Source organism: Magnolia sinica, chromosome 11 (assembly GCF_029962835.1).
Source record: "Magnolia sinica isolate HGM2019 chromosome 11, MsV1, whole genome shotgun sequence".
Lineage (NCBI taxonomy): Eukaryota > Viridiplantae > Streptophyta > Magnoliopsida > Magnoliales > Magnoliaceae > Magnolia > Magnolia sinica.
The window spans coordinates 66,836,667-66,908,755 of NC_080583.1; the positions used below are offsets into that span (position 1 = coordinate 66,836,667).

Below are 72,089 nucleotides of genomic sequence, written 5' to 3' on the forward strand. Positions count from 1 at the left end.
CAGGCACAAGATCAATCTGGAATTCAGTGTGCCGACGAGGTGGTAACCCCGGAATCTCCTGGAACACATCGAGAAAACCACAAACGACTGGCAGTTGGTCGATACTTAAAGCAGCTAGCTCCTCAACGGCACACGATAATAGGCAAGCAAGCTGCTTTCCTCTAGGCTCAGCAACAAACTGGAACTCTGGCACGCCGGGTATACAGAACGTGACTGTCCTCACGAAGCAGTCCAATATAGCGTGGTACTCAACGAGCCAATCGACACCCAGGATGACATCAAACTCGGACATCGATAATACGAACTGATCAGTAGGCAAAAAGATATCCCCAATCAGAATGGGGCAAGAAGATCAAAATCGGCTCAACACTGCAATCTTCCCTAAGGTCGTCGACACCGACAAACCCTCATGGGCAGATTCCATCGGTAAACCGATCGATCGGTAGAAATCATCAGCCACAAAGGAATACGATGCACCAAAATCAAACAATACATGTGCAATGCATGCAGAAACAGGGAGAGTACCCTCGACAACCCCTCCTGATGACTGAGGGTCCTGCTGTGCGGCATAAAATCTGCCCTGGGCCTGCTGGGGAGGTGCAGGTCCCCTCTGAGGTCTCTATTAATACTGCTGCCACTGTGGCAGCCTGATCTACTGCCTCTGCTACTGTGGGGGAGGCCCTAGAGGCTGGTGTTGTGGTCGCTGCTGCTGCTGTGGTGGGTGTCGTGGAGGCTGATGCGGTGTCCCCGGCTGCTGCTACTGCGGATAGGGACACTCGTGCACCCGATGTCCTGTCCTACCGGACCCAAAGCAAGTACCTGTAAAAGGTCCGAGAGGTGGTGCTGGGGGTACTGCTGGTGCTCGGAATGTTGGGCAAGTTGTGTGTCGCTGCTGTGAACGGTGCTGCTACTACTAAGGACTACCAGAGGGCACCTTCCTCTTCTATCTCCTCTCTGGTCACGGGCTCTCTGCAAACTGGCCCAATCTGACTCATAAATTTGTGCCCTCTCCATGATCTGCTCACATGTCTGAAGCATATGGCCAATCACATAACTCCTGAGGGTAGGACGCAAACTGTTCTCAAAACGGCGGGCCTTCCGCCCCTCATCATCAACAAGATACGTCGGGAATCTCGATAGCGCTATGAAACGTGCCTCATACTGGGATACAGTCATGTCTCCCTGGATCAGAGTCTCAAACACTAATGCACGCTGCTGTCGCACATGCTCGGGAAAGAACTTTCGGTCGAACCGGTCTACAATGTCCTCCCAGGTCCATACGAAATCAGCCACTACTGATCGGGCTACATATGCCTACCAATGCTGAGCCTCCCCCTGTAAAAGAAATACAGCTAATGTAACTTGTTGTTGGGTCATACATCTCATGTTGTCGAATATCTTCTCCACCTCGGAGTGCCATATCTCTCCTGCATTAGGGTCTGGCTCCCCCCAGAAACGCAAGGGATTGTGCTGTCGAAAGTCCTTGAGAAGGGCACTCGCATGCTCCTGCTTGGCCTTGGCTGGAGTCACAGTGGGACGCCTGCTCTACCCTTGAAGAATAGCAGTCATCGCCCGTAGCATCTGCTACAACTGAATAACACTCACAGGTACGGTCGGATCCGCACCAGTCTCAGGTAAAGGAGTGGCATCCTCAGGCTGGAAAGCAGGAATATCTGGTGGTGGATTGGGAGTCACAGGTGGTGGAGTGGAAGTCATAGGTGGTGGAGCGGGATTCGCTCGGGTCACTCTTCTAGGCATAATGTCCTACAGGAAGGGACAAGGGCCTATCAGCCTTGAGAATTCTCAAAGGCATAAACGTTAAGGGTCTATGTCAGAAAAATGCTAAGTTATTCGGGCTCGAAACCTATTCATTTTAAGTTCATAGAAGATATGTGAAGTGATCCTTAGGTATTCCCAAGTTATGCTCTGATACCAACTTTTGTCACGCCCCAAACTCAGAAAACGGGCTCACAAAATTCCTAATCGCCGAATCCGGCGCCGACGGTCTCGGTAGTGCCCCATTTTCGAATCCCGACACTCGCATGCCAGATTCCAATCCTAGGATCCTACAAGGAGGATTTTCAGTATGAACTTTTTTTTGTAATGGAGCATAACCACAAGCATAACCAAGTCACAAAACAACATCACCACATATCCACTATATCAAAACTTTAAGTACAATGCGGAAAGGGAAATACAGGGTGATCAAAAAGCTCTAAAATGATCAGATGCACACTCCTGCCTCAGCGCTGCTGCTGTCCAACGCTACCTGCATGCAACGGTCATGCATAAGCTTACAAAATATTAGAGGGTGGTGTAAGTGTGTGCGCAAGGCAAGCGCCAAGTGTATGATATCAGAGTAATGCAAAAATATGTGGTAAATCCATGAATACAACCAGTTGTACTAAGGCTAAGTGATGCAAGGCATGAATGCTATCGGTCATACCAAGGCCATGCGATGCAAGACATGAATGTTATCAGCCAAACTGATGCAATGCGAGACCTACGTAGCCGAATGTCATATGCGAGATGTAATACAAGCAAGTCAGTACTCATCAAGTACACATATCAGTACAGTTCCTCCCTGGATATCACTAAGGTCTAGTACACTCACACTGACTGCCTCCTCCCTAGCTACACAGCCAAGTAAGTGAAAGAGACCACACTATCCGCCTGACCAGTAGTCTGTCAATACCTACCTGGCTCGTCAATAGCGGACTCATTTATGAGCTGGTCAAACTCAGCCTAGATTATAGCCCCCTCACTCAGGAGGATAAGGCCACACCCCCTTCCAACCGACCACGACATAGTGGGAGACACGGCCTACTAGTATTTGGCACTCGGGCGCTCGTGTATCCACTCGATCTAAATGTTGGAGCAACTCCTGGTACCAAAAAGGTTCTGGGACTTTCACCCAAGGACATCCAATACGATATGGCCATTGTATAGGAGCAACTCCTGGTATTTGGCACTCGGGCGCTCGTGCAATGTGAGGCCTACGTGCCCACATTGCTAGAACCAAGTATTTTCAGTATCCGATACGGCCCTGATGTCGCTAGGACATATAGTGATCATGACACAATGCGAAATGCATGAGTCACACCTTCAGTCATGCAGCAATCCTGTGTGTACCACATGATCAAGTGGGGCACTCCCTCTCATAAGGAGTCTCGTAAATGTCTCAGCCCAACGGCTTATGCTATGATCAAACATTCCTCATATCAAGCATACATATGATGCATATGGGCATGAATCATGAAGTTACACTAAGCATGTTATAAGGTGATGAACTACCCTCATAACGAAGGTGGGCCTAGATGGCCTACGCACAACAAGTATGGGCCTATCAATAGGCCTAGGGAGATTTATAATGCGGACATTAAACCAACATTATTCTTACAATATGGACGTCAAACCAACATTGCTCCCAAGGCATGGCCCGCCACAAACCATGGAGAAATCACGCATTGCAATGGACCCTAAGGACAACCCGTTGGGCCTCGACCCATGGCCCTTAGATACATCAAATGGGTCGTAGCACATGGGCCTTACATTCATCAAATAGGCCACATTAATGGGCCTCACCAATGGGCCTTATGTACATTGCAATGGGCCATAACCCATGGACCTTAGAATACATCAAAATGGGCCTAATCACATGGGCCTTATGTATCTCAAATGGACCACACCAATTGGGCCCCATGCATACCAAATGGGTCACACCCAAATATAAGTGGAGATAGTGATTTTTCCACCATTAAAGTTCCCAAAGCCCACCCTAACATTTATTTTATATCCAATCTGGTCATAAGGTCACACAGACCTGGATTAAGAGGAAAACACATTTCCTAATAATCCAAACTTTTATGACAACAAAGGATTTCCATGGCAGGGACTCAATCCCCACTACTATTTGCTATGTGGTCCACTTGATCCTAGATCTACCTCATTCTTTAACTCATGCCATAAAATGGTTTTTCAAAATGGATAGACGATTTAGATGCAACATATGCATCATGGTGGGTCCCACTGTCCAAACAGTGGATAGTGGTGAGGTCACAGGGGTCCCACCGTCCACTGTGGACGGCGTGCATGAACATATGCATCATAGTAGGCTCCACCGTCCACCTAGACGGTGGGAATACAACACATATATCGTTGTGTGGGACCCACCATTATGTTTATATGCAATCCATCCCGTTAATAAGGTCACACGGACCCTGACTGAATAGGAAAAAAAATTTCATCTTGATCCAAAACTTCTGTGGCCCATAGAAGGGTTTCAAGGGCAGATGTTCAATCCCACTGTTTCCTATAATGTGGGCCACCTGAGTCTTGAATGTGGCTGAACTTTGGAGAGGGCCCACTTCAGGAAGGGGCCCACCCAATGAATGGGTTGGATGATAAATATACATCATGGTGAGGCCCACAGATGGAGCCGTGTGTCCCTGCCTACATGGTCGCCCGCCCTCCACGTGGCAGGCGCTGCCTGCGCCTCTGGCAGCAACAGCGTCTGCTACCTTTTTTTTTTGAAAACTTATTTTCTGAGGTTTTTCGAGTGTGGGGCCTGCATAGGAAGAATCCAACCCCTCCATTGCTTCTCATGGCTCAAGACAAGCCAAACAAGCCCAATATTTAATATGTTTTGGGTATAGAAAAGTCAGGTGGATTTTTAACGGTGGAAACCACCGTTTGCTATGTTATGGCCCACCAGAAATTCGGATCAGCTTCATTTTTCGGCTCAATGCCTAAAATGGCCTGAGGGAAAGGATAGACAGCGTGGATGGAATACATACATCAAGGTGGGGCCTATATGAGTGGGCCACCCCATAGGCTTGAAATAGGCTAATATTTATCTTTTCCTAGTTCACATCCAGCGTCCCTAGACACTGGACGGGTTGGGTACACATGTAGGTGAGGTGGACCCTGCTCAGGTGGGCCACCACATGATGGATGGTGTGGGTACAACACATATAAAGTGGGCCCCCTTATAGATGGCTTGGATAAAAGTCATGCCTCATGGTCAGGTTCATCCTGATGGGCCACACAACCTCATCATCATCACATGAAAAGAAAATGAAAAAGAAAGGGGGAGAGAGAGAGAAAGAGTGTGGGACACGCACGATGGAGGGACCCCGACACTATGGGCCCTCCCTTAAAATCGATCATACATCAAGTGGGTCCCAATACATGTGGGCCCATTAAATCAAAATCTAACGGTGGGGATTTCTTCTCCACTAAAATAGACGGTCCAAATGACCCCTATTCAAGCTAGGAAAGTAAACATCATGATGGGGTCCATGGAGAATGGCCCCATTATGGAATGATCATGAGAATCAAGGTGGGCCATCAGCCACACCTAAGGTCCAAAGTGAGATCCATACCATCAATCGGTAGGCCTCACTTGGCCCATCATCAAAACATGAAAAAAAAAAACCTATCCTATAAAGCACCTACCGTTGATCTTCTTAGTCCGTTGGAAAGTCGATCTCCTTGTGCTTCACTTTGATGGAGGGAGATGAGGTTTGAATGGCTAGGATGAAGGTTAAAGGGATGGGAAAGTGGGCCACCAAAAATCACTTTTCTCTCACATGAAAGATCTTGGACGTGTTCACCTCTCTTGCTTGGGATTTGTTGCTTGGGAAATGAGGGAGAGAGAGAGAGGGGGTTGTAAGGAGATGTGAGAGATGGGTGATGGATGTGAGAGAGGGATGGCTTGTGTAAGATTTTTGTTGACTTTTGCGGTAGATTGTGTAAGAAGGGTGTGGGGTGTGTAAGAACTTTTGACTTCTGGGATTGCTTGGGGATGGGTTTGAGGTGATGTGTACTTGACATGTACTTGACCATTGATGGGATTGATTGATTGATGGAGGTGACATGTTGTAGAGATTCTCTTCGGTTTTACAATGTGCAGCGTTTTCCTCGAACTGAACGTGGGACCACATCTCCTAACCAGGGTATTGGATCGGTGTGTGAGTCGCGGCGTTGGAACCGCGGCGACGGTGCGGTCGCAATGGTACAAGTCTCAGATTAAGCCGACTCAAATCTATAGGATACGACTTGGGATCACGCGCAAACATTGATTAAAGGTCGCAGGTTGCCAAAATTCTATGAGAAGGATCACGGGAGTCAATGGATTAGTACGGACTAGGATACGGGTATTACAGATATCTAGCGCAAATACCAACACTAAAAGCAATATCAGGTCTACTTGTAGTAAGATAAAGTAAACTACCAATCATACTGCGATATAATTTAAGATCCACACATTTACCTATAGAGTCCTTTAAGAGTCGTAAAGGGGTACTCATAGGAGTATCAAAATTCTTACCATTCTCAAATCCGAGCCTTTTGATTAATTTCAGAGCATATTTGGTTTGAGAAATGAAAATGCCATCGGGTTGTTGTTTTACTTGCAACCTTAGGAAATAATTTAATTCCCCAACCATGCTCATTTCGAACTTAGATTTCATTAAATCTATAAACTCAGCAGTCATGTTAGTACAGGTAGATCTATAAATAATATCATCAACATAGATCTGAACCATTAAAATATCATCGTTATATTTTTTAACAAAAAGAGTCTTATCTACACTTCCCATTTGAAATTTATGACTTAGTAAAAACTTACTCAATTTCTCGTACCATGCCCTAGGAGCTTGTTTTAAACCGTAAAGAGCCTTTTTAAGGCGATACACATGATCAGTGTTCTTAGGGTCTTCAAAACCCATTGGTTGTTCAACATACACTTCTTCATGTACATCACCATTTAAGAAGGCACTCTTCACATCCATTTGATAAATTTTAAATTTTCTATAGCAACCAATGGATATGAATAGTCTGATTGATTCAAGATGAGCTACTGAGGCAAAGATTTCATCATAATCAATACCCTCAATTTGAGTGTACCCTTGTACAACCAGTCTAGCCTTGTTTCAAATTATATTACCAAGTTCATCAGACTTATTTTTGAAAATTCATTTAGTTCTTATAATGTGTTTACCTTTAGGTATAGGAACTAGATACCAAACATCATTTCTCACAAATTAGTTAAGCTCTTCTTGCATCGCAATTATCTAGTTTTCGTCAGAAAGAGCTTCTTTTACATTAGTCGGTTCTATCTAGGATGTGAAGCACACATAATTACATATGTCTTCTAGTTGTCTACGAGTGCGCACACTAGTGAGAGGGTTTCCAAGAATTTGAGTAGTTGGATGATCTTTAATAGTCCTCTGTTCAGAATTGTTTTGACTTGATGAAGTATCTGATTTGTCAATTAAGGGAACTTCATTATTATCTGAACTTGGGGCAGGTGTATTCAAGTGATCATTTATAACTACATTTATAGATTCCTGAATAACACCAGTCCTTTTGTTTAGTACGCGATATGCACGACTGTTTAAAGAATAACCTAAAAAGATCCCTTCATCACTTTTAGTGTCAAACTTTTTCAGATTTTCACGGTCACATAAAATATAGCACTTGCTGCCAAAAACTCGAAAGTATTTGACAGTAGGCTTCTTATCGAACCACATCTCATAAGCTGTCTTACAGTTTGACTTTCTCGTGTAGACATGGTTGATTATATAGCATGCAGTATTTACGGCTTTAGCCCAAAGATTTTTAAATAGCTTCATACTATTCAACATTACATTAGCCATTTCTTGAAGCACTCTATTTTTTCTTTATACAATTCCATTTTGTTGTGGATTTTTAGGTGCAGAGAATTCATGTAAAATCCCCTGATCATTATAGAACTTCTCAAAACTGCTATTTTCGAATTTAAATCATGATCACTACGGATCTTACAAACTTGAGAACTTTTTTCCATTTGGATCTGTTTGAGAATCCTCTTTACTTCATCAAGGGTTTCTGATTTATCCCTTAAGAATGCTACCCAAGTGAATCTGGTAAAATCATCCACAATCACCGGTATGTATTTTTTACCACCTCGACTCTCCGTCCTAGTTGGTCCTATTAAATCCATATGGAGAAGCTCGAGTGGTCTTGATGTGACATTGGAGTTCACCTTCTTGTGAGAGCTCCTAGTTTGTTTGCCAATCTGGCATTCACCACATATTTTCTCTACTTTCTGTATTTTAGGTAGACTTCTTATTAGTTCTCTTTTGCTCAATCTATATAGATTACGGTAGTGTACATGTCCAAGGTGTTTATGCCATAATTCAGTCTCATCGGTATGAACCATGTAACACAATTGATTAGATGAGCTAGAATTACTTACGATATAGAAGTTTTCAGATGTTCTACGACCAGTTAAGATTACTGAACCATTTTTGTTTAAAATTTCACACCCGATGTTAGAAAATTTAACACTATGATTTTTATTGCATATTTGAGAAATGCTTTACAAGTTATATTTTAAACCTTCAACGTACAAAACATTCTCAAATAAGGGGAGGTTAAAAAGTTAAACTGTACCTTGGCCAATAATCCTGCACTTGCTACCATCACCAAATGTGACTGAACCATCAGTCATGTCTTTAAGAGTAGTGAATAGCCTTTGTCACCAGTCATGTGCCTGGAGCATCCACTATCTAGGTACTACTTTAAATGGCTTAAAGCTTTGAAAGCAGTGTGGGCAACCAAGCAAGTAACCTTAGGAACCCATTTCATAATAGTTTTGGGTTTAGGGGTATAGTTGGTCTTCTTGTATTTGTAATTGTTATAGGAATGACCCACTGAGTTAGATTTTAAGAGCTTCCTTAAGCAAATCAACTATCTTTCTAGTCAAAGGGTTTTAATTCTGATTCTTATAGTTGATATAATTACTTTTAGATTGGAAAGATTGAAAAGTTTTAACATTTTCGGAAAACTTTTGATTAGAACTATTTCCTTTTGAGTTTGAAGATTCTCCTTTCACAAACTTAGGAAAAGTATTCTTCTGTTTAAAAGGTATATTCCTATCATAGCCCAACCGAATCTGTCGTCACATTTTCTAGATCCAGATAGAAGTTTTTCAAACTTTGGATCTCCTTGGGCATACCTCCATGTATCCTTTAAACTCAAAAGAGAAGACTTTTCTCAAGCTTAAGTTTATCATTTTCAAATTTAAGTTTTTCAATCAGAGAGGTTTGAAATTCTAAATCACTTTTAGTCTTTTCAAAACAATCTGAAATATAGGATTTTTCTAAAATAAGAAACTCAAAATTTTCTTTAAGCTTTGAAAATTTTTCTTTTTGAAGTTTAAGTTTGACAGCAATTTTACATCTTTCCTTGTATAGGGCATTGTAAGCATCTTGAAGATCTTCTTTATTTTCACAATCACTGTTCAGATTTTCTTCACTAGTAGAATCATCATAATCTGAAAAATTAAACTTGGCTAAAGTCATAAGGGCTTTGACTTCATTACCCGACTCGGTTTCAGAATCTTCTGATTCAGAAGAAGCTTCAGAACCGGAAGATTCATCTCAAGTAGCCAACATACTCTTCTTTTTGGGTTTGTCCCTTTTAGGACACTTGTTTACCAAATGCCCATATTCCTGGCAGTTGTAACATTGACTGTCTTTTAATGATTTCCAAGTTTTAGTTTTAGATCGTTTCTTATCATTTGATTTTTGAAAGTCAACCCTCTTTTTACTTTTGAAGATCTTGTAAAACTTTTTCGCTAAAAGAGCCATATCGTCTTCAGAATTTTCTAAATCAGAATTCTCTTGGAAAATGCATTTAAAAGATTTAAGAGCGATAGATTTACCTTTAGGAGCTTTAAAGTTTAACTCATAGGTTTGTAAAGACCCAACTAGTTCTTCTACCCTCATATTGTCTGTATCACGAAGTTCCTGGATCGCGGTTACCTTTGAGTTAAACCGTTCAGGTAGTGAGCGCAGTATCTTTGCACACACTTTAATTTCTGGGATTTTATCATCAAGACCCCACATAGAGTTCACAATGTCATTTAATCTAGTATAGAAGTCCATAAACATTTCATTTTCTTCCATATGTATTTCCTCAAATTTGGTTGTGAGGATTTGGACTTTAGATTTCTTGACAATTGATGTACCCTCGTGTGTCATTTTTAAAATATCCCAAGCTTGCTTTGCAGTATCACAAGATATAATTCTTTTGAATTCATCTGGTGATAGTGCGCAAGTGATTGCATTTAGTGCTTTTGCATTAGCACTACTCTCACTTTTTTGAAGTGTGGTCCAAGAGAAATATGGTGAAATTTTTATTAATTTTGAACCATCGACACCAGTTACTTCCATGGTAGGAGGGGTCCATTCAGTCACTGTGGCTTGCCACACACTCTCATCCATTAATTTGAGGAAAATCCTCATCTTGGCTTTCCAATAAGCATAGTTGGAGCCATCAAATGGTGGAGGCCTACTGACTGAAAGGCTATCAAAATTTGACATCTTATATATATATATATATATAACTTAGATCGTTAGCTCAGGAAATGAATCCAAGAATAAAGAATTAAAGACGAGTTATTAAGCTCTAATTTCACTTGAAAAGGCCAAGCTATATGTCCTGGGGGGATGAATAAGACTATGCCAAATTTAAAATAATTACAGCGGAATTAAATAAAGCGATAATCAAATAATGAAAATCAATTCACAATGCTAAAATGAAAAGCAACCTCAATAAACAAGTATTGAGAGGTTGATACAAATGTTATTCTAAGGACAACCTTACACCATAAAAACCAAGGGTTTATGGCAGGACAACCTTATTTCTAGAACGTTCCTCGTATCAAAAACTCAAACCGAAAAAAGAATAAATAAATAGCAAGGAATTGAAATAAATTGCAAGAATTTAAATCTAGATTATTACAACATTCCCCATTGTGCTTAAAATGTAAATATTACAACATTCACATCCACACATACATTCCACAAACTTGAATGATAAAAGATAGAAAATATAAATCACACATCCACAAAACACAAAGAGTTATAGTGGTTCGCCTGTGTGTACACCAACTGAAACAACAGCCACACAGATTGCTACTCCACTCCCAATATCCTCACACAGGGGATATCAGCATTCACTATCAAAATAGGTTTTACAGGTTCACTCAAGACCTTCACAATTGTGTCTTTTAAATGGGCTTACACAATTCAAAAACCCCTCTTTCTGAGTTTTCTGGCTCTCCTCAGATAACCAACACAATGAGATTTTTTTGGCGAATCCCAAAAGAAACCAAAAAGAATGTAAATTACAATAACGTAGAATACCTGGATTTCTCCTTTTATTGTAGCCCGAAAGAACCAATCAGAGTAGAAGTTCGAATGTGAAGTTCAATGTCCAATAGTCACTTTGATATGGTTCTAAGTTCTAATTTATTTTAAATTAAACCAGATGGGCTAGTTATATTTGATTTTGATTCTAAGAAGAAGGAATACAGCAATTCCTCTTTTCAATTCAGATTGGAATATAGAAGCAAAATCAAATAGATAAAGCTAACAAAAGAGAATATTAAATAAGCACAATGTAGCTTAAAAATAAACACAAACTTATCTCAGAGTGATGCCTTGATTTTACTTGAATTGGGTTATCAAACTCTGAAATTCGTCGTCTATTTATAGATGCAAAAATCACGTCTACGAATGGTCTTAGGAACCCTTCGACTAGTCATAGAACCAACGGCATTTTGAATTTTTGAGCGCGATCTTTAAAAAACCGTTCTTCGACTAATCTTAGGATTTCTACGACTGGTCTTAGACCACCTACGACCGGTCGTAGCTGACCCAGGACTAGTCGTAGGAAACTAGGATTGGTTGCTGTAGTTCGAGTCGTAGATCTAGGACTGGTCGAAGGACGAGTCGCGACCATTCCTACGACTGGTCGAACAGTCTCCAGGACTGGTCATAGAATAATCAAAAAATTCTGAAAAATTGCAACAACTTAGGACTGGTCGTGGAATTTCTTGGACTAGTCGAACTAGTGTTAGGACTAGTTGAATAAGGTCCAGGACTAGTCTTAGAACAGACCAAGTTCATATAAAAAGATTCAGTTTGAATTATGTATACAAAATGACCTACCCTAAGGTCAATCTAAGGTCATCCATACCTGGGACATGAAGTATGAACATTGAAACTTCATTCTTTCAGATGAAGGTTGACCTTTGAACCTTAAGAAGCTTGGGACCTCTACTTGATGTAACTTGATCTTGAGATCTTCTACAGCTTGAAATTAAACTTCATCTTGAGTTGCACTTAAGTCTTGAAATGCACTTGAGTCTTGATCAAACACTCTTCTTATCGATGTAGCTCTGAACATTGATGCTTACAGAAGAGGACCAAGTATATGATCTTGCATTCTTAAAGTAGATCACCGTACTTGACTTGAAGCACAAATGCAGTGTCTTGAACATTCATATAACAACAAACTACATAAGACATATATAGAGGTTTTGGCACAACAAAATTTGACAACCAAAGGAGCATGAGACCATAGCACTTACAGAATCCATATGCAAAATAAGCATGGTCGGCCTGAATTTCCTTTATTAAGACAATCGTGCAACGATGAGATACAATGTAAGTGATGGTGCGCACGATCCAACCCTAGTCAAAGTACCCATTTTAAAAGAGTGAAAAAGATATGTTGTAACTGATGTGTCAAAATCAGAAGACTATATGAAATAAGGTCACCCGCACATATCTAATCTGGGATGCCTGTTGAGTTTGATCGAGTCTAAGTAGGCGTAGTGAGTTACTCGTAATGTTGCAGAAAGCGCAAAGCAAGTAACCACTTTGATGATCAAATAAAATAAGCACTTATAGGGTAATCGCGTAGCAAAGGTCATCACAGATCCATATAGTAGGGAGTCCCCATAAAGCCGTGAAGCAATAGAGCACTACTTTCTATATTTATTTCTGATGCTATTATCAATCTAATGAGAAAGGGTTGTGGTTGGTTACCCATAATGCTGCAAAAACTATAGGGACAATCATAACATTTTTCTCAAATCCTCGTTATATGTGTGAGTTATCTCTTTCCAAACATACATTTAATAATGACATTACAGTAGGCGACAGGTCCTGACCATAATATTTTCTGACAAGAGGAGGTGGGGTGTTCACTCATTTTAGCACTCATACACACACCTCTGTCAAAGAGGGGTATTTATATACACCCCAATTAGGCTAATAACTTGATAAGGCATAGATGACCCTTAAAAGCTCACTATATAAACCCCTAAGCCATTACCCAAGCTTAGCCATCACCTTGACCCTAGCATAACCTAAGCCATTACCCAAGCCTATCCATCACCTTAGCCTTAGCCTAGCCTAAACCCTTAAGCCATTACCCAAGCTTAGTCATCACCTTGACCCTAGCTTAACCTGAGCCATTACCCAAGCCTCCGTCACCTTAGCCTTAGCCTAGCCTGAGCCATTACCCAAGCCTACCCATCACCTTAGCTATAGCCAAGCCTGAGTTGTTACCCAAGCCTTGCCATCTTAATAAGACAAACTCAGTGCATGCCAAAATCTTAAATTTTGCTAAATTCAAGGCATTCAAATCAAATGCAAGCTAAATGCTGAAAATTCTAAGAAATGGAAATAAAATCCCAACACCTACCAAAAGTCACTCTAGACCCAGACCATAGTTCTTTTGGGGGCCAAAAGACAAACCATACTAGTTGACCAAATTTCAATGCCAAAAGGGGGGTAATGGCACTTGAAGTACCACCTCACCCTGTATTAGGGTCAGACCAACCACTTGTTTCATCACTGGACAAGACAACTACGTTAGGGCAACAAACAACCCCAAAACTTTTCTTTATTTACCTTTTTACTGTCCCTTCCAACCAATGTGAGTGTCATGTGACACCTCATTTCCTCTCCATCATTCACAAGCTTCCACATCACCAATTATCCCTCAAGGTCCCAACAATTGCTACAATGTCATCCAAGGGGCTAAAAATACCCCCCTCCTCACCTCACTTCAATACACACCAAAAGGCTCTTCTCTTAGAAAAGAAAGAGAGAGAGAGGGAGAGAGAGAGAGAGAGAGAGAGAGAGAGAGAGAGAGTTTGAAAGATGGTGGGCTTGAGCTTGCAAGCTCTCATCCATTCTAACCTTCTCACTAGCCTCTTCTAGCCCTCTCCTAGCCTCCTAGCATTCTGGAGCCAATCCTTTTGAGCCTAGGCACACCCGGGCTACAAGTTTCAAACCATAGTGCACACACTACATCTGAGCCACTTCAAGTTGCAAGCCTGAGATCAAGCCACCATTATTTAAAATTCATATTTCAGTAATCACATCATTGCATCTCTTCTCAACCCCCCTGCTTCTCTAGGCTTCTATTAGGCGTATGCTCTGTGACTTGCCGGAATCTTTTATCATGTCATATCAGAAATTCATGGTAGTTTAGGTTTTTTCATACATCATCTTAGCACAATTACAACTCAACCCCCTTTCTTTTCTAGTTATTCTTTGGACGTATATTATGTGGCTTGCCAGAAATCTAAATCCAGCCACATCAGAAATTCAAGTTCGCCTAGTCCTTTTTTTAGTATCTTAACATCTTAGCATCAAATCCTCTAAAATTATCTAACCACACGAAGTAAAGACTGTACACTCATGCAGGCAGAGAGAATGCCTAATACCTTCACTATATGTAACCAAGGTCCCTTACTCGAAATTGTTGGTCTCAGATTGGGTGTTATTTCAAAGAAAGTATCTGAACTCTCTAACTTCAGTAGATTTTGCAAGGTATAATAGAATATGGGATTTTGAGCTAATTAGATAATAACAACTTCATGCCAACTATATCATCTATATACTTTACCCATACATGCTAGAAAAGAAGAGGACAAAAATGCATTGGCATGATTTCACAAAAGTTTACTGGGATAGTTAAAGCATTTCACGACTTTACAAGATCCATGTACAACCCTTGATGGATAAATATGACAGGAGTCTCTTGCTTTGTTGAGAAATACTAACCGTTGATTCGTGGACGCATTGGATTTTTTTTTCATTCTTAACTGTCCCACATACGTCCAACAATCCCATAGTTTAACAATCAAATAAACACAATTTCCAGGACCAAGGTTTAATTTAACTTACTAGAATGACACGTATGCAAATACCAAGTAACCTTTAAGCGTCCGTGTATCATTCATCAAACTGCCAAAGTATTAAATTTATCCCCCTCCCTCTACATGTAGACTACAAGATTACACATCCACCTAACATTTCTGTGGTAACACGTGGGATGATCCACGTATTGTTAATACTTATATAAAGCATGGACAATGTCAACCATCTAATTCTTCTAGTAGGATTTGGACTAATGACTACTTAATTTCTGACCGTCCATGATTGGATGCTCAGGATCTACATAAACGATGGGCCCCACATAAAATCTTCTTCCTTCTTCATACACCCAACGCCAACCAAAGGTGGGTTGCAAATAATGGACAATGAGTAGACATTTCTATGGAATATTAGATACGAATCATCCATTTCGAGCGATCAAAATGAAAGATGAGCCAGACATTATGGATGAGCGAAATCACTATAAAAAAATAATAATAATAAATAAAATAAAATAATTAAAAAATTTTAAAAAAAACAAAAAAAAAAACCTATTCTCATATCATAAATAATCATTTTCTACTCATTTGCTTAAAATGGTTAGGATCATAATATCATAGTGATACCAGGGGAGGAGGGAGGGGTAATCAAAGGCGGGTTCCACATTACCATATAGATCAATGAATGGACTTCTATTATAATTGATATTAACCATTCATTTTCTACTCATTTTGAGATGTATCAAAGATGGACCCACATGACAAATGGTCGAGATCAATAATCAAGCTTTCTTGTTGTAATCAATATGGAACCCCACCCCCCCACCCCCAAAAAAAAATTTCCTAGCATTATTGATGGGTTGAAATCATCTAATAAAAGTGGTCTTTGATAAAGATGAGAAATCAAGGATGCGATGTGAAGTGAATGGATCAAATCTACATTGTACTTGGACCATTAATTTGATGATCATTAATTGAATGGTATGGATCGTCTAGTCTCAAATGAGAGAAAAGTATCTAAGAAGTTATTTTGAACCTCTCTCTTGTATACGCCTGAAAATGAATTTATCTCGTCTTAGTTAAAAATAATTATGTACAAGCGATTTTGATCTCTAATATATAATCTTTACTATATATAATGCCAAGAGCAAATGGACATCTTTGCCCATCAAATCAATTTTAGGAGAGTCATGGCTTTCGACATTTTATGGGACATGAAATGAGATTTTTTAAGAGAGAAAAGCATTTATGAAATTTTAAAATCTGCATGCTAATAAAACCAATGACCTAGATTTATCCACCTAAATAAATGGCTTCAATTTTACCTACTTCTCCCCCCCTTGTGAGAGATTAGCAAACTCCCATGTCAAGCATCCTCTCCCTCCATTTCTCTCTCCTTTGAAAATCTCTCCCAAATTTTCTCCCTTCCTGTCTCCACGTGGGTTGCACAAGCCACATCTCCTAATAACTAACATGAACCCATCAAGTACTAGAGATCACGATTCTTAATACAAAATTAGGGTTAACAAAAAATGAGATGAACCCATGTTTACGTGTCTACCAAACAAGGCCTAAATTTATAAGGCTAACAAACTGATGTAAGACGCACCATAGATGCATTCTTAGTACCGCTAGACCGAAAAAAGTTCAAACAAAAGCAAAAGTACTCCGTTAGAACTGGACCCAATTAGGCGTGTCTGGTTTGAAGAGATTCATTCCAATATGAAGAAATTGTCATTTGAAGTGTTGACCATAAAATAGCCATAATTTTTTATCCGGGCATCATTACAAAACGCATGACTTTTCGATCTTTATGTAATGATGCTTCCAGGGTCAACTAGCTCACTACATCTACATTGGCCAAATGCATATGTTTTGCAAGCAAGCACACGCCTTCAGTTCAAAATTGCAATTTTTGAAAAAAAAAAATACTAGTTTTAAAATTTTCCATTTTCATCGTATCACATTATTATTGTAGTTTTAGGATTTTCAATTTTATTTTTTTTTTTAAATTACTCGTAATAATGCCAGGAATGCTTCGGTAAAGTTTATTTTGACATTTCAATTTTTTGCAAATTAGGCTTTGGAGAGATTTTTACTATTTTGGGTAAATTTTGAATTAGAATTTTGAGTTTTCTTTATTAGTGGTGTAATCGATAAATCATACACATATTATTCAATAAATTTACTTGAATTTTCTCTCTCATTTCCTGTGGACTTACGAATTATCCTTGCGGATTCAAGATTTTGATTAGTTGGGAAAGACACTGATCTTCTTCTTCATTACATGCTCTTGCCTGCATCACAAACCATAGAACTCAAAGATTATGAATTTAATAAGGAAAAGCAAACAACAAATCTGCTAAATCATTAACTTCCAGTTTCATTAATAAACTTCAAAAACTCATGAATCGACCAATGTTATGCTTCCATTCAAGCCCATAGTCAATGAGCACATCGTAATGGTTACATATCCAAATAGATAAGTATTGTTGTTAATATGTTAATCAAGTTTTAGAAACATACTTAAAAGCTCTTTCGTTTTTCTCTTCCACTTTGGATTTTCCTCCAACTATTCTAGTCGGGTAGGCTGCAGTTTGTGGATGTCATAAACTACAATTCATTGCTCTATTGCATACCTCGAGAGAAATCATTATGTGAAATTTTGCATTGGACGACTTTCTTAGAAATAATAATAATAAAAGTGGCTTAATCGATGCCTTGATCCATATCAAGACATATTGTCATTAAATAATGGAAGGGAATTCTTTCCATTCAACTACTTGCTTGAGGTTATATTCTCAACTGATCTTATTACATTCTTTTCCAAGTCACAAAACCAGTAGATGATACCCACGTCCCATCCTACATGGATGGACGATGCCCTAGAAATAAAGTCGATGTGACAATTTTGAACTTCTTAAAGAAGAAAGACAACAAGATTCCACAATCAATGGGAAAAAGGTGGGTAGGATATTCCAATCTAGGCGCATTTTGGTGCATGATCGATGCAATGTAGAACATTGTTGTAGATTACCAAGTCTCATTTATCAGTGTTAAAAATAAAAATAAATAAACCTTGTTCCAAGCTGCCACTAGAGAATTGAGTAATTCCTCCCGAAAGATGTATGTATTTTGGGGATTAATTGTCCAAGAAAAGAAATGATAGAGCCCCACTCTCACCATAAACACGGACGTTTGTTAACCATGGGCCATACACTTGAGTCTGCCATTCCACACCCTGAAGGATGGGACCTATCATATTACTGATAGGGACATTGCACCTGTCTCCAATTCGAGTTCTCATCTAGTGCGCCTAATCATGACGATTTTGAAAATGAATTTTTACACAAAAGTTCCTTGCAGATATAGGTAAGGAAGTAAATGGGCTATCCATCAAAGGCCCAGGCTTTCCCAACCCCATTGACCTGATACTACGGCTCACACTAGCCGAGCAGCCAGGTCTAGAGGCCCAAACCCACCAAACCAGTTGTTATAGAAGTCCTTCATGCCAGGCTCTTTTCCGGCCTTTAGGCATAGAGAAACTTTTATGCTCAGGCAGTGTGATGGATGATACACAGGCACTTAGAAATTACATGTGGCATACAGAATTAAACTGCCCAAATTAATATGTACTATGAAGCAAAAAATTAAGCTTATTCGATTATCTGAAAGCCCCATCTCCTGAGCCTGTAGGCTCAAGACCATAGAACCCAGGCCAGGCACAACACAGACTAATTTCAACCTATTAACCAGTGAAAACCCAGTGTGCATGTCTGATAGGTCTTATACATAAATGCATGTAGAAATGAGTGAACTGATTCCATTTTCATTAAATAACCAGTAAAATTCAAGTACTATCTTAGAGAGATGATTGAACTGATTACAGTTTATCCCCCAAAATGAGCAAAATATAGATCATCCAAAGCAACCAACAAAGCCTACAACAGGGAAAAATCAAAGGAAAAAAAAAAAAAAAAAACAAACATCCTTTCTGCCATTTTCTGGCAGCCCATCTCAAGCAGCAGTAACCGCTTGAGGACCAGCAACCGTAGTGGCTGCTCCAGCAGCAGTAGCAGCATGTTTCTTCAATTGGGCAGCATGCTTTTGCCCAGCCAGATGGTAATTAAACACCGTCTCACTGTTGACAGCGACATTGCATATCGCGCACACCCTCAGCGAATCCGGCGCTGCCCCACTCTCCATTAACTTTCGTCTCTTCGTCTCCAAATCCTCCACCTCTGTCGGGGCCCCCTTCCTCCGTGTTGCCTGCCCACCAGCCGCGTTGCCCACCTCACCTGATGGAGTTTCCTTTTTAGCAGCTACTGGGTTCTTGGGCTTTGCAGCAGCGGCAACAGCCTCTTTCTTCGCTTCTAATTTCTCAAGACTCTTCTTATGTTTCTTCCCCATTTTGTGCTTGTCAAGCACATCCTTGCTGTTGCACTCGATCTTGCAGATCTCACACCACGCAGATTGCACAACCTTGATTTTCTTCGGGGCCTTCTTCATAGCACCCTTGGCAAAATGGCGACCCGTACTATTGTTCCACATGGGATTTGGATTTGGACCCACCATCCCATTTGCCAGTCCTACAGTCTGCAGAGGAATATCAGGCCAATGGCAGATTAGAAATAAAAATGGGCAATAAGGCCATTGATCAACACCAGTCCGACTCATGCAATTGTAGGGAGCTCCCATATTGGATCCTATCAAGAACCAATTGGAAGACCGAGAAAGGAAATAGGGGCCCATGTGGGACCCACTAGTAGGGTACACCAATATACTGCTAGGTGATGAGAGTAATCAAATTAGGGCATTTGATGGCTCAGAGGATAGTTATTTTTCCAATCACATGCAAGATGATACCCAGTACCCAGACTAACAGCAAGAACAATTCCTGCAATCTTTTGAAGGCAGACATTGAGGAGTTGTCTCGATGTGGCCAACTTTCATGGTGTGCTGAACCACAGATTTACTGGATTGGCTAACAAGAGTCAACTAACATCTTCAATTGGAAGGCACTTACTTATGCATAGTATGTGAAGTTTGTCCAAGCAAAATCGAAGGGTGCCACCTCAATCTGGCGGCAGCATTTGCAAGGACCACGGGAATGATTTTGTCAACCAATGACTGTTGAAGCGGAGAAGAATATCAAGTAAAGCTATATGAATGTTTTCGTCAATTGGGTATTCACAAGCTACTTCAATGGAAGAAGAGCATCGAATGATGAATGAAATTTTTTTGGAGACTGCAAAATCGGAATTGGCAGAGACGTGGTAAATTTGGACTACAAATCTGAATTCAAGGCAAATTAGCAACATGACATACTTCAAAGGTCAAAGAAGGAAGACACTCGCATTAACAAATGAAAAGAAGCTTATACAGGATGTAACAGGTGCAATACAAGCGCCAGTACAAGTTCAGGGAAGACAATGTGTCATTTGCACTAACCAGACCAGAAATGTGCCACATGTAACTGAAGGTTCAATCCACCAATCCTTATGGGGAGGCCAGTTGATTCACGAGGAATGGAAGGTTGCACTTCTAACTTGCATAAAGAAAGCAACAACACGGGAAAGTGTTTCAGGAGTGGAGTGTTATACAGTTATCTTCTGAGTGTCCAAATTGGCAGGTGAACTTAGCTGAAGTTGAAAAGAAAGGCAAATAGAGGAATGCAAAGAAATATATATATATATATATATATATATATATATAGAGAGAGAGAGAGAGAGAGAGAGAGAGAGAGAGAGAGAGAGATATTGAAAATGGAAATCTTGAATTGCATCAAAAAATCAGTGAATTTCTAATTCAGCATGCAATGATGGCACTAAAATGAAGAGTGAATATGCATGGAGAATGCATCTTTAGTATCACAACCAAGATACACGATATCAAAAGAAATAATAAATACAGAAACAATAGGGGGAAGAACTGATTTCAAATAAGTGTTGGACGAGAACCATCCACCACCACAAAGATCACATGGGCAATACAGTTCCTACAGACTCATGCCATATTTTTTTTTATTTTTTTTTATTTTTTTTGTTAACGCACGCACACACACCCCACACACTCGCGCCTTAGTGGAATTTCACCACCTACGGGTACTCGAACCCTTGACCCGGTGTTGAAACTCCCGAGAGTCTACCACCCAAGCAAGAGTAAGGACCGACTCATGCCATATGTTACTGTTAAGGCAAGGACTAGGAAATAAGGTTCCAACGGAGATCAAAGAAATACGGTTGCATACAAGAGAAATCTAGGTGGCATTAAATGATATTTAGATGGCATTAAATGATCTTATGCACTAACCACGTGCTATTTTAGAGCATATCTGTACGAGCATACAACATAGACTGCATGTACAGTCAACCGTACAGCTTGAGTGGGCTGTACAGCAGGAAAAGTCTCTACAGTCGTATGGGCTTATATATTTGGTGCTTGGTAGATTCTAGTTGGATTTGAATTCTTATTTTCAGTTTCTTTTGCTTCCTTTTATTTGGAATTTGAGTAGTAGGCAAGTCCATGTGGACCAAGAGAATTTTAATGTTGGCTTTCTTGCATTAATTAGAGATTTGTCTAAACTGCTATAAATATAGCCATATGTATGGGTTGAGAAGACCGTGATGCTTCTATTATTGAATGAACTAAGTTCAGTTTTCGTAATTTAATGGTGTTTCTATTCTCTTGATTAGAGGGATTATCATGTTGTTCTAAAGAGCTATTGCCTATAATTGCATGAAGTGTGAAGCAAATATCCAAAAGATTATGACGCGGGAGCAGGTGACTGTTTCAAGAATAAAAAGGTGGGAAGCCGGAGCAGGTGCATGAGTTCAAAACGTGATCAGAAGCAGGAGCAGCACATACTTAGAAGGATCTTGCAACTAAGCTATTACCCCTACAAGGACATTGGATTCATCCAGTTCCCCTTTCACATGTTGGAGGGCTTCTTCCTTCTCTTTCTAGTTCAACAAAACTAGAAGACTACTGAAATAGTCCCCTTTTCAGGTTCAAATATCAATCATGTCGTGTGGGATACTGTTGGAGAATATAAGCTTCAGATTTGATGCCTGTACATCACATCTTGTAAGGTCATATTAATGCAGGGGCATTTTCACACTGGACTCGAGTGGGGTGGCCTGTGGGATGCAAGGGCACACTCAAGGTGGGCGGCCCGTGTGAGGCGGGTGGCTCATGTGAAGTGGAACCCATGTGAAGTGGGTCCCACGAGGGGGTTCGGCCAAGGTCCTGACCCATGGGATGTGGGGCCTGGGCTATGAGATAAAGGGATTGATTCGCCATGCTTTATTAGTTCAAGCTTTTAGAGCACTTGGTTAATTGTCTTGCATCAAACCACCTGCATCCATCCATCCCAAAGCCTTCTTCCACCATAACCTCAATCTCAGCCCCCGCTTCCCCCAAATTCAAACCCCGCTTGTGTAAATTCCCCTAAAACCCAATTACAATACCCTATCAGCCCACCACAGCAGCCCAAGACTTTTCCCTGTATGTGAACAGAAGCCCACATCTCAGCATCTTCAGCCCCAAAACTGTCCAAAAATAGCCCACATCTCAACCCTCTTCAGCCCCAACAACTATCCAAAGCTCAGCCCATATCTCCTCAAGCTATCCTAAAATGTGCAACAAACCTTGAAGTAACTGTCTGTCAATATCACACCGTCTGTACACAAAGAGCCATCCAACAGTCCAGGTAAACTTGGTCAAACCAATCCACAATCTGTCCATACTATTCACAAAATTCTGTCCACGAATAGCTTGTAATCCCAAACCAAATCCCCATTAGCCGCTGCCCAGTAGCAGCCCATAACCAGTCCAAAAGCCAGCATTTATGCTGTCCCTGATAAATCCAAAAGAGCCCTAAACCAGCTCCATTCTTTGTTGATTGAGATGTAGTCGGCAGGTGGCTACTCCACTTCATTCAGTAATCCGACCAGACTCATCTGCCTATTACAATCATGCTTATCCATCTTCCTATCATTGCAATCAATACTGTTTTTTCAATTTCTATCCGGATACGCATGCCTATATCCTTTTCCATCTTCCTACCAACCCAATACTTATCTATCGCCCTATGATGTCAATAGTGAACCCTTGAGTATCCTGCTACTTGCTACAGAATATGGTTGAACCAAGCATGAAGTAAAGTGGCCATGGAATCAGACATGAGAGAAGGGATGCATCTGTTTCAAAATGTTAGCAAGTATAAACAGCTAGGAAACGGGAGCGAGAGCACGATTCGAAGTAGGAGTGGCACCTGGTTAGAAGGATCGTGCAACTAATATACAAAAATCCACAATATGTTCGTCCTCAACACCCATTACATGATTCTTATCCATCTTAATAACATCCCAATTGTTACATATTATTCTATGATACCAATAGTGAAACAAATTGATATCCTGCTCCTCAATAATAAAGTACACATTATCCAGAAGTGAAACCTCTTTAGCACGAAACCACTTGAAGAACCAAGAAAGGTTGAGCAGACAATGGAGTTGGCTTGAGAACTCAATGAAGGATGGTACAGTTGAAGGAGCAAAGAGAAGTCCTCAAGAGGTGGCCAAAGCTTATCTAGTTAACCAGTGTGGAAGAAAGTCACCTTCGATTTCAGTCTGTAGTATCTAAATTTCCAAAAGGAAGAGATCTTTGTAGGAGTGTAACAGTCTAAGATGCTGAATGCAAAGAATCCATCATTGAATAGATTGCTGACTCCACCGATAGATCAACCCTTGAATCACCAATGCACCAATTGATGGACCAATGAGGAACCTACTAATCTATTGATAGATCGGCCGTTCGAAGGACAGTCAAACAGATTGATAGATAAAGGCTGATGAAAAGTTCAACGCTTATATAGGCAAATCCCAAAGAGCATGACCATGCCAGAAAAAAAAAAAAAAAAAACTTCTAAAGGGTATGTTAAAGCCGAGATGGATGCATTTGTTCCATCCAATGACGAAGAGAGTATAACAATCAGAGACTTGTGGAGAATGAGACAGTGAAGGCAGGAATGATGGCAAGCAAGGGAAGATGCCACAATCGACAATCAAGCACCCAAGGCAAGTGATAGCCAAACACTGGATGCACAGACAATACAAAGATGAAGTGCTGCGATTTACAATGCGAGGAGATGTCGACCTGATGCAAAGGCCTCCACCATCAGCTTCCATCAAAGCAGAAGAAAACCAACCACAAACGTGCATCGAGTTCCTGGATCAACAGGCTCCCAACACATGCTACAAGTTCTTTTCAAGACAGTAAATTGATGCATTTAGGTTGCACATTGAGCAAGAAGATCCAAGGTGATTGGACTAGGGAACCCACAAGTCCGATTGGGTGATGATTTCAGCCCAGATATATTAACTGGGTTCAATTTAGGGATTGTCTACAAACTGTACAGCAATATACAGCCATCTGGTTGCATATAGGCATCATGAGGACCACACACGCAGAGAGAGAGAGAGAGAGGGGGGGGGGAGGGGAGGAATTAGAATTCTAGATGGCATTTAATGATCTTACACATCAAAGGCATGCTGTTTAGAGCCTACTCACACAACTGTACAGTTGTAACTTGTACAAGCCTTTATAGTTTGCTCATACAGCAAGAAGAGTAACTATGGTTGTATATCAAGGTTTATATGATTGGTGTATAGAGTATTCTAGTTGGATTAGAAATCTTATTTGCACTTTCTTGAGTACCTTTAGTTTGCTTTTTTCCTTTACTTTGTTAGTTTGCTTTTTCTTTTACTTAGTTTGCTTTCCTTAATTTGCAACTTTAGTAAGGACCACATGGATCGATAGAATATAAATCCCAGCTTTTTAACTCTCAGAGGAAAAAAAATCTTTGATTTTTGCATTTGTTAGAGAATTAGCCATATGTATGGGTGACAAGATAGACTTTGATTTTGAATGATTGTAGTCTATTTTTAATGTTTAATGTGTTTTCTTTATTTTCTTGAATAAAAGAGGGATTATCATGATTGTCCTCTTTCAGTTTGATTCAGTGAAGTCGATAAAGAAGGCCTATAGCCTCTCACAGTGAGAAGCTTTTTTATGCAAGCAACAATAAATTCATTAACAAAGAAAAGTAAAGGGGGGCCTATCCACTAATGCTATGGATAGGACTCACCCACATAAAGATTAGGCCCACCTCCTTTAGCCAACACACTGAATATCGCATTTCTCATCTCTAGGAATAAAACCAAAAGAAGTAGATTAGTATATGCTGAAGCCACTCCTCTAATTTCGTTTACTGAACCATGACAAGGCATAGATCCTGCCACCCATTACAAGGCTCTTCCAATCCCCTGCCATGGTTAACTCTATGACTGAACCAATTAACTCTAGAGGTAACAAAACTCCAGTTTTAATTACTTCCAATCCTGCTTGGCAGAAACTACATAGGCAGAGGTACCACCACTGGCAGCTATGGCACTATACACGAAGGTGGGGCAAGCACCCACACAATGAGTAGGAGAGACATTGCCGATGTGGTTCACTCTTCTGATTCCACAGTGGATTCCACTAGTCCAGTTCCTTATGCCCCCAGATTCAGATCATTCAGAATGCAGACCCCAGGACCAGAGAACACAAGCTTGGAGCAGGCCAGGTCATCTCTTAGAATACCCTCCGCTCCTAACCTTATGGGATTACCCAGCGAACTTTCAGCTACACTAGCTTCCACCAATCCAGTAGCAAAGGGACCGATCAGCTGTCTTCTAGGGCCCTGAGATAACCCAGGTCTTGAGATTGAAGTTTTTTTTTATTGAGTTTTAGTTGTGTACTACTATTTTTGGAGAGGTATCATATTTATTATAGGGTTAGTGACAACTGTTGTAGGAGGAAAGAGTTTGCAAATGGTTGTGAATGCCCAATAGGAGATCTGGTCAATTGCTAGTGCGGCTTATGTGTTTCAAAGTTGGAAGCCTAGATTAAACTATACGTAAGGGTGTCCTGAAACATTAGTTGAAGTTCATATTTAGTAGACCTCCTTGAATAAGTTGGTAGGTAGTTTTCAGCACAAGGAGTATTGTGTGTATTTAGGATACTTGCTTTTTTTATTTCAAAGTCATGGGTGTCTATAAAAGACTGGTTTATTTTAGCAAATATGTGGGTTTAGGACAATTCAACTCCAGGTGGTAAAGATGTGGAAAGGAGAAAAGTAGAAAATAATTGAACCTTTTTTTTTTTTGGAAAGTTAAGTAGAAAATAATTGTAGATAAAAAAAAACTCAAAATGATAAGGAATTGTCTTTTACTTTTCCCCTTAATGTTAGAGCATGTTCAGAGGATATTACAAAGAAAAAATAGGGGATCTACGTCAAAACTTTTGCTGTTTTTTATTGCTTATGTGGAGTGTAAGTAGAGTTTTCTATACTTTCAAGAGATCATAGATGTTGTATGGCCATAAATAGTGAATTAAAAAGTTGTGTTCTTTTAGGAGGAACTAAAATTCTCATGCAAGGAGTGAAACCCTACTGAAATCACAAAAATTGTGGAGAAAGGTGTGATCTGTCTCTTCGCCATCTTACCTCTTAGTCTTCCTCCTCCTGTGCAAGTCCATGACTGAGGTGTAGCAGTCCTCAAAAGATCCAAAAATCAACAACGGAGGAACTCGCAAGGAAAAGGGAAATCAGAGGAATTCTGGTTGTTAATTGGCGATGTCGGAGTGGCTTCAACAATGGGTCCCAAGGTGCTCAATTTGCACAGAAATACAAGAGTTCAAATCTTCCAATGAGAGTTCTATTTTCTTTTTCTTTTTTCCTTTCTTTCTTTCTTTTCTAGAATGAAGTTGATAGGCTAATAGAGATCCCAATTTCTGGGAGTATCATGGGTTTTGTGTGTGTGTGTGTGTGTGTGTGTTTCGATTTTATTCAGGAGTGCTAATTGGAAAAATGATGAGACCATTTTCTAGCAGATTACTTCATTTTTTGCTGAAAACTGTGGACCATTTGTAAGGTCTTCTGCTTCAATCCTAGGGTTTTTACCTCCTGTTAAAGTTTCTTTGGTTCCTATCTTGAATTTGCAATTTGCTTTAAGAGCAACCACTTGGTGTATACCAATTCAAAATCAGATCTTTAGTTGTTGAAAGAATTTTCAAACCTCTTAAGTCTTAACTAAACTAAGATGCCCCCAACACTATTTACTCAAAAAGTTGGTTGCTTGTCTATACAACTGATTCAGGTAGCTCGAACAATTCAAGCCCTAATGGCAAAGATGGTTCAACTCACAATTCAAATTCAACTTCCTGCTCAGCACGCACCAAATTATCAGGAACTTCTCCAGCTGCAGATCTCCATAAAACTTGAGCATCTATCACTACACATTAGGTGTAGTCTCAATCCTCTAATCAATTCCCCTACGATCGGGACGATCAAACGGAGCACCATCAGAATCGCTATCACTCAGCTCTCACCTGCTCTCCTTGAACTTGAGTAGCTAGTGTCAATTTCTCCAATGTACTCAAAATCTCCCAGAAACTTCCTTCTAGTCGATTCCATCTTCTAACGACTTTCTCCAAAATGTTCTCCTCAATGTTAGCTATTGATCAAAAACAAGCACGCGGATGATCTTCATCTAAGAAAATTTGGCGTAGGGTGATAAGGTTCGTATGAGGAAGAAGTGAAGCATACAAGATCCACACCATACAATTCAACTGTTTTTTTTAATGGTTTCCTCCATCTAAACAGAAGATCTCCTCTCCCAAAAAAAAATTAAAACCAAAAAGGTACTTTTGTCAATTTATTCAATAATGATAACGGCCGGCATAATGAAGGTGTGCCATAACATACTAGTAAAAGTCCGTAACGTGTTACAGGGTTGTAACAGCTGTAGCGGCCATTACGGTAAAAACGACCCATAATGGGGCTGATATAGGGTTTCTTTTCAAAAAAAATTTGTAACAGCCGTTATTGAAACAATAATGGCGGCCACCATTAATATTACAGAATACATTGGGCATAATGGCTGGCTATGAGCATTACAATACAGGCCATAACAAGCACTACGGCCCTGTAATGATTTAAAAATAATAATAAGAAGAAGAAAAAAGTATCGGAGCTTGTTATAGGCCTATTATGGCCTCATATCGTCCTGTTACTAGCCTGTAACAGCCGTTACATCCTTTACAGGCCTTTTTTGTTTTTGAATGGTAATTGATACGGGCCATTTTTTGCAGATCAAGCGTTACAGCTCTGTATCGCGTAACAAGTCCAGCCTTTACGTAACCCTTTTCTTAATACCTTGACTTTGGTTCATTCAATATGCCAAGCCATATGTTGCCTAAAGGCTACAAAGCTGTGTGTTCCATTACATTCTTCCTTTAGTCAACTTTGTCTTCTAACCACACTACCTCAAAAATGTTCTCCTCAGTGTGCTACCCATTGATCACAAATAAGCCATAATGAACTTCATCTCATCCCAATTTGATGTAGGGTGATGATAAGGCTTGTACAAAGAAGTGAGGGAACCAGATTCATACCACATAATTCAAAGTGATTTAGGTTTCTTTCTTCTATAAGATTCTCCTCATCTCCCCATAAAAATTGCACTTTTGATCATTAATGTTCCTAGCCATGTGACATATAGAGCCATGTGTAACACCAACGTAAACTTAATCTCAAGAACTAGGCTACATTAAATCCCATCCATTGATTAATATTTTAGAAAATAAGGTTCATACATAATGTAGGGTGCCCCCAAGATTAAAAACAATAAAAATAAATTCCAATAAGATTACCATAGCCCCCAAAACAAACTACAAAACAGCCACCCTTTAGTACCTTTTTTTCTTTTGGATGGCAAGATAAAAAAAATAAAAAATTTATTACCTACTAAAAAGGCACAAAGCCTGATTACAATCTACAGAAGAAACAAAGCATGAAAACACGCCAAGACGAGAGAGGCAAGAAAGACCAAGAAAGAAGGAAAAGCCCACATCAAAATGAGACAATTAAAGAAATTGCTGCATATCCCCATTGGGGAGATGATAGAGTTAATATGAACCTGACATTGCTTCATGTTTGCAAAAATTCTATTGTGATGAGAGGAGGTAACTTGCAACGAATAGTTTTGGAGGCCGGAGAGGATTTAGAGAGAATTCCAAGCATATAATATAATGTTCCAGATGGATTTTCCGAGGTGAAGGATCTTAGAGGCAATTTTTTCATCTTGAACTTCAGTGGTGACCAGACTCAACTGACATTGAATGAGCTTTTGACGGCTGGCAAGGATACCTTCAAAGACTGCATTTGGGATATCACCAAACTGATTTAGGCAGTGAGCTCCCATGAGATAAGTCTCATTGATCCCGAAGAATGATGCCAATACTGAAAGCATCAAGGCAAGGGAAGGCAATTGCCCAAGAAGAAATGCTTGGGCTAGGAGCAGCACTAAGGAAGAAAATTGGAGACAGTCAGAAGGTCCCAAGCTGCAGCCAAAAGGGCTGGGGGCTACATTACAAGTTATTTTTCACTACAATATTAAAATCAATTAATGTTTTCAATAATATGTTACATTTTTCTATTTTCAATAAAAATTAGTTAATCCTTTTAATACTTTTAGTAAATTAATATAATTAACAGTATTAAATCAGTTTCATTGCACTTTCTTTACCTTTATACTTAATCATTGCCCTTTCCTATCATGAAATTTTGTTAATTCATTATTAATAGGTCTAACTTGGGGCAGAATATCATGAAATTGATACAACCAAGCGCAACCTTGACTACAAATCTAGTTAGCGTGTAGCCTGCGTAATTTATGCCTCACGCTTCAGAGGGGTGAATGCTACGCTACATACTGTACGCTATTTAAAACTCTGATGGGGACAGTAGCAACAGTGCAAGAGGAGATGAATGATGCACAAGATCTAATGTCATGAAAAATGTTTAAAAGAACCATCTCCTTAGGAGTAGATTCCCCTCGAAAGATTCTGAAATTTCTCTCTTTCCGCACCTGCCAAGCCATTGAAGGGAAGGAAAGTTTGCTCATAAGCTATCAGTACTTAGATACATCAATTTATCACACACAGGACCCACCGGATTGGCTAACGATCATCCCATGTATCACAAACCGATTTGGGCCACTACTACTATCATCAATCACTTCCCAAAACTTTATTTGTTCATCCCGCCTGGCTTTCTTAAACTCTTTGCGCACATGAGACCATAAACTGACTTCTCGGATCCTTTCAAAAACAACACCAGATTTCCTCATTGCAAAAAGTATAGTTGTTTCTGTTTCTAGATTGACCACAACACCACCAGAATACTTAGGCTCCACAGCATGCTACATCTGTCGTGGTTAGAACCATAATTCCAAGCTTCCAGCAACGTAGCAATTGAGGCCAGTATCACCACATCATTCCCAACAAATTAAGCACACAACTCCAAACCTGACAGCTAAATAGACAATGCACAAATAAATGATTCGGAAGGGTCAGCCTTTAGTTCCTAAATGGAGAATCCAGATGGGGTACACCTCTGTGTATGGTTCAGACCACCCAAGCCTTCGCCCCGTGAGTTATAGGAGGAGCTGAGTAGAATCCCGGGAGCTGGAATATCCTGCGGTGCATCAGTGGGGACTCTGAAACAATTCATTTCGGCTTTGAGGATTGAGGGGCTCAAGAATCAGTGCTTCCATGAGAACTTTTAACGAATTCTTGTATCGATAGGATCTGGTGGACCTCCCTCTTGTTCGCACCGAGTATACCTGGTTAAACAAGCAGGAGTCCCTGATTATGTCGCAGGTTGATAGATTCCTCTTGTCGGCACCTTGGGAAGAGCTTCTCCTGAATGTAAATCAGCAGGCCCTACACTTGAATGTTTCAGATCACAAAACCTATCATTTTGTCTACGAAGCTCGAGTCGTGGGGCCCCAAACCCACTTCCAGTGTATGTGGGTAGAACATGTGGAGTTTCTCCCCTTAGATTCAGGAATGATGACCTTCCTTCTTGATGAGTAGTGGCACTAGTTAAAGAATGCCATCAATGCTAAAGCTGTTATAGAGCTGTTGCAGCGTTATGGGCCATTTTTTTTCCATGACGCCCGTTGCAACCCTGTAACATGTAACAGTTGCCACTGTTACCTTTAAGTAACGGCCGTTATGACACACCATATATGGATTTTGGTGTCCACGCGAAGACCGATGATGACCAGTCAGGAAAATGTGATCCAATATTTTAATAGAAGGCTAGCCATGTGGAAGGGTAAGTCGTTATCCCTCAGAGACAGAATCACACTTAGTAAGTCAATTCTATCAAGCCTGGCAGTTTTTATGCTTTCTATACTTAGATGCTGTGCGATGGTCGCAAAAAGAATAGAAGTTATACAGATGTGGTTTCTCTGAATTGACGAAAATGGTGCGCCAAAGTTTCATTTGGTAGCATGGGAAAACATCTATAAACTGCTCTCAGCTGAAGGTTTAGGGGTCAAAGTCATCAAAACATTCAATGTTCTCTGCTCTCCAAATGATGGTGGAGAGTCCGAGCCAACACCTATCTGTTACTGAGATCAGTGCTAAGGGCACAGAACAGGGTGGCTACCAACAGCTGGTACATCAAACTAGCGTCACACAGGCAGGTATTCCATTTGGAGGGTGGTATCATGGGCAGCAAAAGTATGTTCTTCCTTGGGGAGATTTCGAGTAAGGGACAGAGTGGCATCCGATTTTTGGAAGTGTCATGGTGCAGAGAGACTGCTATCTGAGAGATTTGAAAGGTTATACAGGTTTAGAGATTCCAGAGGTGTTCTGATTGATAGCTATCTCCAGCAGGTAAGATGGACCGCCTTTTCACAAAAACATAACAGATCAGGAGATCGATGATCTGTCCACTCCAGACTTTTGCACCTCTCTGATGGTGTTTGCCTGCCAAGGTCTATCGCTGCCAAACACATATGGTCCCCAGAAACCAAATGTTCAGTTCTCAAAGAAGTCCCTTTTCACTTAGTTAACAGGTGGGGATACAGCTACAAGAAGCTCGTTTCCAAAATATGGACAGCAAAGATGCCTACGAAGATGAATGCATTCATGTGGACTGCCTGCCTCAACAAGCTCTAACATGGACCATTTAAAAAGCAGGGGCATGGTGATTCTGAATCATTGCTCAATGCATTGTAAGAGCAAGGAATTAGTAAATTATCTTCTTATGCATTGTCCGTTTGCAAGAAAGTTTGGTCAGAGGGGGTTAAAAAGTTTGGGATTGAGTTGGTCTTTCCGAATGCTGTATGAGCTGATCCAAGACTGGTCAACTATGGAATGGCTAGAAGATGATATTGGTAGCACATTATGGAATATCACAAGCCAAGCAGTACTATGGTCGTTGTGTATAGAACATAGCCGAAGGATATTTGTAGGCAGAAGACATGGGATGACGGTCACCATAAACATGATCTTTAGGCTGGTCATAAGCGGGGCTAATGCTTTTGGAATCCAGTGTGATATCACCCAGTCGATGATTGAGACCAGTGTTCAAAATATCGGTATCGCACAATGTATCGCACCCTTGGGATACAGATACGTATCAGTTATGTCATGGGATATATCGTTTGTATCGCATGGGGAAACATTGGGAAAATGGTTGAATTTTTCAATGAAACTTCAAGGATTATTAAAAAAGACCTTAATACACACTTTTAAATCATAAAATCTCAAAAAGAAGTGCACATAATAGGTTTCCTTTGTATAGGGTCTAAGCTATGCGTTGTCCTATTGAACTAAGAGAACTATATTCAGTATCCACCCCATCCATCTGCTTTTCCATATCATTTTAGGACATCATCCAAAAATTGAAGCAGATCCAATAATTAGGTAGACCATACCATAGGTAACAATGGTGATTGACCATTAGTGTGCCACAAAAGTTTTGGATCAGGCGACGACGAGAGAGCAGCGACCTGACGACGAGAGAGCAGCGACCTGACGACGACTAGAGCAGCAACGAGGACGTCGGAGACAACCTGACGTGTGATTATAGTGATGCCTCCGTTCACTACGACACGCGATAAAAACAAAGCGGTACAGGCAAGTGAAAAAGGGAAGGGACCCTTATCCATTAATGGAGATGCGGCAAGCGGTGAAGAAGAAAGGGGCTGGAAATTGGTTCAATCAAAAAGTCGCCTGTGGAACCAGAACTTACCAGGCCGCAGAAAATACGCTTTATACCCGACCCTTTTCGTGAAAGGGTATCCTCATGGATGGTACCCACTCAACCTCGAGAAGAATTTCGGAAGAGCGGGAGCTGCATGGACGTAGTTATGCCCCGTGACAAGGATAGTGGTGCTTACCATGGTTTTGCACTGGTGCGCATGAGCAATGAAGCAGAGTTGGCCAGAGCGGTCGCCATGCTCCATGGTATCAGTTACAACGGGAAGAAAAAAAATGCTGGTTCAACGAGCTCGGTACGGTCCGGAGTCCTTATTCCGCACATCCCGAGTTCCGGCCTTCGTCAGGATGACTCAGAAGAACAGGCGGAATACACCATCACTGTAGATCAGGCCATTTTCAATAAAAACAGAGCTGAGCTGGCTAAATCTGTGGTTATCATAACAACAGACGGGGCTTCGATTCTGGCAGTAAAGGAATGGATCAGAGAGTGCACAGAGTTCCACTATGGTAATTCCGATATTAAGCAGCTAGGTTATAATGCCCTCTGGGTTAGGGTTTGTCCTGGCCTCAACCCGGATATGTTAACAATGGCGGGCAACCTTCACGCCTCCGGTCCGGTCGTTAAGGTTCTGGCGTGCGAGGAATACTCCATATTTGGTAAAGAGAATATTTGGGTTCTAATATGGGATATCCCAATGGAGTGCTGGTACGACAAATTCCTCATAGCCGCTGCATCTAGCCTGGAATTTCTCCTGGAAATGGATTCCAAGACGCAGCTGGGAGCGGAGCTAGGCGTTATCCGAGCCCGAGTGAGACGTAAGAAAGGCAATCCTCTCCCAACCCATGTGCGAGTGAAAGTTGAGAACAAGATCATCAAGCTACCGATCCAGAAGTAACTCCCTAATTCCATCCAGCCCAGATAGGGTGATGTTTGGAGGTCTAGAGAGTCTGGAGATCTCTCTTCGGCTCAATTGCAGGAGACGCCGCGGGAAGAAGGTGCACCGATCCCATCCTCCTCCGGACCACCGATGAACCAAATGGTAGGGTTGAGTCTAGCGGTCATCAGTCAAGACAGACGCCAGTACGTGGCAGCATCTCCTCCGCGCCCGCCTCTTGAAGGCCTGACAAGATCTTTTCCGTCTGCGAGAAGCTTCCTTCCGACTCTGAGATTCAGCCACGTGGCGGGTTGTCAACGAAATCTCCTCGAGCGGCGAACCACACCTCCTTTCGAACAGCGACCATGCAGCTACGCGGTCTCTCGAGTCGCCACATGGCTTCTATTCCCAACGCTGACGCCCCAGCAACCGTTGATCGTCGACGCGTGTCGCCTGATTGCCCCTCAGATGTCATCACAGCCCCTCGGATGGATGACAGGGCATCCTCTCCCCGTCTGACGTCTCTCATGGATTTATCGGGTGTTAAGGCGGGTCCCTTCTCGACCCGAATCCATTTCTCCCCTAACAAATGGCCTTCCCTTAAAATATCAGAACCCGTCCCTTTAAATCCCAACCCTACCCTTTTTCCATACCCGAATGTCAGACCCGAAAACCCTCAACCTATTACCCGCACCCTATCTCATCCCTTCCCTGATTCGAGTCATCTCTCTCAACCTGGCCTGTGTGATGATTCTTCCAAAGGAGATATGTCGGAGAATCCGCTCTCTAAGTCCTTCCCGTCTCATCCATCCATTCATCCTCTGCCATTTTTGCTTCTCATAGTAGGGACTGGGCGGATTTGGGCCCCCTAACTCTGTTCCAAGAGGAACTTTCCAGCGACGTGATAGTGGCAGAACCACTTCAGAAGTGTTCAGAGATTCCCCTTCAACAACAAGACGACTCCATACTGAAGCCTACGGAAGCCGATTCCAGAGCGGAACTATTCGACAAACTCCAAAATAAGAAATGGATCCGTGACGCTGTGGGTCATGTGGGACGTTCTCTGGGCCTTTCCTTTGGGAACAGGACAGAAGACTATTCCGGGTTCTTCCACTTCATTGAGAACAGAGGAAGACCCCTCCCTCCACCTAAGACCCCTTCTAAACAGGTTGTCCAATCTGTTAGCAACAGGGAACTCCTTAGTCTGCAATCCTCTCCGGCTTCAGCCTCTGTGTCTACTGCAAGAAGGGGACGAAAGGTTAATCGGGGAAGATCAGTTCCTCAATGATTCTTCTTTCTTGGAACATGAGGGGATTAGGCTCCAAGCAGAAGCGGAGCATTATTAAAGATTCTACCAAGAGAAAGAATCCGAACGTCATCACCCTTCAGGAAACTAAAGTCCCTATCTTCTCTGAAAGGCTCCTCGCCACGATTTGGTCAGCTCAGGATGCTAGATTCGTGTCTCTGGACGCTGTCGGATCTTCAGGAGGCATTCTAATTGCCTGGAAATCTTCCAAATGGGACTTGCAATGCTCGTTGTCGGGCTCTTTCTCAACTACGGTCATTTTACAAGATAAGTTCTCAAATTTCCATTGTATCCTAATATTTGTTTACGATCCTAATGACGATTCCTTGAGATCGCTCTTTTGGGACGAGCTGACCGCTATGAGACAGTCCCTTTCAGGCCCGTGCTGCTATGTAGGTGACTTCAACGTGATCCGCTTTGTGGAAGAACACTCCCGCAAAAGGAGATCAACCCCTTCTATGCAACTCCTCTGACTGGATTCAGACCCAGGAACTGGTGGATCTTCCTCTTTCTGGAGTTAAATATACTTGGTCCAATGGGCGCAGAACCCCTATTCAGTCGAGACTGGATCGATTTCTCCTATCTGCGGACTAGATCGATGAATTCCCTTCCCTCAATCAGATTGCGCTCCCCAGAACGACTTGAGATCACTGCCCTATTTTATTATCGGAGGTGGAAGTACACTGGGGCCCGAAACCATTCAAATTTAATTCAGCTTGGCTCAACTTCGAAGATTTCAAACAGCATGTAGTCGACTGGCGGTCTTCATTCCAGGTGGCGGGCTTCGCCGGCCACAGGCTGATTTGCAAACTCAGGTCATTAAAGGCCAAAATCAAAGATTGGAAGGTGGAAGAATTTCGGAAGAGAGATCGAATTTGAGGCTTTATTCTCTAAACTTCAACAAATTAACACTAGATCCGATGATGAAACTCTCTCGATGGAGGTCCTATCACGAAGAATTCAGATTATTCAGGCCATCTCAGCCAAAGCCCTAGAAGATGAATTAACTTGGAAGTTGAAATCAAGGGCTAAATGGATTTCAGAGGGTGAAAAGAACACTAAATACTTTCATAATCTAGCAAACATGAGAGCCAGGGCTAAGGCCATCCATAGCATCACCATCGATGGAAGGCAGATCGACAATAAAGAGGAAATAGCGGACCTTGCAGTTGCCCATTTCAAATCTGTTCTTTCATCTGAAGGATGGGCCAGGCCTCGGCTAGACGGGATCCCATTTTGTGCGCTGCGGAGGTTGGAAGCGGACCATCTGGAGAAACCTTTCACAGAAGAGGAAACCAAAGAAGCCTTAGTCGCGATGGCAGGAGATAAATCCCCAAGGCCTGACGGTTTTCCCATTTCCTTCTACCAAACTTTCTGGACCACCATCCGATCTGATGTCATGGATTTCTTAGCCGAATTCCATTCCAAGGGCAAATTATCCAACGGCATAGGTGCCTCTTTCATTGCCCTCATTCCCAAAGTCGCTGGCGCAAATTCATTTTCCGATTTCAGACCCATCAGCCTCATTGGCAGCCCTTACAAAATACTGGCAAAAATTCTGTCCACTAGGCTTTCTACAGTCATAGGAAAATTGATCTCGAAAAATTAGAATACATTCATAAAGGGCAGGCAGATTATCAATGGCGCATTGATAGCAAATGAAGTTCTACACTCTTGTCACAGATCTGGTCAGAGAAGTTTATTCGTTAAGCTTGACATCGAGAAGGCTTACGATCACGTCGATTGGGGGTTTTTACATTACATGCTTCTCCGTATAGGTTTTGGTGATAAATGGAGAAGATGGATCAAGGCTTGCGTTGAATCGGCTCACTTTTCGGCCCTTCTCAACGGAGTTTCGAAGGGTTTCTTTCCTTCCTCGAGAGGTTTACGCCAGGGAGACCCTCTGTCTCCTCTCCTTTTCCTGACGATTGGAGAAGCCCTTTCTCAGATGTTGCTTAAGGGTCAAAGCGCTGGTATTCTTAGAGGCATTTCTATGCAAGGTACTTCTGCGCCGATATCACATATTCAATTCGCTGATGATACTCTAATCATGGCTGAAGCAAACCCAGGCTATATTTCCAATATCCACTCAGCTCTAAAGTGTTTTGAAGCAGTTACAGGACTGAGAATAAATATGGCTAAATCCAAGGTTTTGGGAGTTAACATATCTGAGCAGGATCTATCTGATTACGCTCAGTCCTTGGGCTGCTCCGTTGCTTCCTTCCAACGACGTTTGTGGGTCTCCCTCTTGTCCATGGCCCCCCTCCGATCTCCATGTGGGACAAGGTTATTGAGAAGGTCCAAAAGATGTTGGCTAGATGGAAGTGTAGGTATCTCTCCTTCAAGGGTAGGCTCGCCCTCATTAAAGTTGCCTTATCCAATATCCCTATATACTTCATGTCCCTTCTTAAATGTCCCTCCTCCATCTTGCACTAGATAGATAATCTGCGAAGGGACTTCTTGTGGTGTGGCAAGGAAAACCAGAAGAAATTCCACCTCTTGGATTGGCAGGAAGTTTGCGATCACTTTCAGGAAGGAGGAGCGAGTATCAGGAACCTGAAAGTGATGAATTGTGCCCTATTGGGCAAATGGTCTTGGCGATTGGGAGTGGAACAGGACACTTTATGGAATATCATAGTCAAAGGAAAATATGGGTCTTCTCAGGGAGGGTGGTGGACCAAAGATTCATCCGCTTATAGGGCCTCTTACATCTAGAGAGGGATTCTTCGTACCAAAAAAGTTGTCGTTGAGAACATTGGGTTTGTCCTAGGGAACGGTTTAGCGATTCGATTCTGGGAAGACCTCTGGCTGGGGGAGACAACGTTAAAGGATAGATTCCCATCTATATACAACCTGGTTGTTGAGAAAAACAATCCTATCGCCACCTTTTACTCTATATCCGACTCGAGATTAGTCTGGGATATCTCTTGCAGCAGAAATCTCCAAGACTGGGAGGTTAGCGACTATGTACAACTTCTAGAATGTCTCACAAAGGTGATCCCGTCTCAGTCTGACCCTGACCGAATCATCTAGTTAAAGGACAAATCTTCCTGCTTTTCGGTTAAATCCCTCTATGCAGTCATCGCCCCACTCCCCTCCACAGACACCCCGGCCACTCCTTTCATCTGGAGATATCCTGCTCCCCCTAAATACATTTGCTTCGGCTGGTTGGCGCAAAGAATCGGATCTTAACAATCGACAACCTGAAGAAGAAAGGAATGCAACTTGTTAATATCTGCCTATGATGTATGGCCGACGAGGAATCAGTCGACCACCTTCTAGTCCACTGTCCTTTCATCTCCCAGATCCGCTTCGATTTCTTTAACAGTTTTAACATCAACGGGTGTACCCCAGCCACCGCTTCTTCCATGCTCACTTATTGGCACGGTTTCAAGTTGGGGAAAATCAGATCACGGGTGTAGAGAATGTCTATCCTCGCCATTTGGTGGGCGGTTTGGAAGGAGCGGAACGACAGATGCTTCAACAACTCTCATTCCTCGCCACAAACTGTGGGCTCTAAGGTGAAAAAATTATTAATTGAATGGGCGGTTGTTGTTCCAGGTCTCAAAGATTTTAATTTTTTGGTTCTTGGCTTGTAGCCTTGGCTCTGCTACCTCAGCAGTCCCTTTTTGTTCTCATCCTTTCTTCTAATATATTCTAGTTGCCTTTTATATAAAAAAAAAAAAAAAAAAAGTTTTGGATCAAGCTGATAATTGTTTTTTATCTTCATTCAAACTTACGTGAAGTTATCAGTGGATTGGATGCCTAACAAAATATAGGAAAAATTAAGGTGCACCCTAAGAAGTTTTTAATGGTACCGTGTTCAACTAATACTGTTTCCTTGAGTATAGTCCACCTGATAATTGGATCTTCTTAATTATTAGGATCATGTTGTAAAATGATCTGAAAAAATAAATGGACGGAGCGAACACAAAATACACACGTTAAGTTGGGCCCCACGGTACGGTTGTATGGTCTTGGGTGAGGCGGGGTCTCACCTAATCCACTCCTATAGTACTGAGTAAACTTATTGGGTCCACCGTAAATGTACATAGTTTATCCATGCAGTCCATCTATTTTTCCAGCTCAATTTAGGGGTTGAGCACAAATTTGAAACATATCCAAAGGTCAAGTGGACCATACCGCAAGAAACAATAGAAAAAATGATTTGCACTGTTGAAACCTCCCTAGGGCCTACAATGATGTTTATTCTTCATCCAACCTCTTCATAAGATCACAAAGATATGGATAAAGGAAAAGAACAAATATCAGCTTGATCCAAAACTTCTTTGGCTCCTAAGGATTTTTTTAATGGTAGATGTTCAATTCGCACTATTTTTTGTGGTGTGGTCCACTTGAGCTTTGGATATGCTTCATTTTTTGGGCTAAAACCATAAAATTATATGGTAAAATGGATGGACGAAGTGGATAAAATACATGAATTACGGTGGGCCCCACAGAGTTTATGTAGTACACTAATCACTACACTATCCACTTCCCACCACACTACGAAGACGGGCAGTGACGCTCCTGCAACTTGAGTGGTACGAATGGTTCAAAGTTACATGGCCCCACAATAATGTATTTATTATATCTACACCGTTCATGCATTTGGAGAGATCATTTTAGATCATGAGCCCAAAAATGAGCCATATTCAAAGCTCAAGTGGACCACACCACAAATAGCAGTGGGGCTGATTCTCACCGTTAAAATATTCGTAGGGCGCACCATAATGTTTATTTTCCATCCAATCTGTTCATTAGGTCACACAGACCTGGATGAAGAGGAAAAACAAACATTATATTGATCCAAAACTCCTGTGACCCCAAAAGGGTTTCAATGGTAAACGTTTTATCTCCCACTCCTGTTTGCAGTGTGGTCCACTTGATCTTTGGAACTGTCTTATTTTTCGGCTCAAGCCTTATGACGAGCTTGCCAAATGGACGAACGGTTTGGACATAAGACATACCTCATGATGGGACCCATGGAACTTGGCGACGTTAACACACCAATCAACTCAATGGTGTGCGGTACACCAGCCAACTCGATTTCCATAAAAAGGTCTCGGACGCCTTTTTTTTCGAAGTAGAGAAGGTTCCGGAACCCTAAAATCTCCCCTACAAATCTTCGGATTTTGGTGAGGATCTCCTGATTTCAGCAAGGATTTCGCCAAATACTTGGATTTCGCCAGATTTCGATGGATTTCTTTTCCAAATCGGAGATTTTGTTTGCACAAACCTATGGATGATGCTTTGATTCGAATGGCCCACCAAAGGGCAACTTCCGATCATGGCAATCTCTTGTACAGGTATCGAAATCCACCTGTTGAAAGTTTCTCTATATATTTTTTTAATTTTTCCAAATTTTTTTTGGATAACGACACTGTCCCTAACGATATTTGGTGTTTTTTTTTTACTTGGTATCTTTCGACGATACATCATGCGATATCGACGATACATCGTGCGATATCTGGATTTGGGGATTTTTTTAATCTTCCAGGGGTTATTGCACGGGTTTCGTCTCACTGGGGGGCGATAACGATAATATCGGCCGATAGTATCGATATTTCGAACACTGATTGAGACTAATTGGGAGAGATCCCAAGGAGTAGGAAGGTAAAGTAGTCTATAGCGGCTCATTGGCACATACCACCATCAAGTAGCGTGAAAATTAACTTTAATGGGTGTTCCTTGGGGAAACTACAGCATGCATGGCATCAAGGTTATTGCATGGGACAGCAGAAATATTGTTCTTGTTTCTTTTGTAGGGCTGGTTGGAATTAAATATTCAAATTTTGCAGAGTTTGCAGCTCTCCTTTGAGCAATCAGATTGGCAGTAAATCTATATTTTTTATTTTTTTATTTAAGATGAAGCAATTTATTAGGCAAAGCCAAAGAAAACAAAACAACAAAGGAAACAGAACAACAGACAACAGAAAGAAAATTAAAAGAAAACAAACCCAACAGCCAACAGGCTGGAGGGACCCCCTAAAACACAGACCCTCAAGACACCCAATCCCTAAAGAACAACATGACCTGATCCAACACCCCAGCATAAGATAAACTCTTATTACAGAAACAGCGGTTGTTCCCTTCTCCCCAAATGGCCTAGAGGAGCAACTAGAAGGGCTAATCTCCACTTCTTTCTTCCAAGCTTTCCCTCATAACTAACATGCCAAGAGCAGAAAAGGCTGACAATAGAAGAAGGCAACACCCACGAAATTTCTGCAAGGGCACATATACCAAACCAAATGTCCAAAGAGCAATGGAGGAACAAATGGTCGATTGATTCCACCTCATTGAGGCACAACAAACACATTCGGCAGAACCAGGCCCCTCTTCCGGAGATTAGCAATCGTCAAGATGTGATTTCTTCCTACCAACCATGCAGAGGCGGCTACCTTGGGGGGAACCATGTAAGACCAGACCAGACCTATGTGGCAGCTGCTAACAAAAATCTCTGGCTGAGAAAGAAAGTTGTAAAAGGACCGCACCGAGAAGACTTCGAGCTACCATGCCTCCAAATCAACGAGTCATCCTCAGCAGGGAACAGCACAAAACGCTACAAACAAGACAAAAGCCTAACTAGATCATCTATTTCGGGATCCCGCAAACTACGCCTAAAAGGAGCAAGCCAAACCCCTTCTTTGCCCAAATCAGAGAAGCAATTAGCCACAGCAATATGCACCACTAAATAAAGGGAAGCCAGGGACAGGACAGAGAGAGAGAGAGAGAGAGAGAGCGAGAGAGCGAGAGAGAGAGAGAGAGAGACCTGAGGAAGGAGTCTCCACACCAGATATCCTCCCAAAACCTAGTTCTTACCCCATCCCCGCCCAATAAACCCACACTTTGGAAGACCTCAGTGGCCATCCAGGCAATTGCTTTCAAGAGAAGGAAGAACAATAAAGGGAAGACGAATTAGTCCACTAGCCCATCCCTCCACAAGCTAGATCCCTCCACAGCGAAGCACCATGCCCATTTGCCCAACAGGGCATCATTAACAAAATCAAAGCGCTTGATCCCCGCTCCCCTTCCAAATAGGGGGAGCAAACCTTTCCAGTTAAGCAACGGGAACTTCCTAGAGGAGCCCCCTTACCAAAGAAACTCTCCTAAGTTTATCGATCCAGAGGAGAACCAATCCAAGGCAATGAAAAAGGGACATATAATAAAGATGCATGATCAAAAGAGAAGCCTTGATGAGTGTGATTTTGCCTTTGAGAGAGAAGATTGCTCTTACCAAGATGGAGCTTCCCCTCTACCCTCATAAAAACTGTCCTAGGGGTACAGCACTGGTTTCCCCACACACAAAGCAAGACCAAGATAAGTTGTGGGGAGAGAGCCAACCTGGCAACCGCATGATTCCATCAAGTGGGAAGTGTCTTCCCTAGACATATGAATCCTTAAGAATTCACTCCAAGGTTAATTAACGTTCAGACCAAAGACAACTTCAAACCAACAAATGGCGATACCTAGAAAATCCACCATTGATTCACTGGCCTTGCAAAACAACACAGTGTCATCAAAAAAATTGCAGGTGATTAATACATTAAGGAAAATTCTCAACTAAGAAGCCTCAGAAAGGCCAGACGACCATAGCGAGCCAAAAGGCAACCTCCATAAGTTCTTCCCTTATAGACCCCAATAACCCTCGTGCCACTGCTGAAACAATGCATCAACTAACCCGCAAGGTACCCAATCCATATCAAACACATCCACTAAACTTCCGCACAAAGTCATGTGGATGAAAATGGGCTTACCAACTCTACATACCAAAGACACAAACATACATTAGGGATAATATCCTTCACCACCAAACAACTAAAGGCAATCACTACCGATAGTCCCAAGTAATTCCAAATTTGTTTTGCGGGGCTCGATCTTCATACGCTAAATCACCGATCATGGATGAATGAAACGACTTTCTTGTGAGACATCTTGTTTTCCAAGATTCCATATCCATCTCTCTTATAAAGAGAAGGAAATCTTTAAGTGTGATTGATCCACAAGACCCAAAAAAATCTTCAATTTTTCTATTAGACAAACCTTTGAGGTAGAGCGACAATTGCACTATCCAAATTTCCTCCACATAATAGCATTAAGAGATCTTAATGTTTTTGTAGACTATTTGTATGTAGGATTGTAGCATTTTAAAGATTTTTCAAGGTTAGGTAAGATCTATAGGACCTCTAGTACATGGAAAGTGGTTATGGAAGCAGGATTGCTCTTTCCTAGGTCGAGTTCTTGTTGGAAAGTTGTTGTGAGGATAACCCACTCGGTGCCCCTCTCACTCGTCTCAACAAACTCAGTGTGTTTCAACATTGAGGTAATGGGTTTACCTTTCCAAAAAAAAAAAAAAAAGTCATCACCTAAGAAGATGCGTTGATCTCACAGTGCAGTCCCAAGGTAGGAGACTACTCGGTGTTAGAGCCACGATTTTGGAGAAATCTAATGTAGGAGATTGTTGACTTTGCAGGCTACATGAATGTGTTGTGCGTGGTATACAATGTTGCCAAAACGCATAAGCAGTTTTGTGCCATCCAATGGGCCTGATCGCTTTTGTGATTGCATAATCGCATACACAATTGCCTACACTTTTTTTAATTTTTTAGAGAGAGAGAGAGAGAGAGCAAATAAAAGGGAAATTTTGCAAAAAAAAAAAACTATAAAAATTAAGAACAAGCTTGTGTAATTACTACAAGTGATCCAATTTGTTTTTACCTATTTCATTATAAATTGTGTAAATACCTAATTAGTACATGATTAAATTATATTTAAATGACTATCAAACTATCTAAGTTATATAAGTAACAATCAACAGGTTACACACTTACATTAAGTCACTAATAAATAGCATTGATAAGGTACTTGATGTATAAATGGTACAAACTACAAACTAACAGTATAATAAATAAACTACAAGTTACAAACTTACAATTACAATTTATAGTTTATAAATGCAAGTTAAAACTTAAAACTTACAAATACAATACAACTTACAAAGTTACAACTTAATACTTATAATACTATATACATCGATCCCTCTCCCGTTGTGGCACATCACCACCATCATCCTTGGAGTCATCTCCTTCTTCAACATACACTTCATCTTCTCTTATTTCTTCATCATTGGTTAGCACTAGTTGCTCATCCACGTCAAATGGTTGATCATCTTCTTCTTGTATCTCTTCAATCCCATCTACTTCTTGGCCTTGATTGCCACTAAGCCTCGTGCTACTACTTGCCCCTCTTCTTCACCTTTTGAGTTGAACTTTCTCCAAGTGTCGATCCAAATGCGACATATTCTACTTGGGCCCATGTTAGGTCCTCGCCTGCAAAAAACGGGTCATCTTTCTCCAAGTTGAACATATACTTCATTTTCTCTTGTTTATTCATCATCGGTACGCACTAGTTACTCATCCACATCAAATGGTTGATCATCTTCCTCTTGTATCTCTTCAATCCCATCTACTTCTTGGCCTTGACTACTACTAAGCCTCGTGCTACTGCATGCCCCTCTTCTCCACCCTTTGAGTTGAACTTTCTCCAAGTGTCGATCCAAATGCGACATCTTTTACTTGAGCCCATGTTAGGTCCTCGCCTGCAAAGACTGGGTCCCCTGTCTCTACAAGCCAGTCACCATCTACCTCCAAATCATCTAGGCAGATGGGATCATCGAAACTAAAAATTTCTCGCCTAACTTGGAATCATTCCTGCAGCTTCTGGTTTTATTAAACGAGGACTAGGTCATTCAGCTTCTTTTATTCAAGATGATCCCTTTTTTTTCCTTGTGAAGTTATATAACATTCTAATAAAAAATAAATTAGCAATGGGTGATGGCCGATTACTTAGTTCAAGAGTGACTTGCAAAACTTACAAACTCGAATGTAATCCATTCGCACTCGTAACCGCCAGCAGAACATGTTAAGGCCAAGAGTTTTCATAGCCAACTTTTGTAGTGTTGGATCCTTCTTGTTCAGGTCCACTCCATACATTCGTCACTAGTTAGTTGTGCAAATAACAATTTTTAAGTTAGACTTTTTACATGATAAGAAATCATTTCTAAGTTAGACAAACTCACTACGACATTCATACTTGGCAATTTCATATTCCTATGCCTGATGACTATGCCTCTTGAGAAAATCCCCACACTCTTCATGTAGAAATCCAACATAGCAAATATCATATCATGTTCTTCTTTATCTAAAACCATTCTCTTCAATAGTGCCTTAGTTTGATAGACAGAAGTAAAGAATGTGGGTGGATTAAGGATCTAGACAACCAAATACAATGGGGATGACATTTAGTCACCCAATCTCTTATATATAATATCTAAAATAGGCATATAATCACAGACTTTATAGTTAAAGTGGTGCAGAATTTTGTCTCTAGCCCTCTCCATCATATCATAGACGTAGCCCATTGGTAGCTTCTCATCACCATCCACCAATCACAACACACCTACTAAGATTCTGGTGATTTTAGTGCATTTCGCACCTATGTCTAGAACGATTGCGAGAAGATTGTTTATTGGTCTAACTTCCCTTCGGTCTTCTTTAACCTAGGCCCATTATTCCAATCAACTGACAGTACAAAGGTTTTAATCTCATATTTCTTTGAATTACAACCTCTGTAGTATTAAAAAGGATGCTATGAATTGGCCGATGGCTGGACGAAGCAAATTACACCCAATGTGTTTTCTCATGTGATGGAGAAAAATGACATGTTTGTACATAAAGATCATGATTCTTTTAGCCCTAGCAATCATTTTGATATATAACCTACCTACATCTACTAACATTAAATCTATAAAATGTGCCACGCATATTCCAAAATAGGCAGTGCCTCCTTCATAAGAAGGCAACCGGCGGCTACATAGGAGACTGCGTTGTCTGTAATAACTTGGACAACATATTCTCATGTTTCCTCAACTATACCATCTAATAATTTAAATAAATAGTCGGTCATGTACGAATGGGCTAATGCATCCATGGACTTCAAAAACATTGTCCCCATTGGATAGTATACAAGAAAGTTAATAAGTATCCCACCAGATCTATCGGTCCATCTGTCAGCCCTTAAGTACAATCATGGAGTTCCAACGCCTCTTTATATTCAACAATAATGTTTCTAGTAAAATCAACCTCCTTTTTAGGCAAGTTTCCATCAATTCATGATACGAAGAGAGTATCAGTCCAAGACTCCAAGTCCAAATTGACCTACTGCTTCCACCATAACTTTGAAACTCTTTTCAATTTGACAGTTTTGAAAGCAACACTGGCTTAATATAACCACTTAGCGATATATCGAATCGTGGTTTTCTTATATTTATTCTTATAATAGTTTTTCAAAGTTATTTGTGCATGTCCTTTACCTTTACTCTTGGTCAACCACATCCTTGGGATGTGGAGGATGTGGTCTAGACCAACTATCCATTGGTCATATCTATAAGCTCTTTTGGGTGCCGGTGGTCTGAATCGCCCTATGGATACGGGTGGTGTAACATATACATTAATAACATTAATGTCAATATCCTTATAGGCTTCTCAATCCATAAATTCTTATGGGAGAACCAAAATGTCATTCCTTTTCGAGCATATCCGTCCATGTACTCCATGATTTCCTTTCGGATCTTTGGAGTAACATTGGGACATGATCTTACATTTGATCCCGGGGTATATGCAAGGTGTTGCTTGTGCCAGGCAATGCCACCGTCCGATAGTTACAAACCTGCAAAGATCACAAACTATGTAAGACTTTTCAGAAGCACTACAATAGTGCTATTACTTCCAACCCAAGTCATTGGACTTGGGTTTCTAAAAAGAAGATTGAAAAGAAGACGTGATGAATGACTTGATATTAACTAAATAGTAAATACTAAATACCAATTGAGTATACTTTTATCTCTAGTTTCGACACTTCTACTCTACTTCTATTCTCAAGTACTGCACTACTACTACTAAATGTACTATACAAAATTAGAAACTAGAGAGTCTCGCTATAGTGGTGTTACACTTATAAGTTGTGAGGGGGAGAGAGAGAGAGAGAGAGAGAGAGAGAGAGAGAGAGAGAAGTCTTGACTCTTGAAAGTTGAATCCTTACTCTTAAAGAGTCTTGATTCTTGAATGCTCTTGATCTTGAGTTTGTGAGTCCTTGTCTCTTGAGTCTTAATTCTTAAAGAGTCTTGATTCTTGTGAGTTTACGAGTCCTTGTCTCTAAAGTCTTGAGTAGCCAAAGCAATACAACTAGCAAAATAAAATTAGAATGATACACAAGTAGCCAAGGCAATACACTTAAAGAGGATTAGCTAAATACACAATATACATGTAGAAAAGCAACTAGCAAAAGAAAAATGAGAGAATTAGAGAAATGAGAGAGAAAAATAGAGAATGAGCGAGATAGAGAGAGAGAGAGAGTAAGAGAGATTAGAGAATGAGAGGAGTATGAGAGAGAGAGAGAGAGAGAGAGAGAGAGAGAGAGAGATTATGAGATTATGAGAATAAGAATGAGAGAATGAGTGAAATAAAAAGAAGAGAATGAGAGAGAAAAGAAAGAAAGGCTTAGAGAATAGAGAGTAGAGAGAATGAGGGAGAAAAGAAAGAGAGGCTTAGAGATTAGAGAGAGAGAAGATGAGAGAATGAGAGAGAAAAGAAAGAGACGCTTAAAGAGTAGAGATCCTTGATCTCCTTCTTGCAAAATCAAGTCAATGTATTATCTCCTTCATGGTCTCTTTTGCTTCAAGAGAAATAGAGAATCAACAAGCCTTCAACAATCGAGAGTGTGGAGTGTGGACCTAGTGTTGATAATGAAAGAGTTTAGAATTTAGGGGGCGTTTGCATCGCAAGTTACTTTACATAAGCTACTTGTGCCTCAAGTAACTTATTTTGGTATCTACTCATTCAGTAGATAAGCATGTTTGGTAAACAACATACTTATCAAGCAAAAAGCAAAAAAGTATGTTTGGTTTCCAACATCACAAAAGTACTTTACCCTCAAGTTTGTTCAGTCCATCCTAATATCCACCGTCCATCAAGTGGGCCGAACTTTTGATGTGGACCATAGATTATGTTAGGCCCACCTTGGCCTTGTCTTTAATATGAACTGTCCATCGTGTGGGGCCTACCTTCAATGTAGACCATCCATCTTATGAGGCCTACCTTCGATGTGGGCTATCCATCATGCGGAGCCCACCTTGGATGGGGGTCGTTCATCATACGGGCCCACCTTTAATGTAGACCTTCCATCATGCAAGGCCCGATGTGGGTCGTCCATCAAGTGGGGCCCACCTTTGATGTGGGATCATTCATCATTAGAAGCCGACCTTTGATGTAAATTGTCCTTTATGTGGGGCCCACCTTCAATGTTATTGTCCATCATGTGAGGCCACCTTCCATATCCCTCACCCCTCACGTGGAGCCCACCTTTGATATGGATTGTTCATCATGTGGACCCCACCTTCAATGTAGGTCATCCATCATGCGAGACCCGCTTTGGATTTGAGCCATTCATCATTAGGGGCCTACCTTTGATGTGGACAATCCATCATGTGGGCTCACCTTGATATGGTTCATCCATAATGTGAGGGCCACCTTTGATGTGGACCGTGCATCATGTAGGCCCCACCTATGATGTGGACCGCCAATCATGTGCAGCCCCTCCTTTGATATGGACCATCCATCACATGGAGAGAGAGAGAGAGAGAGAGAGAGAGAGAGAGAGATTAGTAGAAAAGTTACAAGTCGAAAAGTAAGAAACAAATAACTTATGGGGATAAGTAACTTTTATAATGGTACTTACCAAACTAACTCAAGTTTTTTTTATTTTTTTTTTAAAGTAACTCAGTAACTAACATTAGTTTTTAAAAAATTACTCATTGGGCGGTATCCAAACAGGCCCTTAGAGTGAGAGAGAGATATTGTGAAAGAACAGTGCCCGGGGGGGGGGGGGTGTGGGGGTGGGGGGTAAGTGCCTTTTAATAGGCAAAATGAATTAACAAATTAAATTAAATGTCCAACAAGGTTTGGGCGAATGGTCTTCACCATAGGTTTGCTCTCTATAGGTGAGGGTTCGATTCCCCTCCTTGGCTTTACCCGATACATGTGGTTGTGGGTGATTGCATATATATGTATATCTGCAGGGATTAGTCTCACTTCAAAAAAGAGGTAGGGACACCCTATGTCTTCAAAAAAATAAAGTCATGTCTCGCATATGCATCACATTATGCTAAATGTGATCGCATATACTCTCCATGGCATATATAATTTCCACTGATATATGTGTTTGTGTGATCGCATGATCACTTATGTGAATGCACATGACAAGAATGGTGGTATGACATTTTAGGTTAGGACAGAAGGGTGTAGAATGCTAGCAACTCAGGGTGCTTCCCTGTCAAATTGTTTTCCTTGTCATGTCTCCTTCCTCTAGGGTTACAGACCCAATCCATGGCATCTGGAAATACTTGGGACCACCAAGTGTCATCTTTATGTGGCTTGTTGGTAAAAATGAGGTGCTCAAGATTGACCATTTAAGCCTGAGGAACAAGAAGATAATAATCCTTTTCTCCTTAATTTCTCTACATCATTCACCTGTTTACAAACATTAGAAAAGGACACCGAGATCATCTCCTTAATTTCTCTAACCTCCTCTAATATGAAAAAAAAAAAAAAACACCAACGGCATGCAACAAATGATGATGCCCATCTAATGGCATCTATCAAGTCTCCTCCAACGATAGAAGGGGGGAACTTAAAAGCTAGAGAGCTGCCATGATCCCCAAAGAGCCCAAACTTTGACTTCCTTTGAATGATTGATTTTGATAGGACCAATAAAGACTTATCCAACTACAATCATCTCCAATAACTCCCCAATGTGAGCTAGGCCAATTTGCCTCTTGAGCTTCCTATGAACTTCCACCTCCCACTTGGAGGCGGGGTTCAAATATTGTGATCCTCATTCTAGAAACAACCGTCTTAAGTAACTTCAAACCAACCCCTTCCCAGGAATCTAGACTAACTCCTTCGATGACCTTCACAATTAGAGCCAATGTGATAATCCTTTCTCTAACCCTCTCTATGATCTAACCGTTACCCCCAAATTCTATTACTAAAGGCCCTATCGTACAGCTCCCTCCAAATAGTCCACCACATTGAGGGTAGAGTTAGATGCTAGAGAATGCTACTCCAGCATATTTAAAGCCAATGTTCCAACCTTCAAGATGTTTTTCATCCAATTTTGGCATCATCAAAGACACTTCGAATAATCTTAGGATCGACTACCACACTTCCCAAGTAAATCAACAAAGAATAACAAGATGATAGCTAACTCCCCCTCTTGCAAGCATAAATGGCACCCGTTCACGATAATTCTCTGCCTATTTTTCATATGATTAATAGTAAGAATTTTGTCAAGTCCAACAACCCAACAAAAACCAACCACCCTCTGAGGGCAACCAAGCTCACTAGATCATATTGTCGAAGCCTTGAGTTGCCCCTCCATATATAATTGCCTATAGAAAAATTGAACCATGATCTTGCCAAAAGATTACCTCTTCTACATTCTTCTATGTCTACCATTTTACAGAATGAAGACTCTCAAGGATAGAATGAAGGTTAGTATGGGAATTGATCTTAACATCATTGAGACTCCCTCTCAAGTCTTAACTGAAATTCTCATACCAATGCCCAACCACCATATTGAAATACGGATTAATAGGATCTCCTTCTCAATGATCAAAATTGCATAAATCTTGGAGCTGAATGATGAGCAGGCAGTCAAAACACCAAATTTCCTTCCAAAATCGAAGTTTAGATGCATCTCCAACAATATGATTCCTTCCTCAAGCAAAAGAACCATCTTTTAGATATCTTCCTAACCACATGAAATTGATTAAGCCAGCCTAATTCTAAGATCCCAGCCATTTCCCCTTGTCCCATATCTTGCACAAACTAGTTTCTTCCATTGAGGCTTTCATCCTACGAGAACCTTGAAAGCCATGTCCCTAACCAAGTCGCATTAAAATTTTGAGACTTCTTATTGTCAATCCCTGACTCGATTTTGGCTTATTGGCATCTACCTACTAAAGCACGTGATACTTCCCTCATAAGTCATAACTCCATCACCAAAGAAAACATTTTTAGACAATTTTCCTTTTCACTTGTTCCATTCTAGTTTTTTTTTTCTTTGCACTTCTATCAGCTGTTATTATTTCTTTTTGTCATTTAGACTCGGAGAGGGTTTTGAATATTTACTTCAAATGTTGCCTAAACATATTTGGCTTCAAAATCTATAGTCACCAAGAAACCTATATAATTCACCATTTGCTTTTGCTTGTCATGGCTTTATATACTAATGATAAATAAATAACCAATTACTTTCATTTGAAGGGTCTAAAATCAATTCATATCTCAAGAAGTATTTTTTTCTTGTCATTTTAACAGCAAAAATTAAATATAAAATTCTACTCCGCTTCTATCTTCCACTTATTTCTTCTTTCTTTTCTTTTTCTTTTTGTTTTCTTCTTTTCTTTTTCTTTTTCTTTTCTTCTTTTTTTTCGTGAAAAGATAGTGACCTTTTGATTTGAAAGGGAAAAAATATAACAATCTAGAAACAAGAGGGCCATAACCTTAAAGAACCAGGCAAAAACAAGTGACCCACTAGTCAATCCACAAGAGGCCACCTTGAAGCCACACTCTACATCACAAAGAATCGGCCAAGATTTGGAATGGGTACACGACAAAGAAAGGAAAAAAAGGCAAATAGGACACAAGATCCCAAAACCAAGGTTCAAGAAATGCATTAGGAAGCAGCAGCATCAGTCACCCTCCACTTTTTCATCCTTTCTCATTTTTTAACTGATATCTTTTATCCTTTTTATTATTAATAGAGTTTTTTCTTCTCCATCTGTTAGTTCCACATACATTGCAGTATCTACCCTTTTCAGTAGCAAAGACAAATTATGTTATGTCTACCATAGTTAACAAAAGTTTGTTTTAAACTCCATATTAAAAAATAATAATAATAATAATAATAATAATAATAATTTGTATAATTGATTGAATGTTTAAAATTCCATATATTTTTGGAAGAGAATTTTTTTTAAAAATAAATAAATGGCGAACTGAATTAAACACAATTTTTTTTTCAATCAATTTTTCAATAAAACACATTTTATTCAAAAGAAAAAGGAAAAACTTCATGTGCAGCTTTAAAAAAATAGAGATTGGCAATCAGCACCCATAAATTAAATTGAGTATAAGGTGAAAAGATTTGGCAGAGATGAACTGATTTATATAAGGATTACCTGAAAAGGAAGGATTTGAGGGAGCCAAAGAAGACCATTTCGACTATCTATATACATTATTCTTCATCAATATTGAAATTCTAATTAGTTTAATTATTTTTTTCTATTTTAACCTTACTTATGCGCAACGTTGTCCAAATCATTATTGTATCACAAATCGTAATATAGGTTGAATCATATCAAATCGTAAATTGTAACATTTTTTTATGATTTTCTTTAAAAAATAAGAAATATGAAAAATATAATTAAATCTGAAAAAATAAAATAAAAACTCATCAATCGTCCTTTTGCCATCAATATGCACCAAGTAATACCATATCATGATAGCATGAAAGGATTCTTATCTTTCCTTTCTTATTCGTTTTCTTTTTTTTGTCCTTCAAGAAATTTCCTTTAAAAAAACATACAAGGAATAAAGATATTTCGAATGTAGAACCACGTTGAAAAGCAACATTTTGATTATGTGGACTAAGGATAAAAGATATTTTGATTTCTAACCACCATTCCATAATAAAGAAGTCACCATGATCATAACCATCCATAAAAAGATTCCAAACAGCCATATATCAATTTGGTGTTTCAACGAGTTAAGAAGTAAGAAATCATTTTATTTTTTTTTAAAAGGTATATGAATTAATGTTGATGAAGAGAATATATCATTTAATCTCTTATAAAGAACAAAATAAAATAATTTACCTTTTCTAAATGTTTTTTTTTTCTAGATGATTCTTAAGGTTCCCACCAATTTAAAAACATAAAATGAAAGTGAAGTGAAGCACAAAATAGAAGAGAACAAGTATAATTGAATCCTAAATTGGGATTTGAATTGTAAATCGTAGGATTCAAATCATAGAATCATAGGATTCATATAAGAAGGGATTCAAGGTGGAATTCATCGTTATCGCCGATTTATTTTCTCAATCCGCATCCGGGATAGTGTGAGATATTAGATGCTACAGAAGCCTTCACGATTGGGAGGCCTCCGATTACTCTGCCTTACTCACCATAGACCTATCCCCATTTCCATGTAAATCATGAATGCTAAAACAAACAGGTTATCAGCATTCTCTTCCCTAGATTTCCTCATATGTGACTTTTTGTTTTCAAATCTACTTTGTTGTCCACCAATCCAAACAGGCTATTAGAATTCTCTTCTTTTCACCATAGACCTATCCCCATTTCCATGTAAATCATGAATGCTAAAACAAACAGGTTATTAGCATTCTCTTCCCTAGATTTCCTCATATGTGACTTTTTGTTTTCAAATCTGCTTTGTTGTCCACCAATCCAAACAGGTTATTAGCATTCTCTTCTCTATCTGTTAGTTCCACATACAAATCTCCCTGTTTCTCTGTCAAATCTCTTTACGATGCTCTCCCCCCAAACATCCTTTGCCAGCCCTTTTATCTGGAAGTACCCTGTCCCTCCAAAGTTCCTATGCTTTGGCTGGTTAGCGGCAAAAAATCGGATTCTCACAGTAGACAACCTCAAGAAGAAACGGATGCAGCTTGTAAACATCTGCCTGTGTTGTATGGGGAGCGACGAAGCAGTGGACCATCTCTTCGTCCATTGCCCCTTTATCACTCAAATTCGTCAGGATTTTTTTTCCTCGGTTTAGTATCAGTGGGTGCATTCCTACTTCTGTCTATTCCTTGTTGGCGTACTGGCATGGGTTCAAGTTGGGTAAGGTCAAATCTAAGGTGTGGAAGATGGCTATTCTGGCCATATGGTGGGCGATTTGGAAAGAAAGGAACGACAAATGCTTCAACAACTCTCAATCTTCTCCTCTTGTCGTGGGTTCAAGGGCTAAAAGTTTAATTATTGAATGGGCAGCCAATGTTTCTTCTCTTAGAGACTTTAATTTTCTTTGTCTAGGCATGTAATTTTGGCTTCTGCTATCTCAGCAGTTGCCCTCTGTTTTTCTCCCCTTTGTTTTAATCTATTCTCACGTTACTTTTTTTTTTTTAAAAAGGTGGGATTTATCGTTTTACTTAAGATTTAACTAAAATCATAAGTTGTAAATCGTAGGATTTTGACAGCACTGCCTATGCACTTATATAGTTGTTTTTTCTTCGTATTTTTGGGTCCAAACCATATTCAACACAGACTTTCATTCTCCAATTTTTATTTTTTTACATTTCTGCATTTTTCATCATATTCAACACCAATTAAACATGGACATTACCTTACCATTTTTTACCTCTCTTTTTTGACATATGTTGTTTTGCTAACCATGGTCTCTAGAAGTGGGTCTCATGGGGAGGGCCGGAAATCGATGGGGCAGGAGCTAATTAGTGGATGTCCAGCTCTAAGGAACACGCCATCCGCATTGGACCCCATCACACGAATGGCATGGACCACCAATCCATGGGCCCCACACTCCAACATCAAGGAACACGCAATTTTTCTAAATGTAATTAAATAAAGAAATAACACAACCATGAAACAAGAACGAATATCTTCCCATCAAAAAGAATCCAATTTTCAATGGCAAATTAGAGAGAGCCACTTTATGTCTCTCTTAAGATGCCCAAAGTCCATTTTGGCTCCGCTTGAGCGCCTAGTTGGGACTTCCTTTGGTGGGGTGTAGATAATAGGAAGAAATTCCATCTTTTGGGTTGGGAGGAAGTGTGTTAGCTTATCGAAGGGGGGGTGGCAGGTATAAGGGTCTTGGAAAAGATGAATCTAGCTCTTCTGGGGAAGTGGTTGTGGAGGTTTAGGGTGGAGGAAGATTTAATGTGGAGAGGAGTTATTGCAAGGAAATGTGGCTACAAAGAAGGAGGATGGTGGACAAAAGATTCCTTGCTATATAGAGCCTCTGGGTTTTCGAAGGGGGACTCTAACTTGAAGAAGAAGAAGTTTAGAGTGGGGGTGGGTTTCTCCCTTGGTAATGGTGAAAGAATGCAATTTTGGGAGGATGTTTGGGCTAGGGAGGTTCCCCTCAAAGTTTCCTTACCAAGAATCACTAGCCTCTTTTTGGAGGGGAATATTATGTTTCTCGATGCTTCTCATGGGGTGGCAATGTTGTGGTGTGGAGCCCAAAAAGGTTGACTGACCGCTTCCAATTTTATTCCCCACTGCGAGGTGATCGGGATAGGATGATTTGGCTAAAGGATAAATCAGGTCATTTCTCGGTGTGCTCCTTTCATGAGTTTCTTAGGCATCCTTCTAAAGTCAATTCCCATGCGCACACCGCTTATGTGTGGCAATACGGGGCTCCCTCAAAAGTTGCAGCTTTCAGATGGTTCGTTGGAAGAAATTAAGTTCTCACTTTCAACAACTTCCAAAGGAGAGCGATGGTGCTTCCCAATGTGTGTGATGTATATGGTGGATGCCGAGCCTGTAGACCACGTTTTCCTTTATTGCCCATTCGTCAGACAGACATGGAATAGCCTTCTCATGTCATTCGATTTGAGGTGGGTTATGCCAGCCTCAATGGGTTCTTTGCTCTTTGCTTGGCGGTGTGGGAATGGGGAGGCATAAGAAAGCTGTATGGAGGTTTACTCTGTTGGCAATTTGGGGTGCGAGGAATTGGAGATGCTTCAGGAACGATTCTTCCAAGATGGAGGTGGTCTATCTCAAAGCTATGTCCATAGTTGTGGAGTGGGCCAGTTGTATTTTCCCCAAAGGATTGTAATTTTTCTTTTTCTGTTTCAGTTGTAGCTTTTGTGCCATCTAGGCGCTTTGAAAAAAATGTGTGTTATTCTTCGGTAAATAAATAAATAAATAATCTTTTTCTTCCTTATTTCAATTTTTTTTCTAGAGGAAGGTCCAAAAGAAAGATGGCTTACAGCTGCATAAGTGGCAGGATCGACCCCGGACTGCTGGAAGGCCTCCTGTGCGGCCCAGCTCTGCTGCATGGAGGGGTCCGGGAAGTATGCGCTCGCCTGCATCATCTGTGGGTGGGCATACTGGAGTGCGGCCTGCCCATCGTAGCCACCGTGGGGGAGGTAGGGATTGGGGGTGTAATGGTCGATGCCTGGCGGCCGGAGACCAGCTTCAGACGAGGCGGAATCGAATTGGGCAGATGGGGTCTGGTGCTTGGGGTTGGATTGGGAGGGGATAGGGTTTTGGGCGTGAGGGTAGTACGGATATTGGGCATAGGCATGCTGCTGCGCATTGTAGAATTGGGCAGCAGCAGTGTACGGGTCTGTGGCAGTGGTGGATTGGGTCTGCTGCTGCTGCTGCTGCTGTTGTTGGGTTTCACTCCATCTGAAATCCATGGAAAGGCATCCAACAGCGAGAGAGAGAGAGAGAGAGAGAGAGAGAGACAGGGAGAGATTTGGGAATGGGGTTGGAAAGGAATAGGGTTTTGTTAGGGGAAGAGAAAATGGCAATTACAAAATGAGGAATGCGACGTGGGAGTCTAGGTTGCGCCTTGATGCGTAAGAGTTTAGCCTGCGCATACTTGCGCTGAACTCGGACGCGAGTTTCCAACACATGTCACAGGGAGTTCCTGCGAGACAGCTCCAAGGGATCCACCGAGATTTCCGAGTGGAATCGACTCCGTCCATCACGTTTTTTTATATTATGCTAGTCTACTATACCAAAATTAAGACAGATTCAAAACTCAAGTGGGCCACACCACAAGAATCAACGGGAATTGAACGTCCACCATTGAAATCTTAATGGACCTACAGGAGTCTTGTATCACGCTGATATATGCATTTTCCCTTCGTCTTAATGAGGATCGCCTTATGAACGGGTTGGATGGCGTATAAACATCACCTTGAATACCAGGGCCGTTTTCAATGGTAAGCGTTTCCCTCTCTACTGTTTTGGGTAGTGTGGCCCACTTCAGTAATGAATATGCATAAATATTGTTCTATCATTCTAACATGATCTGAAGAAACTGATGGACGGATTGGATCGTATGATGATATTGAATTGGGCCCACGGAGCCGTGTTACAGGAACCCCCTCTAACAATGCAGGGAACTCGTGTCCCAGACTTATGTGATAGCTTACCACCGTTTAGAGAAGATGGTGCCTCATCCACTTTACACTACAAGTGGAATTCACGCACCCCTGTCCTCGCCAGGGGGCAAAATCATGGATGGAGCGTATCCCTAAAGCCACGTGATCACGCAGATCAAGCAATCCTAACCATCCAATTGATTGCTATCGAGTGGATTATTAGTGCAAAAGGGAAAAAGACTCCGTGCTACTATGTTTCTGTCTATTCCTACCAGCGCCAACTAAAGAGAGGCGTGTAATTTTACGCGAGATATATAGTATATTTAAAATATGTGAAAATATCATGAGAGAATTTTGCAAGCATACACCTTGCACCTATTGGGAGATGCCGCATCATCCATAAAACAACAGTGACTGAACCGAACATGGTCGAAGTTGGAGGAACCTTGGCATAGTTCTTAGTACCTATGCCCAGCTAAGAAGGAAAAAGGTTTCAAGGGCTCAATGGTATTGAAACGATTATAGAAACCATCAAAATATGAGAAGCATCCATAAGATTAGTTCAAGGTTATAATAAAAGAATTCATCAAACCAAATCAAACCAAATATATCTTTCAATTGTTTGTCATTTACATTTTTTAGTGTAATCATTTATTTATCTGTCATTTATATTCCTTAGTGTAATCTTTTAACTTTATCTGTCATTTACATTTCTTAGTGTAATCCGTACCTATAATCAAAGTAATCATTAACTTTAGTTGTAATTCGAGTCTACGCTCATATGTTAGATTCAATTCAAGTATCAAGCAAAGTTTTCTATTTAGAGAAGTATTTTGCATTTGTTGTTCACGGTTGACTGTAAGAATTTCCTTTTTTGTTTTATATGTACTGAAGATATAAAAATAAAAAAAAAAGTCATTTCATACAGAAAACAGAGGTGTGACCCATTTTCAAAGGACAAATCTCATATTCTAACTATTGCCTGATTATCTTAAGCAACGTTGTGCAAGTGGTTGAATAGTAGACCGATTTCACTAGATCTCGGGCATATACGATCGATTTCCAGACGTATTTGCCTATCTTGGTGCTTAGGCTCGTAGCTGTTTGAATTGAATTGAGCCACTCATTCAATTTTGACACACTCGCACTAATCATGTAGTCGATATTGAAATAGTAGCAACATTTATTGGCATGCCAGGTGGGACCCTCATCCTAGTTTACTTACCAGTGTGACAATACAAATTGATCAATCGGAAATATGAATAAAAGAAGCAATCAAATTGTTGGGGTTGAACCCTCAACACCAAACACACCACCTCTGACTGAAGACTTTCCGGTTCAAATGATCCCTGAATCATTAAATTTAAATACTAGTCTGATACTCAGTCCTGCCAACCAGGAAGTGGCATCAACTTCTTGTACCACTTCTCTTAAAGAGATAACGGTTGGACTTTCGAATGTTCAAATAAGTATCTAGAATGCCCAGGAGTATAGGAGATCTCAGGTAGGGTTTGTACACACTCAGGCGGAGTAGTTCCATGTTCAAACTGAGAATATGAACAAATGGATAACTAACTAGACCGAGGCATTGATTGATGGTCATCATCACCGAAAGAACACATATAACAATATAATATAATGCCAAAGTGAGTTCTATCAGGAACTTAGTTCAATCATCATCAATACCTCCCTTACAGCGGAACTTGCGTCCCATTCCAATCCAAAATGGGTGGAATACTTCCTTTTATGGTGAGGTTAGGCAACCAGAGTGGGAAGTCATGGATTTTATTCTCGAAGTTTAAAATCGAGGTATGATGGGAGGACAACCCTTCTAGAATTTTTCTAAAAATCTATTATTTCATGAGGGACATAACTAGGTAGGTCCTAATCCACCTCTAATAATTAAACTACAATAGATAGATCGTGATCAGATCATGTAAATGGTCCAAGAGGTTATAGGCCAAGTAATCGATTGCAATAATATCCCCAAAAACCTCATCCTGAATGGATCAACTGACAACACCCATTCCCAAGGAACTATCGATCAAATTTCACCTATTCTCAGGCGATCCTGGTCAATCGACCATCGAGCATGTAGGTCGATTCACTATGCAGAGTGGTGAACTGGCTAACAATAAATATCACAAGTTGCAACTATTCAGTCATTCATTGACAACAGTGGCCTTCACATGGTACTCCAACTTATCGCCAAATTCAATCCATAACTGGTAGGAGATGGAGAAGAAATTTCATGCTCAATTCTTTTCTAAAGATAGGAAGATGACCATGGCCAATCTCGCACGTTTCTAACAGTTATTTGAGGAATCTTGCAAGAGTTACATCACCCGGTTCAAAAGGGCTAAAAGCCAGTGTAAAGTTGCCACAACTAAGGCTAAAATTATGCAACTTGTGCAAGACAGTCTGTAATACAAACTCTGAAAGAAATTCATTGCAATTGAGTTTGCAGATTTGTATGATTTAACCAGGAAAGTTTCCTTGTATGATGAGTTTCTCCAGGAAGGAGCTAGGAAAAAGAACTCAACAATCAGAACATATTATCATAACCCCAACTATGTGTGATTGCTAAGGTAGTGGCAAAAAAAAAAAAAACTACTTATTTGTATAGCGTTGGTCAAGGCAAAAACAATTGCGTCAACCATGCAAAAAGCTTATAAGATACATATCTTTGATATCACCCGTGTCGATGAGATATTCAAGATACTGCTAGCAGGGAAGTTTATTAAAGTTCTCAGTAATCACAAAATACCAATGGCCGATGAGTTAAAAAAGGTTGAAGATTAAAAATGGCATGGAACGCGTTCTCACTCCACTAACAAGTGTGTGGAGTTCAGGAACGTCGTCTAGGATAATATTGATCATGGACTCCTGAAATTCTTGGAAAAAGGGGAATAAGCAATGTTGATGGGTACTAACTCATTCCTATTTAACTTGAACATTAACATGGCCGCAATGAACCTGCAGAAATTAGATCGATCAAGGCAAAGGGTTGATCTTGGTCCTAGTCATTACCACGATGCATCGCAACGACCGAGATCGAAATGATACCGGTCCCATACATCAACTACAAGTTTCGTAGAATAATCAATAGCAATGCAACGTAGCGATTGAAACTTGCCACTATATAGCTGACATGCCAGGATGGCCCAAGATGTGGAAGCCCACATTGGCTAGCGTGACAAGTCAGACATGCAATCCCAAAGGGGACTGACAGGAAAGAGCCTTATTGATTGTGAAAAGCGTTCCCACCCCTTGACTATCGGCCTCGGCAGAGAGCTCTAAGTCAAGGATGTTAAAGCCTCCACTGACTCTGAGAGGAGTTTGGAAAAGGGTCATGAATCCCAAAATCCTCACCACACTTGAAGCAATGACTCGAATCCAGAAATGTCGTTGGCAGCAGTGTCAAGCGGCCATGAGAAGAGAATTGGCAAAGACTTAGAATGCATCTTGACCAGGAGCTATGTAGTCATGGTCATTCTGGATAATTCCTCAATCGGAGGAACAACTAACCGTAAACATGGTCGAAGAAATTTTGAAACCTATCGTGCACGATCAGGTCATAAAAGATGGTACCCAATCTAATAATATCGTAAAATTAAACAACATTGGAAATCATGATGACTTATCGGATTATCTTAGCGATGGGTGGTTTTCAAAGGATGATTTGCTGATTAAGGAACTAATAGAGACAACCGAAGCGTTAGAAGTATCGTCGCCCATTTTCAAACAAGTAGATGCAACTTCAATGGGCGATGAGAATGCTAAATGTTCTGGTATAGGTTTTGATGAACATCACGGCTTGGAAACACTTGGGGGGCAACGTTTGGATTCAAAAAAAAAAAATTTTTTAAATTGGATCATTTTCACTCATAGTGTTTCATTGCAATATGCTACTCACTCTCTTGTCCAGTTTTCAAGCCAGACTGTCTCAATCCAATCATATGATAAGTGATGTGGAGGAACTCGGTCATCCTGTAGTAATATGATAGGCTTCCTTTCTCCCAAAAGATGTGATTGAAGGAGTGTTGAGAGTGAGTAAGACACCATAGGTAAATACTATTATTGTGGATTCCGGGGTATCGTCTGAAAGAGTAGTCATGGAAAGGCCCACTCATGATATGACTCAATATCTTAAACCATTGTACATATCTGCTCACCTTGAGGGTTGCCCCGTCACCAAGATTTTGGTTAACAATGGGGTTGCCGTTAATCTGCTCCCAACAAGAATGGTGGCAAAATTGGAAAAAAACTATGGCTGATTTAATCTTGTCTGAGGTAATGGTCAGTAACTTTGTTGGACATGTCACCAACACACATGGTGTACTACTGGTTGACTTAACTGTAGGCACTAAAAGAGTATTGGCTCATTTCTTCATGGTTGATACTTCGTCTAATTAAAATGCGTTGCTCGGGAGAGACCGGATCAATTCCTTTGTGTCCATCCCATCATCCTTACATCAAGTCATTATATTCTAAAATCAAGATAAAGTTGAGTTGGTGTTGGCCGATAACAAGCCATTCTTGGCTACCTCAAATGCGAATGAGGCATATTACTATGGATATGAAGTAGGACTGATTTGCTTTATCAGATGGAACAAGCATGGATGACCAACTAGAATAAATGTCAAAAAGAATCCAAAGAGTGTCGTGCAAGACACTACCGCCGTAATTTGTTCAATCAATAACCTACCAAGGGACATTGTACCTTCTTGGTCGGTTCTACGCTACACCATTGAAGAGGTCCCATGCTAGTATACTGATAAATGAAAAGCGAATGGTTGACTTTGTGGCTAAGATAAATAGGCTCGAAGAGAGCTTTAAAATATTGACAATGATTTCTTTGTAAATCTGGTCGATATGATTGATCCAGCCAATGAAGCAGATGATGGAAAAACAAGCTTAGACTTGAAAGAGGCCCCCGATAAGTTGGATGATTCTCAAGCTTAGGTTCAGGATCCCTTGATCGAGGTGAACCTAGGAACTGAGCAGAACCTTAAGCCAACTTTTATCAATGGATTGCTCAAGCCATAAGAAAAAGATGAACTCACTAGTTTACTTAGAGAATTTACTGACTACATCGCATGGGATTATCATGAGATACCAGGATTAGATTGAAGCCTAGTTGAGCACAAGTTGCTCAAGCACAAATTGTCATTCATATTAACATATGGACATGATGCAGTGGTACCCTTAGAGGTCACTATGCCAGCATTACGGTTCACACATCAAGCTGGAATGACCCCTCTTGAGTTCGCAGAAGCCACGTTGGTCGAGTTCGAAAGGTTAGATGAGACTTGCGTGAGGGCCTTAGACTTTATAGTCACTAACAAGGCTAAGATTGCTCGGGCATATAACAAAATGGTAAAAGGAAAGTCCTTTGGAGAAGGGGATAAGATTTGGAAGGTAGTGTTGCCAATAAGACACAAGGACTAGGCCTTGGGCAAGAAATGGTTGCCACTTGGGATGGGCCCTATATTGTCATCCAAGTCCTTGGGGGCGGAGCCTACCTCTTGCGTGATTAAAATGGAAAGGTTGCAAGTGCCCAAATTAACAGCCGATTCTTGAAAACTTACCACCCTTTCTTATGAGAGCTAGTGCAGGGCTAGGCCGAGTAGTAAGGAAAGAGAGAAATAACTGATGAGTATCCTACTGCAAACTATGGAAAGAAAAGGAATTATATTATTATAGGTGGTGATTATAATAAAAACAAAAATAAAAAACGCACTACAAATATTGCTCTCGATTGAACGTCCTAGGTAAAGGCAACCTTGATCTCTTCAAAATTTTTTAGTGTAAAAGATCTAGCCTCCTTAGCCTACTTCTTCTTACTTTTCCAAGCCCACTGTTCAGCTGCAATATGGTTGAGGAAGGCCAAAACTTCATCAGTGTAGCAGTAGATTACACTAACCTCGCTTTCAACTTCCTTCTTCTAGGCGTCACTTTCATGTGATCAAGCCTGGTAAAGATGGATCTAAGAGTCCATAAACACTATGAGTTCCTGAGAGTCAAGGCTATCCCTCTTAGAATAGAGACATTCAACCTCATTCAGGTCATCGACTAGCTCTTGGCACTGGGCTTGGAGTATTCATAATATTGCCTTGTTAAAATAGTGTTGATAGTTTCGGTGCTATTGATGGCTCTATGCCGCGTCATATTGGGCAAAAAGAGTTGGATTTTGCATGAACAATGGAGTGTTCCTTCATCAGTGCAACGTATTTTTGTGCCTCTAAGGTTGCCTTGAAGTATCGATCCCCAAGGTGTTGTAATTTGATTAAAACCTCGTACATTTCCTTTAGAGGTAGTTCAGATTGTGAATCCTCAAAGGCATCTCTGATGAAGTGAGAAATGTCATGGAGGAGAGCTGACTAGGAGAAGTATTAAATCCCCGCAGTAAGAATCTCTTCTAAGAGGGCTAAGTATTGTGTGTAGAAGATCGAGGAAGACATGAGGCTAAGCTTACTGACAGTGTGAAGGCAAAGGATGCAGCATAGGAAGGTGTAGGGTGCATAATAGAAGAGTGATGATTTAATAAGAATCATCAAAGGCATTTAATGACCACATGTGATGAGACATGGCAGTTTGGATAATCGAAGTGAGGATTGCGGCATCGAATCATATTCTAAGGAAGATGGAACAGGCAGTCGTAATAAATGTTGGTTCCTTGAAAAACGACACACACATCTCTTCACGTTCACATGCCCCGTCAGCCAGGTTGTTATTACACTAAGAAGGAAAAAGATACTAAGTGTTGGGTGCAACCGAGTGTGGGTATAGCATCGGTCGATCTTATTGAGTAGAAAATCGTTAGCGACTTAATTAACAGTATTCCCCTGCATGGAGTCAGCCGATAAGGTGAATTTTAATAAACGCTGATATGGGTCCTTCTTTGTTCATTTAAATGGTACACGTAGCCAGAGAATTCTCATCGGCTATGTCCTATGTTGAATGTGGCAAACCACAGTGGTAATACTGATACCTCGATGAGAATGGTGTTGTTCAATGTCAAGAACAACATGGCTAAATAGTAATACATGAGTGGTACAACAAGCATAGTGAAAAAACATGTTTATTGAAAGTAAATAGGGCCATTAGCCAATTTACATAATAATAATAATAATAATAATAATAATAATAAGAAAATAAGAGAGAAATGGCCATCGGCCGAGAGAGGTATTTTAGGCATATGCTACCTTTATTGTTGTGCAGCACGCCAACAACGCAGTGAACTGAGATCCAATCTCTAGTCTCACCTACAAACGATAAACAGGAAGAAATATAAACTAGAAGAAGAATCAAAGCATTGCAAACAAACCACAAGACAAGATATACGTGTAAAAACCCCAACAAGGGTAAAAAACCACGGATGCAAACTTCCACTATGAAGAAAAACAAAGAATACAAGGCAATATACTAACATCTCCCTTGGAAATAAAAAGAAAACCCTTTGCCCACACCTTGGAATAACTCTCATAATACCTAGAAAAGCCCTAGGGACCCCTATTTATAATAGAGGCAACTCCCCTTTCGCACCAATGCGAAAACCGATTCAAAAAATCCGCAGTCCGCATCAAATCTGGAAACAAATTTGCGTAACTTCGACTGGTCGAGCAGGGTGCTTGACTGGTTGAGCGGACCCCTCGATTGGTCGAGCATGGGCCTCGACCGGTCGAGTACCGCAAAATAAAAAATTTGATGCTCGTTGGACTTTGAGTCGAGCCGGTCCACGACTGGTCGAGTGGGCCACTCGACCGTTCGAGCAAGGCACTCGACTAATCGAGCGACCGTCCATATATGGCTCCACATCTCAACAATCTCTCACTTAGAGATACATTGCCATAAACCTTCGACTTCTTCATCCGGAGTGCACCACCTCCCCGTCTTCAAGCCTGAAGACCAATCAAAGCTGAACAGAACTTCAGCTTCTCCATGTGACCACCTTGGTCAGTATATCCGCAGGATTCTCACTTGTATGAATCTTCTCCAGAGCAATCGATCCATCTTCCAGTTACGAACGTATAAAGTGATATTTAATATCAATATGCTTTGTCCTTGAATGAAAGGGTAAATTCTTAGCCAAGTGTATCTGAGTGTCACTGTACAGCTTGCAATCTACTTGCTTTTTATCCAACTCTTCCATGAAACCTTGCATCCACACCATCTCATTGCACGCTTCTGTAGCCGCAACATATTCTGCTTCCGTCGTACTGATAGATACTATCTTCTGTAACTGAGAGACCCAACTGATTGTAGCACTACCTAAAGTAAAGATATAACCTGTAGTGATTCTTCTGCTGTCGATATCTCCTACCATATCTGAATATATGTAGCCTTGTAGCTTGATTTCTGATCCACCATAGCACAACCATATTCACAGTACCTACCAGGTATCTAAGGATCCACTTCATAATTTTTCAATGTTCCTTCCCAGGTTGTTCATGAACCTGCTAATAACTCTCACTGCTTAAGTAATGTCTGGCCTCGTGTTCACCATAGCATACATAAGACTCCCAATAGTTGACGCATATGGGACTTTAGTCATATAGTTCCATTCTTCCTGCGTTTTTGCACCTTGCTTCTTAGATAGCTTGAAGTGGTTGGATAATGGAGTGCTAACTGGCTTAGCACCTCCCATATTGAATCAATTAAGTACCTTGGTTATGTACTCTGCCTGTGATAAAACCAGTTTCTTGTTTTCCCTGTCACGCTTTATCCTCATGCTTAGAATTTGTTTTGCAGCTCCTAAATCCTTCATGGCAAATTCTCTAGATAGTTGTCTTTTGAGATTTGAGATGTCCTTCATACTTAAATCGGCCACAAGCATATCATTAACGTACAGAAGAAGGATGATGTACGACGTATCAAACTTCTTCAAATAGCAACAGTGGTCTGCATGATATCTCCTGTAATCGTTTCCCGGCATGAAACTGTCGAACTTCTTATACCATTGCCTCGAGGCCTGCTTTAGGGCATATAGACTCTTCTTCAGTCTGCACACTTTGTTCTCCTTTCATGGTGCCACGTATCCTGTCAGCTGATGTATATATATCTCTTCTTCAAGGTCCCCATGAAGAAAGGTTGTCTTAACATCTAGCTGCTCTAAATGTAAGTCCTCTGTAGCCACTATACTCAAGACCTTGCAAATCGTAGACATTTTCACCACAGGTGAAAATATTCCAGTGAAATCGATACCTGCCTTTTATTGAAAACCTTTCACAGCCAATCTAACCTCATACCGTTTCGAACCATCGTGCTCCTCCTTCAGTCTATAAACTCACTTGTTATGAAGAGTTTTCTTACCCCTAGGTAGAGTGACTAGCTCCCATGTATGATTAGACTCAAGAGAGTTCATCTCATCATCCATGGCCTGCTCCCACTTAACCCGTGTAACCGACTGTAATGCCTCTTCAAAATACTCTGGTTCAGCATTATCTGTTAGCAGTAGATAATATAAGGAGGGTGAGTATCGGACCGTGGGTCTCCTCTCCCGAGTAGACCTCCTCACAACCGGTGTCTGCAACTTTGCCTCATAATGCTCCTGTGCATGATCATCCTGTAGCGCTGTAACACCAGTGTCCGGTAACCCTTCCAACTCTACAATTTCTTTCTCCTCGGCCTTATTTTGCTCCACACTATCCTTATACATCATCTTTTCATTGAAGACTACGTCCTTGCTTCTGATGATTTTTCTATTTTCTGCATCCTAAAACCTGTAGCCAAAATCATGCTGCCCATAGCCTATGAACGTGCACCTCCTGGACTTCGCATCTAGCTTGTTTCTATGCTCTTCATCAATGTGAACATATGAAGTGCAACCGAACACTCTGAGATGTGCAAGGTTCACTTCTTTCCCGGTCTATGTTTCTTCTAGTAGCCCACTATCCAATAAGGCTGAAAGTCAGGCAGGTTGGGTCGGGTTGGTGCTCAACCCTAACCCAACCCAAGGTTCCTATACCTCAATCCTAACCCAACCCAACCCAACCTCGGGTTGGGAATTCCCAACCTAAGCAGGCTCAATCGGGTTGGTCGGGTGTTTACGTGCTAATATTTTCATCATTAAATTAGTTTATTATATTTCAATATAGGATTATTTCTTGTATCTATGATTTTATTAATTATATATGTGATTATTCATTGTAAATAACTTCATTTTTTCTTTAAAAAATAAGCTAAAATATAGGACAACTACTCCTTTAAAAGTCACGTAGCATAGCACGCAATCTATTTGGGAGAGAGAAATCCGGCATATCTTGTTAGCTTGAGTCATTGGAAATGACGTAGACAAATGAGACACGGCATCACTAGTGTGCCTTTGACTCAAACGATCCACACTCAATTATAATTTATAAGTAACTTATATATTGATCGGGTTCGGGTTGGGTCGGGCAACCTGAGACCTCAACTCGAGCCCAACCCAAGTTTTATCGGGTTGGTGTTTGTATAGCCCAAGCTTAAGATCGGACTCGATACATCCTGCTCGAGTCCAACCCAATGTCGGGTCAATCACGAGTCGGTCGGGTTGAACCCGCCCAACTTTCAACCCTACCATCCAATGGTATTGAGGGACTTCTATTGATGAGATATGCGACAGTATTCACAGCATCTGCCCAAAACGTCTTAGGCAACCCTGCATGTAACCTCATGCTCCTGCCACGCTCAAGGATGGTCCTATTAATGAGCTCAGCCACACCATTCTGCTGCGGTGTCCCTGGAATCATTTTCTGATGTTTGATTCCATTTACTACACAATACTCCTCAAATTTCTTATCACGGTACTCTCCCCCATTATTAGATCTGAGACATTTTACTATTTTACATTTCTCATTTTTTACCACTACTTTCTACTTCTTAAATACATCAAATACATCAGATTCGTGCTATAAGAAATAAATTCATAGTTTTCTACTAACATCATCAATAAAAGAAACAAAATAATGTAAGCCACCAAGAGATGATACCTGTGCCGGTCCCCAAACATCAGTGTGTGCAAGCTCCAACAGATGTGTCTTTAGAGCACGTCCTGTCTTCTTGAAGCTTACCCTCTTTTGCTTGCCATACACGCAGTCCTCGCTGAATTCCAAGTCAATGGACTTTAGCCCTGGTAGCTTCCCCTTTAACAATAACACTTTCATCCCTTTCTCACTCATATGTCCCAACATCTGATGTCATAACTGCTCATTCACTCCAGTTGATGCGACTGCGAGTGAACTATACGATCCTGAAGTCATGTACAAAGTACCTTCCTTCTTACCTCGAGATATCACCAAGACACCTTTTGTGATCTTTCAGGAATCACTAGTGAATGTCGTCACATAACTGGTATCAGCCAACTGCCCCACTGAGATCAAGTTTCGTTTCAAATTCAATACATGTCTGACATCCTTTAATTTTAAAGTTGTTTCATCTTTCTAATTGACGTGAACGTCTCCCTTTCCAACGATACTGCACGGCTCATCATAACCCAGGTAGACTCTCCCAAAGTCACCTGACACATAATTACGTAGAACTTCCTTACATGAAATGGCATGAAATGAAGCACCCGAGTCTATGACCCAAGACTCATTCCTCGTATCAAGAGACAAGATCAATGCCTCTGTGTCACTCTCCTCAGATAGATTTACTGAATCTTTCCCACCTTGAGAGCTTCCTTCATGTTTCTTGAGCATCCTGCAATCACGTTTCATGTGCCCATTCTTGCCGTAATGTCAACACCTGTCTTTATCTTTCAGTCCCTTAGACTTTTTCCTCGACTTAGAACGTCTGTATTTATTGCCTCCTTTATTCAGTGATCTTCCTCTTCCTTCAACGTTTAGAGAATTCCCTTAATCCCTTGAAACTCCTGATGCCTTTCTTCTATATTCCTTGCTGAGAATTAGACCGGCCACATCATCAAATTTCAGTTTTGTCGACCCTGAAGAATTACTCACAGCAATCACCAAATCATCCCAACTGTCTGGCAAACTGGACAAGATTAATAATGCCCTGACCTCGTCCTCAAAAATAATACCAATGGATTCCAACTAGCTCGTGACTACATTGAACTCGTTTAGATGTTCAGCCACGCTCCCACCATCTAATATCTTCATGTTGAATACTGTTTCATAAGATGAACCTTGTTGGACGCTGAGGGTTTTTTATACATGGTGGCTAGGGTTTCCATTAATTTTTTTGTGGTTTTCATCTTAAATATATTGAAGGCGACGCTTTTAGACAAAGAGAGTCGGATCATTTCTAAAGCCTTTCAATCCAATAAAAACCATTCATCATCTATCATATTTTTCGGTTTATTCTCTTTTCCTCCTAGAGGAATATAGAGGTCCTTCTAATACAGATAATCCTCCATCTGCATCTTCCAGAAGGCAAAGTTTGAACCATCAAACTTCTCAATTCTAGTCTTCCCTTCTTCCATCATTGCTCCCAATAGAATTAAACCAATAGCTTTGATACCAGTTGTTGCGTAGCACGCCAACAACGCAGTGAACCGAGATTCAATCTCCGGTCTCACCCACAAACGATAAACAGGAAGGAATATAAACTAGAAGAAGAATCAAAGCATTCCAAATAAACTATAAGACAAGATATACGTGGAAAAACCCCGACAAGGGTAAAAAACCACGGATGCAAACTTCCACTATGAAGAAAAATAAAGATTACAAGGCAATATACTAACCTCTCCCTTGGAAATACAGAGAAAACTCTTTGCCCACACCTTGGAATAACTCTCATAATACCTAAAAAAGCCATAGGGACCCCTATTTATAGTTTAGGTAGCTCCTCTTTCGCACTTATGCGAAAATCGGCTCAAAAAATCCGTAGTCCGCATCAAATCCGGAAACGAATCTGCGTAACCTCGACTGGTCGAGCGGAACCCTCGATTGGTTGAGCATGGGCCTCGACCGGTCGAGTACCACGAAACTAAAAAACCAATGCTCGCTGGACTTTGAGTCGAGCCAATCCACGACTAGTCTAGTGGGCCACTTGACCGGTCGAGCAGGGCACTTAACTGGTCGAGCAACCGTCCAAATGTGGCTCCACATCTCAACATTTATTTCCTCAAATTCCTGAACAACGCACACTTTTTCTGCCTCCATAGTCTCCTTTTGCTACTTCTAGTCAGATCCATGCTCTATAAAGATGGGTAGGATGTGCAGAAGCTGATCGATGCGGTTGTTGGTCGAGGAGACTCTACCCTTAGCCTCCCTCTTACTAGCAAGACTCTCACATGACCGAGCTTGGTAGTCAGCCATCTGGGAGTCTTAAAAGGAGCGGAGATCCTCTAGAACGACATGATCATTTACAGAATAAGCACAATCTTTCTCCTTGATGTCCTCTATAAGCTCATCGCATTGTTCTTGAATCACTCTGAGTAAAGCATAGTTGAACTGATGCACCCTATTCCACTGAAGGCGATCGTTCCATGTTTGTTCATAGGCATCGCCCATGAGACAAGATTCTTCTTGAGCAGCAGTGTAATGCCCTGGTTTTCGTAACCTGAGTTTAGTACCCATTTTTCAAAAATTTGAGTGTTAACCTTTAAAGATAACCCAAGTTTCACATATAATTTTTTCTTCTTCAAGAGTGAGCATTGCAGTGAAAGAGAAACAAATCAAGCATAAAGAAAAGGATGAATACACATTCAAAGATATATGAGCGGCTACTTATATGGCTTATACAAACCAATGTCTCGATGCTAACAAATACAGGAAGGAAACAATTTAATGTATGAAAGAGAATAAAATGCGATTAGACTTAAGATACAAGATCGCGCTGCTCCTCTTGGAGCAAATACGACCATACATCCATGATAGTTGTACCCTGCTCCTCATTAATCTGAACATGAGTATCATTTATATCACATGCACCATCTGTATGGTTGTATATTTAAAGAATGAGTGGTCATCTCAATAAGAATTTTTTCTCAAGATTACACACTACCGCACTAGTTAAGTATAGTTTAACAAGAAACATACAAAACAATCCATGATGCAATCTTATTTAAATGCATGGATACATGAATGCACATAAGTATGGGGATGCTCATACAGTTGGCCTTTGAAAAAAACCCATGAGTGAGGCAATACCCACATGCAACCTTAAAGTGACTAATCACCAGTGAAAGTACAATAAGTACATGCTCAAGTGACAAGCTCATATAAATTTAGTCATTTGAACATTGCACTAGTCTTTCCAAATAGTCAACCAGGCACCCGATAACACCCATGTGCCATGGAATGCATGATTAGCCCAATCATTATTAGTCTAATTACAAACAACCATTTTTAGGAAGCTCAAAGGTCATTATGGGGGGCTCGTCACCCAGCATAGGCCGACAGTTAGGGCATAGTGTCCACACCACCATTCATGGCTCATTAGACTCTAACAACTTGGATGTTTAATGGTAACATATTTAACTAATGGTCAATCATAGTTCAACAAGTGGAACTTACCATCGTAAGGTTGTACAAAAATAATTAATGAAATCCACATAGGACAAGTATTCAATTAAAGGCACATGCGACAAATACTAAATCAAAGCCACATA

At 40.7% G+C, this 72,089-nt stretch overlaps 1 protein-coding gene across 1 annotated transcript; it reads right to left on the minus strand.

The window, feature by feature from the left end:
- Positions 1–18,819: 18,819 nt before the first annotated feature.
- On the minus strand, positions 18,820–56,931 carry LOC131219266 (uncharacterized). Its single transcript, XM_058214323.1, has 2 exons — positions 56,408–56,931; positions 18,820–19,606 (listed from the first exon to the last, which is right to left on the minus strand). The coding sequence occupies exons 1-2, from the start codon at positions 56,837–56,839 to the stop codon at positions 19,028–19,030; spliced, it is 1,011 nt and encodes a 336-aa protein (XP_058070306.1). The 5' UTR covers positions 56,840–56,931; the 3' UTR covers positions 18,820–19,027.
- Between the last annotated feature and the right edge of the window lie 15,158 nt (positions 56,932–72,089).

Coding starts and splice junctions, on each gene's coding strand:
- LOC131219266 (XM_058214323.1), bottom strand. CDS start 56,839: ATGGATTTCAGATGGAGTGAAACCCAACAACAGCAGCAGCAGCAGCAG. Junction 19,607..56,407: donor ATCCTGCCACTTATGCAGCT/GTAAGCCATCTT, acceptor ATTCCTCTGCAG/ACTGTAGGACTGGCAAATGG.